Source organism: Lycium barbarum, chromosome 11, assembly GCF_019175385.1.
Source record: "Lycium barbarum isolate Lr01 chromosome 11, ASM1917538v2, whole genome shotgun sequence".
Lineage (NCBI taxonomy): Eukaryota > Viridiplantae > Streptophyta > Magnoliopsida > Solanales > Solanaceae > Lycium > Lycium barbarum.
Window position 1 is genome coordinate 60,760,756 of NC_083347.1, and position 72,089 is coordinate 60,832,844.

The 72,089-nt window shown below is 37.8% G+C and overlaps 1 long non-coding RNA gene across 2 annotated transcripts; it reads left to right on the forward strand.

The window, feature by feature from the left end:
* Nucleotides 1-16,914: 16,914 nt before the first annotated feature.
* Nucleotides 16,915-30,942, forward strand: LOC132619257 (uncharacterized). 2 transcript variants are annotated; one of them, XR_009574637.1, is made up of 3 exons: nucleotides 16,915-17,289; nucleotides 29,963-30,053; nucleotides 30,577-30,942. It is a non-coding gene; the product is annotated as an uncharacterized LOC132619257 (long non-coding RNA). The 2 variants fall into 2 exon arrangements; XR_009574636.1 differs by lacking the exon at nucleotides 16,915-17,289 and having other exon boundaries at nucleotides 29,608-30,053.
* Nucleotides 30,943-72,089: the final 41,147 nt, after the last annotated feature.

Below are 72,089 nucleotides of genomic sequence, written 5' to 3' on the forward strand. Positions count from 1 at the left end.
AAATAGAGTTTATACCATATCATGTCTCTTCTTTTTCATATCGTATCGTATCATATCATGCCGTATCGTATCATGTCGTATCATATCATGTCATATCAATTCATATCATATTATATCAAGTCATATCATATCATGTCATAGCATAGCACCGAACGACGTCGGTTCCCCCACATAGCGCCGAAATACGCCGGCTCGCCCATATATCCCGCGTCCGGGATGATAACGCCAGCTGAACAGGTGGCAATGAAACATGTGTCCCTTCCCCTCCACCATATACATATACATATCTCGTATACATATGTCATATAAGCATGCAGGAGAACCCAAAGAAAATCATGTATCCATCGGAGTGACGTAAGGTCGGTGACTTCCGATTACATTATGGAATAACCGTGATCGCTTTGTCTCACCTCGAAGGAACGAGTATTTTAAGGCGAGACTATCAACGAAGAATAGCATTAAAAGAAACATGGAATGGAATCATGGGCATCATAGACGTCAATCCATATGCTTTGCAATCATTAGAAAAATAGTGTCATAATTAAGGAATAGAATTAAAGATCAAGAACTAGTTTAACACTTTCATACTCATATTGAATCCTTGGCTTAAGACTCTTAGTCATGGAATCATTCTTGTCATACTTATCATAGACATATTCTCTTCCATACATCATCGTTATCATTATCATAATAGAAGTATTCTCATTAGGATAGTTACAGTAGTTGTCATTTGATAAACGGAACAAGGATCAAAAGTTTCCTTTGGATTCTACTCCAAAATAGGTCAAACGGAACAATAAGGAAAATCCGCGAACAATGGGCCCATCTCGACCGAGTGAGGTAGCGTACACAATTTGCATATGTTACATTTCATGGCGTCACTTGTGAGGGTTTTTAAGGTAGTCAGGTCCTATTGGTGCAAGTTCCAGATGCTTAGGAAGTTTTTCCAACATTTCATACAACTTTAATTCAATTCCACTGAATGAAAAAAGGGGTATCTTTAGGTGCGGATTCCGGAGAATAGAGTTGTCCCCGAGGCTCGTATCCAACCTAGTATGCCTAAGTCATGCCAAGGAAGAAAGAGTAAAACCTTACATACCTTTTTCCGCTCCTTATGCTATTCCAAATTCAAGTTGCAAATCCGCCAAAATCAACAATTTGGTCACATTCACCAAACATTGATTAGAGCATTTAGAAGTTGAATCTTAAGATAACACTTGTCTACCGAAATTTCGACAGCACTTCCTTTGTAAATACACCATCCCCAAAACTCAACTTAGCCAATTTTTAATCAACAACAATCCGAGAATTCAAACTGGCCAAACTATCAACATAATGTCAACAACCATACTAAGAATTTCCATATTCAATCCAAGATACATTATAACAACTCAATCAATATACTACTTCCTTCAAAGCCTTCCAACTCCAATAAAAACAATAACGACTTAATAATTTACGCACTAACAACTTCACACTAACAACATTATATTTCCATACATGCATGAACATCATATTTAATTTACATAATCTTCCAAGACAAGCCTCCAACTACTACTACTTCACTAAGCTCATTAGGCTTTCATTTGCAATATAAAATTCACAACACAACAACCAACATACTAAATAAAACTTACTCACCATTCCTTCATGATTCACCAAATATACACGGCTATACATGTGATATACAACTCACGGCCAACATCATACACACATGGCTACAACTTCACTAAAATCATCCAACTTCCATTATTAACATAGCATTCATTACAACCACAACTAACCACGAGATAAAATAATTAAGACATGATTCCTACACACACACATACATGCACGGCCACACCCGCATATTCATATTCCTCATGAATTTCATCCATTTTTGTACACTACAACATGCACCAATATCCATAACATATAAAGAAAGGAGAAGAATGAATTCTTACCTTCTTCCGTAACTTCCCACTTAGTTAAGACTTGTAACTTGAAAGAATATGAATTTCTCTTGTTCCAAGAACCACTCCACCTTGCTAGGAACCCTTCAATTGGTAGAAAATGATTTTTGAAGAAAACTTTTTCCAAGGTTTTGTTGGATCTTACTATGGCCGAATGGCCTTGGAGATCTTTTTCTCCTTCTTCTCTTCTTGAGACTTCTCAAAGTTTCTAGGAGATATTATGAGGATAAAGATGACTTAGTCATCTTTTAAGTCTTGTCCATTAAGCCTTTAATTGGGCCAAGCCCACCCACTTGGATGGCCAACATGGTACAACTACCCAAGCCCATTTTTTTTTTCTATTTTGTACTTCATGAAAAATAAATTTTTCTGAATTCCAAATTTACCCTTCGTCTTCCTCCATATTTCCACGAGTCATGTTGCGAATTTCCCTTTATACCCTTGACCTTTCTCAACATTCCCACTTCCAAATTCTTCATAAACAACTCATATGCCAAACAAAAATAAAAATGAAGCCTTGTTTGTCATCTTCCCGCGATTATCTTGAGTTATCCGATTGCACAAAAATGCGGGATATAACATCCTCCCCCCCTTTAGAACATTCGTCCTCGAATGTTAAACTGGTCTCATAATGTATTATAATGCTTCGGGGAGGTCTCCTTTGTAGATATCTCACACGTCGCTGAACATATCCCTTTTAGGAGCTTGGGTTGCTTGTAGGCCAATTGACTTAACTCCGCTAATACCAATCCAACCGATTAATGACTTACTCTTCCTAAGATACAAATCCCCACCTAGTACTGTCTCAGTTGTCGTTTATATTCGGCGACCTTTCCAGGTATCCCTCGTATGGCCTCCTGGTTTCTACCTCATATTACATCCATTGCCAACTTATTTCTACGCTCTTTCATGACCCTCACGATATGCCAACATACTCCGAACTCTGGCCCTACGTTAATAATCCCTCTTTATTGGAACTTGAATCGTCATAGTCCATTTTAGGCCTAACATGTTCTCCCCCCCCCCCCCCTTTATTAAGAGGGTCTACACACGCCTATGCCCTTTAAATAATTGTCGCCTTCCGCGATCTTTTACAATTGTAATCCCTTTTTCGCGGAGTCTGTCGCGCCTATTCCCTCGCTAGATATGTTCCAGTATATCACCGCATTAGGGCCTTTGTTATGTCCCGTGCTTTCGTATAATTGGAAATCGAGAAATAAATAAGACTTGTGTGTTATAAGGAAATATTTTGATTTTGGTGAATATGACTATGTTGGTTGTGGAATCATTAATGTCAAGACCTCGGGGAAGGCCGAGGGTAAATTTGGAATTTCGGAAATTAGTTTCGGGAATTACAAAACGGGACTTTTGTGAATTGGGCCAAGAATTGGACAACCAAAAACTTGGGCCCAAAGAGGTGAAGTGGCCGGCCATGACATGGTCTAAGCCCACTTTAAATGGTCATGTGATTATCACTTGACCTATATTGTGATATATATCAAGTCTTGGGTTGTAATTATCAAGAACAAGAACAAAAAAAAAATCAAAGAACACCACAAAACAAGGGTTCGGCCGAAGGCAAGAAAAGGAGAGAAAAAAATTTCCCAAGCTTTGTTGTTGATCCAAAAATCTTACTTTCTACATAGTTGTGAAGTGCTCAAGACCCTCTTCAACAGGGTATAATTAGTTTGGCACAAGAACTACGTTTACGACAAGTCGGGTTTTCAAGAAAAGGTAAGAAATTTGCCCCTTTAATGTTAGAGGATTGATATGAATATGTTAAGGATTGAGAATAGACGAGAATCCCGTAACTTTGATGCTTATAGAAAGCCGTGGGTGTGTGTGTGTTGGTGTTGTAGCCGTAAGTTTCATGAAGTGCAAAGGCATAGGAATTTTATCTTGTTTAGTTGGTTTGTGGCGTCGTTATAACATTTAGGACGTAAATGATTGATTAATGAATTAGATTGGCGTTGGAAAATGATTTCGGACATTATCGGAAAGTGTATGCCTTTTGTATATTTACGTATATCATTGCATATCTTTGATGCTAAGGACTTTAAATATGACTTATGGTTGAGGTTAATGAATTCGGAATGAAACGACGCAAGTTAGAACGTTCGTTGTAAGTTTTGATGTTTTGAAAGAAATATGGAGAGTAATGAATTTTGGGAAACTTTGTATATGGTTTGGAATATATTTGGGGTGTGTTTGAATAATTGTGAATGAGTGAATGAATACAATAATGTGGATATAGATTTGGGATTTTGAAGTTTTGAATGAAAAGTTGCCAACTTATGTAATAAGGTAGAACTTTGAAGCTAGAGTGATTTGATTATGATTTGTGTTGTTTGATGATGTGTGGGCTGTTGTTGTTGATGTATTTTGAGCCGAGCTAAGTCTCGGGGGTGTTAGATTTGTAGGGGAAGTGCTGCCGAAATTTCGGTAGACAAAAATGAAGTTAATGGCATTTTTAAGCCTAAGAATCTCAAATTGGTAACTTTGACCATTTGCAGATTTCGGACGAAACGGGACTTGATTTTTGGGAGAGCATAAGACGTCAGTAAGGTATGTAAAGCTTCCCACTCCTTCGTTTGGCATATCTTAGTATGATAGGCGAATATGAGAACTTCCGGAGCATTTCTGCTCCTCGAAACCCGATCCACAGAAAAGTTACTATTCATTCAATTCAATTGAAGCCTAAGGGCTCTATTTTGGCTAGAATGCCACCACTCGTCTGAAACCTATCGAAATGTGGTCGGGTAACTTAGAAATGATTATGTATGACCTTTGGCCTATAAACGTTCGATAAATATGTTCGCCACCTCAATTTGACTCTAGGTGGGCCCGCTACCCCGAAACGCCCTATTTGTCTTATTGGGCTATCTTTGTAAATAAAGTTTGACATGCTACTTTCGATTTTGGAACTTCCTTCTACGGGATATGTTTTGAATATTACGATGCGCTAAGTTACGTTTTGAGCTATACGTACTATTTTGGAAACGTCTTGTGAAATGAAACCTTATATCGACTAAGTATTCGATTATTTTGTATTATGAAATTACTTATGGGATTACTCTGTTTTGAAAGACTATTTTGAAGAATGATTTGCATTTGTTTGCTCACAACTCCGTTCGTGCCTTATTATGACTTCGTTCACCGGTTCCCGGGCCGGTTTTGATTCGTGCGCTTTATGATAATTCGGCCGTATGTTTGTGTTACGGTTCCCGAGGCTTCGCCATAGGGCCGGGTTCCGTTTGGAGTTATGCTGTGATATGGCTCGTGATGCTATACGCTCACCTATGATTATGTTTGTGTTCGGGGATGTACGGAGATTTGAAACCTTCTGGTGTTATGCTGTGTGTGGCGCCAGCGTCGGAGTGGCGACCACGTTCTTAAGCGTTTGCATGATTTCGTTTGCATTATGTATACATATATGATTTTGATACGGATTTTGACATACCGATTTGTACTCCACTTTGTCATTCGGTTTGCTTTCGGTTTTGATCCATATTTCTGTACTCCGTGCTTTACATACTCAGTACATATTTTGTACTGACCCCCTTTCTTCGGGGGCTGCGTTTTATGCCCGCAGGTACAGACATTAGTGCTCCTCCACAGTAGGCTTCACTCTTTGCCGTTCCGGAGTACTCCTCTTTGATCCGGAGTCCACTTTTGGTACAGACTCCTTTTGCTTTGTATATATTCTGTACATTTGACTATTTGGGTACGGCGGGGCCCTGTCTCGCCATATGTCTTTGTTTTGAATTCGTAGAGGCCTGTAGTCATATATGTGGGATGAGGGTCCTGTATGTGTTGGTTTGATTTCGTTTTCTGGTCTTAAAGCGGTCTGTTCATTATGGTGGCCCCAAATGGCCCTTATGCTTACGTTTGCACTTTTGACCGGCGATGTCTATTCTGCCGCTCAGTTTGTATTTGATATGGCATTTTGATTTGGTGCGACCGCTTAAGACATATTTTGATATAAATTACGTTTGATATGATTTCGTAAAATTCGGAAATAAGTTTGGATTTGATAATGAATATGTGATTCGGTCTGGGTACCCAGGTAGGGTGCCAGTCGCGGCCCACGGGGCTGGGTCGTGACAGCCTTCTAGCCTTAACTAGTGTGGGTTCGGCATCGGTCTTACCCTGTGACATCCGTACTTATATCCTTCATCACGTCTTTTGAATTTCATTCAGCTAGCATATTCTATGTATCGCGACACTGTTTGTTAGTGTTCTACAGTCACAGATAAGATGTCATGTACATATATACATTTCCACCACTACTTTACTTACAAACACTTTCAAACACTAATCAAACCTTCTCTAGTCCTGAAGCTCTGTCATGCTTTCTCCCCTTCTGCTAGTCTAGTCCGTCTCAGCCTACACGACTTCTACAGGGTTCTTAACCACTTCACACACTCTAATTTACTTTAGGCTACCTCATTTCACATTCGTCTCTTGTTCCCACATTTATGAAATTTTCAGCATATTTCCTAGGGGGTCACCCATCCTCCCACCTTAGCAAGCTTATCCTCGAAACTTTGGTGCATTTAAATGCGTGAATGCTGGTATAATTATATCGACTACCCCGCACGACCTTTGTAACATAATTTAAGGTAAGTCGAGGTTCTAACAACTTCCCAAAACGTCCTCACAGCGGGTCCCACTCCTATCTTCACTTTCCTGACCATACAATTACCATATTGCCTTTGTTTAAATCTTCACTATTTACTCCCATCCATACATATGATTATCTTTTATCCGGGGTTTCTAAATTCGCACTGGTGGCGGAGACATCTCAATCGCCATTATTTACAACCGCTAAGTCTTTGGCCCCTTTTGAATTTCTGTCTGCTGTCACTAATTAGTATTTTGCAAAGATTACGTATACATAGAAAGTTTCAAAGAAAATCTCATATACCTGTAGCCGATCAATCTCGGGCCTGGTCCAGGGAGCTGTCATGTGAAGTGTGCTCCTCATCCTCATTTGTCTGCTCTCCACTAGTTTGACTCCCGTCATTTCCCGCATCCGAATCGGAGGAGTATAGATAACCAGGCGATTCCTGGTTCACTGATGACCAGGACAAAGGACAGGAGTAATCCGTAGCACTTTCCGGGGAGGCCTGTCTGACATAGTGCTCCATCACAGAAGCAGCTGGTATGTCCCCGGAAATCTCCTCCTCCGGTGTCCCAGAAGAATGCTCCGATTGGTCTGTGTCATGACTATCCTCCTCCCTGGAGGTAAGAAACTCTGGAGGAATCGTCGCCGGATCCTCTGAGGGATCCGTATCATAGCTACCCTCCGCGGGATCCTCTACTCTAGGGGTCAGAAACTCTGGAGGAATTGTTGCTGGGTCCTCTGACGGATCAGTCTCAATCGAATAGCCGAGGCTCCCCTTACTCGGCTCTGGAGATACTCTAGGGGCCTTCTTAGTGCCCCCACTATCTGAAGCTTCTCTCTTCATCGGCATTACTGAAACCATAACATAGGATTAGGAAGAGAATATGGAAACCTGATAGCATAGCTCTATCGCACGATCTAGAATACAAAGAAGGTCAGATTTCCTAAATGCCCTGCATCCTCCTGTCTAAAAGTGTGGCGCGCTACACACCCGTAAACAGGACTCTACTGGATACGACTCGTAGACAAACCCCTAGACCGAACTGCTGTGATACCACTTCTGTCACGACCCAACTAGGGGCCGCGACGGATACCCGATACTTGTACCGAGCACCCCCTAACTCGTATCTCATTCTTATTACTAAGTGGGCCAGATTGGTAATACCGTTGTTTCTTTACTTATTCCTATCATTAATAGCATAACCATAATCAGGTGTTAATAAAATCTGCTAGCATGTTATACAACCCCAAAACGAACAAAAGTACAAAGCATCTAACTGTACATATCTGTCTATGAGCCTCTAAACAAAGTACACATATACATATGAAGGGCCGGATTCTGCCATGCCCGATTATATACACAAAAGTAGTACCAAGAGACTGAGGCTCCGAAACAACTGGAGCGCTGCTACAATACTGCTGATGAAGCTCCTAGGAGTCAAATCTGTCTACCTGCTGACCTGCGCGGCATGAGACGCAGCGTCCACAAGAAGGGACGTCAGTACGAATAGTGTACCGAGTATGTAAGGCATGGAAGATAACACAAACAGAAACATAAAGTATGAATAACGATATCATGGAATCATAGGACATGTAATGAGATAAGAAAGTAACCTGTACATAGGAATGCCCTTTCGGGCCGGATACCATGCATGCTTGTCTTTCCCTTATATAAAAAACAAACATTTCTTTTTCATAGTTATAGAAAATATAGTTTATACCATATCATGTCTCTTCTTTTTCATATCGTATCGTATCATATCATGCCGTATCGTATCATGTCGTATCATATCATGTCATATCAATTCATATCATATTATATCAAGTCATATCATATCATGTCATAGCATAGCACCGAACGACGTCGGCTCGCCCACATAGCGCCGAAATACGTCGGCTCGCCCATATATCCCGCGTCCGGGATGATAACGCCAGCTGACCAGGTGGCAATGAAACATGTGTCCCTTCCCCTCCCCCATATACATATATATATCTCGTATACATATGTCATATAAGCATGCAGGAGAACCCAAAGAAAATCATGTATCCATCGGAGTGACGTAAGGTCGGTGACTTCCTATTACATTATGGAATAACCGTGATCGCTTTGTCTCACCTCGAAGGAACGAGTATTTTAAGGCGAGACTATCAACGGAGAATAGCATTAAAAGAAACATGGAATGGAATCATGGGCATCATAGACGTCAATTCATATGCTTTGCAATCTTTAGAAAAATAGTGTCATAATTAAGGAATAGAATTAAAGATCAAGAACTAGTTTAACACTTTCATACTCATATTGAATCCTTGGCTTAAGACTCTTAGTCATGGAATCATTCTTGTCATACTTATCATAGACATATTCTCTTCCTTACATCATCGTTATCATTATCATCATAGAAGTATTCTCATTAGGATAGTTACAGTACTTGTCATTTGATAAACGGAACGAGGATCAAAAGTTTCTTTTGGATTCTACTCCAAAATAGGTCAAACGGAACAATAAGGAAAATCTGGGAACAATGGGCCCACCTCGGCCGAGTGAGGTAGCGTACACAATTTGCATATGTTACATTTCATGGCGTCACTTGTGAGGGTTTTTAAGGTAGTCAGGTCCTATTGGTGCAAGTTCCAGATGCTTAGGAAGTTTTTCCAACATTTCATACAACTTTAATTCAATTCCACTGAATGAAAAAGGGGTATCTTTAGGTGCGGATTCCGGAGAATAGAGTTGTCCTCGAGGCTCGTATCCAACCTAGTATGCCTAAGACATGCCAAGGAAGAAAGAGTAAAACCTTACATACCTTTTTCCGCTCCTTATGCTATTCCAAATTCAAGTTGCAAATCCGCCAAAATCTACAATTTGGTCACATTCACCAAACATTGATTAGAGCATTTAGAAGTTGAATCTTAAGATAACACTTGTCTACCGAAATTTCGGCAGCACTTCCTTTGTAAATACACCATCCCCAAAACTCAACTTAGCCAATTTTTAATCAACAACAATCCGGGAATTCAACCCGGCCAAACTATCAACATAATGTCAACAACCATACTAACAATTTCCATATTCAATCCAAGATACATTATAACAACTCAATCAATATACTACTTCCTTCAAAGCCTTCCAACTCCAATAAAAACAATAACGACTTAATAATTTACGCACTAACAACATTATATTTCCATACATGCATGAACATCATATTTAATTTACATAATCTTCCAAGACAAGCCTCCAACTACTAATACTTCACTAAGCTCATTAGGCTTTCATTTGCAATATAAAATTCACAACACAACAACCAACATACTAAATAAAACTTACTCACCATTCCTTCATGATTCACCAAATATACACGGCTATGCATGTGATATACAACTCACGGCCAACATCATACACACATGGCTACAACTTCACTAAAATCATCCAACTTCCATTATTAACATAGCATTCATTACAACCACAACTAACCACGAGATAAAATAATTAAGACATGATTCCTACACACACACATACATGCACGGCCACACCCCCATATTCATATTCCTCATGAAATTCATCCATTTTTGTACACTACAACATGCACCAATATCCATAACATATAAAGAAAGGAGAAGAATGAATTCTTACCTTCTTCCTTAACTTCCCACTTAGTTAAGATTTGTAACTTGCAAGAATATGAATTTCTCTTGTTCCAAGAACCACTCCACCTTGCTAGGAACCCTTCAATTGGTAGAAAATGATTTTTGAAGAAAACATTTTCCAAGGTTTTGTTGAATCTTACTATGGCCGAATGGCCTTGGAGATTTTTTTCTCCTTCTTCCCTTCTTGAGACTTCTCAAAGTTTCTAGGAGATATTATGAGGATAAAGATGACTTAGTCATCTTTTAAGTCTTGTCCATTAAGCCTTTAATTGGGCCAAGCCCACCCACTTGGATGGCCAACATGGTCCAATGACCCAAGCCCATTTTTTTTTTTTATTTTGCACTTCAAGAAAAATAAATTTTTCCAAATTCCAAATTTACCCTTCGTCTTCCTCCATATTTCCACGAGTCATGTTGCGAATTTCCCTTTATACCCTTGACCTTTCTCAACATTCCCACTTCCAAATTCTTCATAAACAACTCATATGCCAAACAAAAATAAAAATGAAGCCCTTTTTGTCATCTTCCCGCGATTATCTTGAGTTATCCGATTGCACAAAAATGCGGGATATAACACTTCCCTTCAAGGCGAGGCATGATACTCATAAATGTCCATAATACAATCGAGGGTTCACGACCTTACGTCACCCCGACATAGTATGGTTGTCTTAAAGCCTAATGAATGCTCTTAATGCTATTGTATGTTATGACAATAAGATGATAAGTAATGCTAACCTGTAACACTAGGGGATACATGGAACACTAAGAAATGATAACATGATGCTATGGCTTGAGATGTATGATAGTGATGTGTTATTATTGTTGTTGTGATGATAAGATTTCCACCACTCCTATATGGCCGGGCATGTCACCGCTACTGCGGGCTGCGTATGATTCCACCGCGTCTATATGGCCGGGCATGTCACCGCTAATGTGGGCTGCGATGTTTACACCGAGCCGAGAGGGCCGGGCATTATCACCACTAGTGGGCGGCATATGAGGGTTACCCGGGTGCGGGTAACGATACAGATTATGATGTGATGAGGCATATGATGACGTACGTGATGATGTATGGGATGTGATAACATGGGTACTATGATTTTGTAAAATGTGAAATATGATAATAATACGATTGCCTATGACATGTGTGCAGGTTATATCTTTGTCCCATGACTCATGATCTTCTATTCTGTTTGTTTATTTCATTCCTGCCTTACATACTCAATACAATATTCGTACTGACGTCCTTTTTCTTTGGATGTTGTGTTCATGCCCACAGGTAGACAGGGAGGAGATCTTGCTCCAGATTCATAGAGGCTGCTATCTGACTGAAAACCCTCCATTGTCCCGGAGGTGCCTATGATGATTCTTTTGTGTACAGTTGTAGATGTCATCTCTTAGAGACTCGTAGATACTCGACGTGGGTCGTGTGGTTTCATGGCATGGTCATTATGTATATATATATATATATATATGTGTGTGTGTGTGTGTGTGTGTGTGTGTGTGTATTATTTTGCTAGCCTAAGGGCTCGTATGTCGTATGTATAAAAGCATTTCGTTCCTAAATAAAAATGGATTTTATTATAGAGTAAGCATGAATCGGATAAATGATTGTTAAATAAGCTTAATAAGTGATGGCACGAGCGGTGCTCGGTGGTTAGCCCCGGGTACCCGTCACGGCCCCTGGCAGGGTCGTGACAGAAAGGACACTTGAGGAAGTATTAGGAGTATAGGACTGGTTTAACATTCGGGGACGAATGTTCTAAAGGGGGGAAGGATGTTACGCCTCGTACTTTAGTACGTCAAGTTTCACCGTGAGTTAGTCATTGTACACTTGGAGAGCGGGACTATCTTCGAGGTCATATGAGATTAGACATGTTTATATCGAGTATATAAGAATTTAAGACCATGTCCGTGAAGGTTAGATGTTAAGCGAACGGAGAGTATAAGTTTCATCGATGTAATACCCTGAGCTTTCGGGTTATGGTTTGAACCCCTCGACATAAGTAAGTGCACCCGAGCCCCGAAGAATTATAGCGAAAGACATAAATTAATTAAGATTGTGGGATAAATATTATATGAAAAAAATTCCATGTAAGTTGTTGGCATAATGCAGCAAGTTGATATACATATACATGCACTTAAGACTAAACAAAGAATTGGTACAAGAGCATTTGCTCTTTAGAAATGTCACGTGAAGAATAAAAAAAAATGGATATGTTTTTGTGACAAATGGTGGGCCATCCCACATGGTCTTCATTGACCCTTTCATTACTTGAAATAATTTCTACTATTTAGAAGAGTGAGTTTTACTCACTCTTCATCGTCCGTCGTGGGCCCTCCATAAATAAATAAAAAATTCTCCCCCCCCCCTAAATAAAAAAAAAATTTGCCCCCCCCCCCCAACCCCAATATTAAACAGGCCCACAAAAATAAAAAAATTAAATTGTAAAAAAAAAAAAAATTTTGGGCCTCCCCATAAAAAGTGGAACCCATCACATCCAAACTCACGGGAAAAAAAAATGGATCCCATATTAACAAAATCAAGCAATATTAAAAAAAAAAAGTAAATCCCGTATTAAAAAAATATATAATGTTAAAAAAAATGTGGGCCCCATATTAAACACCATGCGTATCCGTAGCAAACACTAATATAATAAAGTTTTAAATACGGAGCACAAACTACAATGTTATATTAATCGTGTTTTGAACATAGTATCCCATATTGACAAAATCAAGCAATATATATATATAAAAAAAAAGTTAATCCCATATTAAAAAAATAAACAATGTCAAAAAAAAAAAAGTTCAGACTTTGTATTCTTAGCAAACACTAATATAATAAAGTTTTAGATACGGAGCACAAATTACAATGTTATATCAATCGTGTTTTGAACATATATATATATATATATATATATATATATATATATATATATATATATATATATATATATATATTATGCATAAAAATAGTGCAAACTAATAATGTTCAAAAGGATGGGCCACATACTAAACAACACCAAGCAATATAAAAAATAAAAATAAAAAAAGAATAAACTATATAAAGCATGGGTTTAGACCCATGCTTCATCGTCCGTTGTCCCTTAAAAAAAAAGGGTGGGCCCCATACTAAATAACATCGAGCAATAAAAAAAAAAAAAAAAAGTGGAACTCACCACATCCAAACTCACGGGAAAAAAAAGTGGACCCCATATTAATAGAATCAAGCAATATTAAAAAAAAAAAAAAGGTGAATCCAATAAAAAAAAAAACTATATAAAGCATGGGTTTAGACCCATGCTTCATCGTCCGTTGTCCCTTAAAAAAAAACGGTGGGCCCCATACTAAATAACATCGAGCAATAAAAAAAAAGAAAAAAAAGTGGAACTCACCACATCCAAACTCATAGGAAAAAAAGTGGACCCCATATTAATAGAATCAAGCAATATTAAAAAAAAAAAAAAAAAAGGTGAATCCCATATTAATAAAACAAACAATGTTAAAAAACAAATGCTTAGAAAATCAAACAATTAAATCAATAATGATGGACTCATTGCCACATGCGTATCAACCCATTAGTGGGAGCAAATGAAATTATTGTACAACAATATACTTAAAATACTTATATATTAAAATAAGATAGAATTTAATTACTTTTTCATTTTTTCCTTACTTAATAAATGTGAAAAGAGATTAATGTCATAAAAGAAAAAATAATATTAAATGGAGATCAAATAATTAATAAGCTAAATCAGTGAAATTATAAAACTAATTGACGTTTCCTTAAAAACCGTGTAAAAAACAACATGACAAGTAAAATGAGTTAAACAAAAAATATTTACTAAAAATTAAAAAATAGAGGTTCTTCATGGCCCCATATTAAACACCAACCAATATTAAAAAAAAAAAAAAAAAAAAGTGAAACCCACCACATCCAAACTCTTGGGAAAAACATGTGGGCCCCATATATATTAAACAACAACTAATATTAAAAAAAAATGAATCCCATATTAAAAAAATAAACAATGTTAAAAAAAAAGTGCTCAAAAAATCAAACAATTAAATCAATAATGATGGATTCATTGCCACGTGCGGATCAACCCATTAGTGGGAGCACATGAAATTATTGTAGAGCAACATACTTAAAATACTTATATATTAAAATAAGATATAATTTAATTTTCATTTTTTCCTTACTCTAATAAATGTGAAAAGAGATTAATGTCATAAAAGAAAAAATAATATTAAATAGAGATCAAATAATTAATCAGGTAAATTAGTGAAATTATAATTCTAATTGACGTTTCCTTAAAAAACATTAAAAAACAACATGACAAAATGAGTTAAACAAAAAATATTTACTAAAAATTAAAAAAATAGAAGTTCTTCATTTAAATAGAAAATCAAATTTCTACTTCGTTTCATCTTAAACATATAAAATTAATATAATAATTTGAATTCAATTATCCAAATCAAATTTTGATAAAAAAATTACATGTATTACTTTACTATTACTACTATATAGAAGAGCCAGTTTATAGAGGCAACATCGTAGTCCATGTTCGGTCCTATTTTTTTATTTAAGAGTAAAAACATCCTTTGTGGTCCCACCCACTTTTTTATTTAAGGCAAAAAAAATGACGTTTTATACTTTATATTACCAACTCTTCTAAAAAGTAGATAGAAATACTTTATTATATTTCTATTTTTCTACTATATAGAAGTATCGGTTTACCCATGCTTTGTCGACATTCACTCTTAAAAAAAAAGAAAAACTGGACCCCACCCTCCCCAAACTCATGTAAAAAAAGTGGACCCCATCCTCTTCAAACTCATGAAAAAAAAATGGACCCCATATTTAAAAAACAAAGGCAACGTCAAAAAAAAAAAAAAAAAAACAAGTGCATCCCATATACTAAAAAATCAAACAATATTTATATAATTCCCAAAGTATCCCCATCAAGTCAATAATAGTGGATTCATTGCCACATGCATATTAACTCATTAGTGAGAGCAAATGAAATTATTGCACAGCAAAAAACATGGACCTCATATTATTACTTTTCTTCAAAATATTTAATTGCTGTATTTTCTATTCCGCCATGTCATTTATTTATTATGTTTACTAAAATAAGTATACTTAAAATATATATATTTAAAAAATAACATACAATTTAATTACTTTTTTATTTTTATTCTTACTCTAATAAATGTGAAAAGAGATTAATATCAAATGAAGATCAAATAATGAATAAGATAAATTAGTCAAATTATAATTCTAATTCGCGTTTCCTTAAAAAAACCATGCAAAAGACAACATGACAAGTAAAATGAGTTAAACCGAGAATATTTACCAAAAATAAAAAAAATAGCATTTCTTCGTTTAAATAGAAAATTAATTTCTACTTTGTTTCGTTTCAAACATGTAAAATTAATTTAATAATTTGAATTAGAATTATCCAAATCAAAATTTGATAAAAAATAATAAGTATTTTACACTTTTAAATTAATCGAATTAAAATTGAAAGTATCAACTGATGCTTAAATATTGCTATTATTTTATCTGAAAGAGAAGAAAATAGTTTTCTTTTAAACAAATCTTCTCTTTTAAAATGTATTAAGAAATTTTCGTAGCAAACACGAATAAAATAAAGTTGGCATAGGCCATCTAGTTAAAGGAAAACCATTACCTTGGAAAGCTAAGAATATTGCATGTGCCAGCAAGGATGAGTATGGATTACTATACATGCTATGCTTCCACGTTTTTGGTCTTGTCACCATGGAAATCATTACACTTAAGTGGATCAAAGATGAGTAAGTAATTGTTGGTAATTATAAAACTTTTATCATTTACAATAAAATTGAGGTTCTAAATTTATTTGAATGAAATACGGTCCAAGTTATAATATTTCATATTTTTGGACTAGGAAATTGAACCATTCAACATGAGAAAATTATCCGAGCACGGGGGAGTTGATCATATTCAAGCATGTAAATTAATAGCTCGGTGTATAAAAGGATGAGGTCCCGAAATAATTTAGGACTTAACAAGTATGATGGCAGTGATTGGAAATAATATTTGGTGTATTTATAAGGAGGTTATGGACTAGAGTTCTACCACATGATTATCATAATGAGCATATGAAGTATGTTAAAAATGGTCTATATTTAAGTGAATTGAGATAAAGAAATTAATTATTTGTGTAATCAGGGGCGGATCTACTTGGGGGCCAGGGTGTTCAGCCGAACACCCTCGGCAAAAAATTACAGTGTATATATAGGATAAATTTTCTGTGTTTATGTGCATATATTAACTTTTGAACACCCTCGGCAAAAAATTACAATGTATATTTAGCTTATTCTTTTTTCCGAACACCCTAAATGAAAATCCTGAATTCACCACTGTGTGTAATTAATTAAATGTTGGATTGGAGTGCAGATAAAGTAATAAATTATTAGAGTAGTGGATAAGGGTTGACAATGCAACACCTCTTCCACGTGTTTTAAGGGGGAGTAAGTACCTAGTGACAATTAATTCTACATAGGTGGATGATAAGATCAAATGGGGACAATTTGATATGGGTGGACCCCATCGTCACTAAGAGGCAACAAAGAGTGGAAACATTCTGTTGGTATATTCTCTTGATAATATATAACGTGCAGCAATATTATCCTACATATGAACCAAGTGACATTTTCGTTTCTTAACAAAGGATAACAGCAACACGATTTTTTTTTACATATGAAGTGCTCTATTTTTTTATCAATACGTGGGAGTCAATTTCAAGGAAGCAGATCATTTTTTTTCCAAGCTTAACCAAGAACATGTATGAAAACAAATATGGTTATTATCCTGGTATAGCTGCAAAGATGAATTTAGACATTTATAGGCAGCAACGTGATCATGAAATTTAGGAGATCAAAGTGTAATTTTCGTCAGGAACAACATACGGTTTGGCGCACCGCTTCAATCTCATTATTTTATTTTATCGTGTTGTTGATTCCGGGCTTTCTTTGAAGGGAAGTAAGGTGGAAGAAGATTAAATCTTGGCATATAAGGTAAGAAACCCTCTCTCCTAGATGTATTTGAGTTACCCCAGTCGTATCTACATTGCTAGATGAAATAAATACGATCTTGCGAGTAGAATTGTCATGTGATAGAGTTGGAGTTATGGGCTATTTTTCTTGTTGTAATTATATGATATAAAGCTGAGATTTGTGGTAAATGATGCCCTTATCATATTGAGAATATTTTAAGGTTAAGAAGGAAACATATGAAAAGGTGCTATGGATTATACGGATTCTAATTCGAGCTTGTCGCTCGTTATAAAGTATTATGAAATTGTTCTGAATATACATGTTGTGTTGTTGAGTTTTATTTGTTGTTGGGCTGCTGTGGTGATATACCGAATTGGGAGATACTAATGATATAGGGGAGACGCTGCCCGTTTCGTTTAGAATTAAGTTATAAATTAATATATATGATATACGAAAGCCTTCTTAAGTGATGTGCATATTCTTACGATTATAGGTTTGGCATATTAATTGTGGAAGTTCGTGATTGGACTGAGTTCTTGAATGACGTAAAGTATGTGAAGCTAACCCTTCTTTCTTTTGGCATGATCTTTATGAAACAAACAGACGACGAGCATATAGCTCCAAAGAAGCTCCTATTCTTAGAGACACAAGGATGACTAATGTTCTTGATTCCCAGAACTTATTTTATTATGTCTTGATACGTGTCTATGGTTTCAGACATCCTATTTTGATATAATCCATAGTGACATTCGAAGGGTACTTGATATGACTATTGTCTTGATTTTCAAATGATAGTTCATTTTGATTATTCTATTGAGTCTCAGATATGACTTAGTTTGCATATGGTTGCTCACTACTCTGCTCGTGCATTCCGTAATATATCTTTCACCGAGTCCCGGGTCGGGTATGTTTTCGTGCATAGTTTCACTGCATTGTTCACCAAGTCCCTCACTAGAGGGCCGGGTATGGTATATATATATATATATATATATATATATATATATATATATATATATATATATATATATATATATATATATATATATATATATATATATATATATGATGATATGATGATGTAATGATGGCACCGAGACCCCTGATGGGCCTGGCATGGTATACATGTATACGACTTTATTCACCGAGACCATAATGGGCCGGATATGGTATATGATATAGCTATGCATGATTTTCATTTCATAAGGCACAAGTACAGCGGTATCTTGATTGTCATACTTGTCTCCTATAATCTTTATTTCGATCATGATGTTCTTTATTGTATTTCATGCGTTATATACTCACTACATATCTCGTACTTGTTATATCCCGTGTTTTCACACGTTTGGAGAAACTTGAATTATATGGGATTCTTGAGATATAAGATTAATTTTATATCTTGTTGAACATAGGAGTTATGCATGAAAGAATAGAGTCATGAAAGTGTGGGACAAGGCTAAGGGTAATTTTGGAATTTTGGAAATTTGTTTCGGGAATTACAAAATACGATTCACAAGTTGTTGGGCTTGTAAAATAAGAAACAATTGAGGCCCAAAATATTAGGGGGTGGCCGGCCATGATGGCCTTGGCCCAAGCCCAAAATTTGTATTTAATTTCCATAAGATTAATTAACATAATGGCCTTGATCCAAGCCCATTTTTACTTGGTCATGTGCTTGGTCATGTGACCAAGTCTTGATATTATATGTATAAGAAGATTCAAGACATTAGAAGGCAAGACCAAACAAAGCAAAAATAAGAAAGAAAAGGGAGAGGGTTTCGGGTTTGAGGGGCAAAATTGACCCTCCAAAATCTTGCTTCAAAAATTCATTTCTTGTTAAATTCCTACTAATTCAAGGTTCCTTTGCATCTTGGTATAGTTGGATTGGAGTGGGGAGCACTAGAATCTCCAAGGTGATCATATATTCAAGTGAAGGAGACTTGAGGAAAAGGTAAGAATTTCTACCTTTTTATTGTGTTGTTGAGTTTTGTTTGTGTTGTAGTATGTAGAAATGTGTTGATTGGATGGAAAAATGGAAGTTTGCAATGTGGGTTTGGAATTGGAGGTGTAGCCGTGTGTATATATATGTTGTATAGCCAAAAATGTGTTGAAACTATGTTGTATTCTAGTTGTGAATGTGATGGAATTCATGTTGAGAATGAAAGTGGAATAAATTTGATTGAATTGCTAAAATAGCACTTGGCCGTGTGGTGTATTTGGCTTGAGAATAAAATGGATTAAGTTTGTTTAGTGTATTGGAGTGTTATTGTAATGCTTGATATGTGAATGAAGTTAGAATGATATAAGTTTGTATTGAATTGGAATATAGAAACTTATGTCGTTTTAGTATAATTTTCCGACATTAAGGAAATGAAGTTGTTTGATTGCTAATAGTGATGATCATTGATGAATTTGGAAGTTGGAAACTTGTTATGAAGTTATATGCCAAAGATTTGATGTTTTGCATAAATTAAGACTTTGGCGGAAAATTGTATATTATGTATATCAAGTGTATATCTTAAGGAAAATGATATGAAATGCCTCTAAATCTATGTTGTGATGATCTTGAGTAATTATGGATGTGAAAGTAATGATGTTAGTTTGAAAGTTTGGATTAGAAGGGAAGTTATGGCAAGTTGTGGAAACAATGACTAGTTGAAGGATAATTGTGTTGTTAATGCTTTTTGTTGATGTTAATGTTGTTGTTTGGGTTGTTGTTGATGAATTATAGCCGAGTTGAATTCTCGGGGTGCTATATGTATAGGAGAGGTGCTGCCGAAATTTCGGTAGCCAATTATGCATCAAATTGGAACTTTGGTATTATTAGCTTACAGTTGGTAAACTTGACCAATTGCAGTTTTTCGACGAAACGGGAAGTGAGATTGGAAAGGCTTAAGGAGCGTGAAAGGTATGTAAAGCAAACCCAATTCTTCCCTTGGCATGCCCCTAGTATGTTAGGGTCGGATCCGGGCCTCGAAGGACCTCTTGGCCCTCGGAATCCGCAAGACAAAATTTCAGTTTTTCTTTCAATAGAATTGAACTACTTTGATACGCTTTTTCTGAAATTATGCGATTTTGCTCCAAATTACTCAGAAAGTCATAGAATGTCTGTAGAACCTTTTTAGGTGATTCGATATGCTTAGAGGGCACAATTTGAGCCCGCCGCCTTATTTGTCCCGAGGCGGGCCCGCTATTTACGGTTTTGCCCCTAATATGCTAAAGATTCCTTTTTAAGCGATTTTTGAAAGAAATGTTTTAATTACCCTACTAATCGCTTAACGAATATTATTCTAAATATTCTATTAAATCTTATAAATTATTTTGACACTCGGAATGACTTCAGTAAAGTTATATTTTTGTAAATTATTATGATATCCGAATTGTATTAATTCTGATTCCGTCCGACTCCATTTGATTTGTTTGTCTTCGCTACGCCTCATCGAGTCTTTGAAAATACTTATGATATTTTTAAATTGCATTAGTCTCTCACTACTCCATTCGTGGATGTCCCAATGTTTCCCACACTGAGCCCGGGCCAGGATATGTTGTCAAGCGTAATTCTCTGCATTGTTCGCCGCGTCCCGTTGTGAGGAGGCAGGTATACGCGTACATGGGTCTGTGGAGTATGATGTGCCATGTCCGCCTATTCTGATCTGATCTGTATGGCCATTTTGATATGACATTATATGATACGGGGCCACGCCCCTTTTTCTGATTCCTCTGTATAGTGGCACCAGCGTCGGGAGGGTGGCCACATTCTGTCTGCCGAGTCCCGTGTCAGGGACCGGATATGATATGATATGACATATGTTTTTGTACGCATTCTGTCTGTTTTGGAAATATGCATTTGACACTCTGGATTCTGTACTCATTTTCTGTAACCAATATGATTTGACTTATGTGATTCCGCTTTACATATTCAGTACATATTTCGTACTGACCCCCTTTCTTCGGGGGCTGCGTTTTCATGCCGCGCAGGTACTGACGACAGGTTCGCTGATCCACACGTTTAGGATCCTATTTCTGCTATTTGGGGCGCTCTCTTCTACAGAGCCCATCTTTTGGTACAGTCTGTCACTGCTATCTGGATATGTACTTTGTTCAGGGTATGACGGGGCCCTGTCCCGTCTTATGATTATGATATGTTCTGTAGAGGTCTGTGGATACATCTGTGTGGGTTCTGTACATATGTTTGGGATATTCTGTTCTGTGATGGCCTTATCGGCCTATGTGTGCCAAGTCTGCTTTTCTGCTAAGTTCTGTAGCGACCACTAATATTATTATTATATTATTATTCTGTTAATATGCTAATTTGGGGTATCGGGTACGTATAGGTGCCCAGCTCGGGCACTGGTCGCGGCCCACGGGGTTGGGTCGTGACAAAAGTGGTATCAGAGCAGTTCGTCCTCGGAATGTCCACAGACCGTGTCTAGTAGAGTCTTGTTTATCGGTGTGTTGTGCACCACGCCTATAAACAGGAGGCTACAGGGCATTTAGGATACTACCCTTCTTTCTGTCTTAGATCGTGCGATAGAGCTGTGTTATCAGGATGACCCCTCCCTAACGAGTGGCTATATTTGCAGATATGCCTCCAAAAAAGGCAACCGCGGCCCAAAAGGCCAAGTCAGCAGCCTTGGGAGAGACTAGCCTGGTCCAGAGGATTACCAGGGCCCAGGCACATATTGCTCCGGGGACTTTGCCCCAGACAGAGGGTTCGTCTACACCGCCACTCGTGGAGGAGATTGGGGCGGCCGCAGCCGCAGATCGGGGGGCGGCTCCACCGCCAGCTCCCGCAGTTCCAGTACCTGAGCCTCCAGCTCCACGGCCAGGCACTGAGGATCAGTCTATGAGGGAGGCAGTCCAGTTGCTGACGAGACTTGTGGCAGGGCAGGTTCAGGGGCATGGACTGGGAGGTGACCGGGCAGTCAGGCGTGATAGTTCGAGAGCCCGTGAGTTTTTGACTTGTAACCCTCCAGAGTTCTTCGGGACAAAGCCCGAGGAGGATCCTGAGGAGTTTATCAGGAAGATGCGACGCACTCTAGATTTGATTAATGCTTCCGAGACAGAGTCAGTCGCGTTAGCTTCGTACCGGTTATATGATGTGGCGGCAAACTGGTACGAGTCATGGGGGATATCCAGGGGGGACGGCGCTCCTCCAGCAGTTTGGGGCGATTTTTCTCAGGCATTTCTTGGACATTTTCTGCCCCCAGAGTTGCGACGAGCCAGATCTGATAGATTCTTATTATTGAGGCAGAAGGGCCGCAGTATCCGGGACTATAGTTTGGAGTTTGATTCCTTGGCCCGATATGCACCTACTGTGGTGGCTACTATGGCGGACCGGATGCACAGATATATTATGGGGCTGGATCGGTATTTTGTTGATAGCTGCTTAGTATTGGCTGCTCAGCCCGGTATGGACATTGCCGGTATGCAGGCCCATGCCCAGGGCATGGAGGATCGGGGCAGAGGAGGACACCAGCCTGACAGGGGCCAGGATCGGAGACAGCCCAAGAGGGCCAGGTCATCTGGAGATTTTCGGGGCAGACAGCCCCAACAGCCGCAGCAGCCTAGCAGATTTTCATCTCAGCCGGCGCAGAGCGCGCCTCCCCAGCCTACAGGTCGCAGATTCGATAGCCCAGGGTATTCAGGAGCAGGCCAGAGCTCCAGGGCTTCAGGTTCGCGGACAGATAGGGGTTCTGGTCAGATGAGGCCACCCAGGGTTCAGTGTTCTTTTTGCGGCAGATACCATACGGGAGAGTGCTACAGAGCCACCGGTGCATGCTTTTCTTGTGGCCGTCAGGGCCATTCTGTGAGAGATTGCCCGTATAAGGGTAGTTCGGGTGGTGCAGCGCAGCCTACCGGATCAGCCGCTGGGTCTTCATCTTCGTCAGTGGCTATGCGCCCTACGGGGCAGGGTATTTCGGCACCAGCGGGTCGTGGCAGAGGCCGTGGTGGAGCTTCTGGTATTAGCGGTCCTTCGAACCGCATTTATGCTTTGGCCAGTCGCCAGGATCAGGAGGCATCTCCTAATGTCGTTACAGGTACTTTATTGGTCTTCTCTCGGTCTGTGTATGCATTAATTGATCCAGGTTCGACTTTATCATATATTTCACCCCTTGTTGCCGGTAAAATTGGTATTATGTCTGAACCTATAGAGCCATTTGAGGTAGCCACGCCGATAGGGGATTTTGTTGTAGCGAAACAGGTTTATAAAGACTGTTCTGTGATCGTTTGTGACCGTGACACTAAGGCAGATCTGGTAGAGTTAGATATGACTGAATTTGATGTTATTATGGGTATGGATTGGCTAGCTTCCTGTTACGCTAATGTTGACTGCCAGAATAAGGTAGTTCGCTTCCAGTTTCCCGGGGAGCCAGTTATCAATTGGGCTGGTAATACAGCATCGCCGAAAGGTAAGTTTATTTCATACCTTAAGGCAAAGAAAATGATCAGAAAGGGTTATATCTATCATCTGGTTCGGGTGCAAGACTTGGACGCCGAGACGCCGACACTTCAGTCAGTCCCCGTGGTTAGTGAGTTTCCAGATGTTTTCCCCGACGAGCTTCCAGGTCTTCCTCCAGAGCGGGAGATAGACTTCTCTATTGACTTACTCCCAGACACTCAGCCTATCTCTATTCCTCCGTATAGAATGGCGCCTGCAGAGTTAAAGGAGTTGAAGGAGCAGCTGAAAGATTTGTTGGGTAAGGGCTTCATCAAACCCAGTACTTCGCCTTGGGGAGCCCCGGTATTATTTGTGCGTAAGAAAGACGGGTCGCTGCGTATGTGTATTGATTATCGGCAGCTGAATAAGGTAACGATAAATAATAAATACCCCCTCCCCAGGATTGATGATTTGTTTGATCAGCTATAGGGCGCTAAGTGTTTTTCGAAGATAGATCTTCGATCCGGTTACCACCAGGTGCGAGTACGAGAGGCCGATATCCCTAAGACAGCTTTCCGGACCCGATATGGGCATTACGAGTTCAGGGTTATGTCTTTTGGGCTAACAAATGCTCCCGCAGTATTCATGGATTTGATGAACCGGGTATTCAGGCCATTCTTGGATATGTTTGTAATTGTATTCATTGATGATATCCTGGTTTATTCTCGGTCTGAGGCGGAGCACGCAGATCATCTGAGATCGGTATTAGGGGTACTCCGGCATCAGAAGTTATATGCGAAATTTTCTAAGTGCGAATTCTGGCTGTCTTCAGTGGCCTTCTTGGGGCATATTATTGCAGCTGATGGTGTCCGGGTGGACACACAGAAGATTGAGGCCGTGAAGAATTGGCCCAGACCTACGACGCCCACAGAGGTACGCAGTTTCCTGGGGTTAGCAGGTTATTACAGGAGGTTTGTGGAGAAGTTTGCTTCGATTTCAGCGCCTTTGACAAGGCTGACTCAGAAGGGAGCTAAGTTCCAGTGGTCTGACGCTTGTGAACGGAGCTTCCAGTTGCTGAAGGAGAAGCTGACTACAGCCCCAGTTCTGACTCTTCCAGAGGGACCGGATGGGTATGTTATTTATTGTGACGCTTCTGGCATGGGGTTAGGCTGTGTATTGATGCAGCACGGCAGAGTTATAGCGTATGCTTCCCGGCAGCTCAAAAAGCATGAGAAGAATTATCCTACCCACGATCTGGAGCTCGCAGCGGTGATTCATGCTCTGAAGATATGGAGACACTATTTATATGGCGTTCATGTGGATATCTATACTGATCATAAGAGTCTCCAGTATATTTTCAGACAGAGAGAGCTTAATTTGCGGCAGCGGAGGTGGCTGGAGCTTCTGAAAGATTATGATGTAGATATTCTGTATCATCCGGGCAAGGCTAATGTTGTTGCAGACGCGCTCAGTCGGAAGTCTATGGGCAGTTTAGCCGATTTACAGCCAGACAGGAGAGAGATAGCCCGTGATGTTCAGCAGTTGGCTAGTCTCGGGGTTCGTCTGGCCGATTCTGGAGATACCCAGATTTCTGTTCGAGGGGTTTCTGAGTCATCTATCAGGGACGATATTAAGCGGCATCAGTTTGAGGATCCTGTCTTAGCTCGGTACAGGGACACAGCCTATGATAAGGAGAGGACTCCGTTCGAGTTTTCACCGGACGGCACTATGTTATACAAAGGCAGGTTGTGTGTACCGGATATTGCAGGCCTTCGGCAGCAGGTTATGAGCGAGGCACATTATGCTCGCTACTCGGTCCATCCTGGGTCTACGAAGATGTACCATGATCTCCGATGCTTATACTGGTGGGACGGTATGAAACGGGATGTTGCAGAGTTCGTCGCCCAGTGCCCTAATTGTTAGCAGGTCAAGATTGAGCATCAGAAGCCGGGTGGACTGTTGCAGGAGATGAAAATCCCGACTTGGAAGTGGGAGGTTATTAATATGGACTTCATTACAGGATTGCCTCGCACTCCACGGAAGTATGATTCCATCTGGGTCGTCGTTGATAGGCTGACGAAATCAGCCCATTTTCTTCCCGTCAGGACTACCTATTCCGCCGAGGATTATGCCAGGCTCTATATTAAGGAGATTGTGAAGCTTCACGGAGTTCCTATATCTATTATTTCTGACAGAGGCGCCCAGTTTACGGCGCATTTCTGGAGATCTTTTCAGGAGGGACTAGGGACTCAGGTGAGTCTGAGCACCGCATTTCATCCTCAGAGCGACGGGCAGGCCGAGCGCACTATACAGACGCTGGGGGATATGTTGCGGGCCTGCATTATCGATTTCAGAGGCAGCTGGGATGATCACTTGCCGTTGATTGAGTTTGCATATAATAACAGTTACCATTCCAGCATCCAGATGGCTCCGTACGAGGCTTTATATGGCAGGAAATGCAGATCGCCGATCGGCTGGTTCGATATTGGCGAGACAGAGTTGATTGGCCCAGATATGGTCCAGCAGGCAGTGGACAAGGTGAAGCTTATTCGAGAGCGACTGTTAACAGCCCAGAGTCGACAGAAGTCATACGCGGATAAACGGCGTCGACCGTTGGAGTTTCAAGTAGGCGATTGGGTATTCCTGAAGGTATCGCCTATGAAAGGCGTAATGCGGTTCGGCAGAAAGGGTAAGCTTAGTCCGCGTTATATTGGGCCTTATCAGATTGTTCGGAAAGTTGGAAATGTCGCCTATGAGTTAGATCTGTCATCTGATTTGGAAGCGGTACATCCGGTGTTTCACGTCTCTATGCTTCGTAAGTGCATCGGTGACCCTTCCAGAATATTCCCTGCAGATGATATTCAGGTGACGGAGCAGTTATCATACGAGGAGCAGCCCGTGTCTATTTTGGATCGTCAGGTAAGGAGGCTCCGGAATAAAGATGTAGCCTCCGTTAAGGTACTGTGGCGGAACGATAATAGGGAGGAAATGACGTGGGAGGCCGAAGAGGAGATGAAGAAGAAATATCCTCATCTGTTCCCTATGCCCACAGGTAACCTTAAATTCCTGCTTAAATTTATTTCAATGTCAATCGTATATCCTATGTGTTGTCTATAATCAGAACCTCCCCCAAGGTATTTTCCAACCTTATGAGGTTAATTTACATTCGAGGACGAATGTTCTAAAGGAGGGGAGGATGTTATATCCCGTGTTTTCACACGTTTGGAGAAACTTGAATTATATGGGATTCTTGAGATATAAGATTAATTTTATATCTTGTTGAACATAGGAGTTATGCATGAAAGAATAGAGTCATGAAAGTGTGGGACAAGGCTAAGGGTAATTTTGGAATTTTGGAAATTTGTTTCGGGAATTACAAAATACGATTCACAAGTTGTTGGGCTTGTAAAATAAGAAACAATTGAGGCCCAAAATATTAGGGGGTGGCCGGCCATGATGGCCTTGGCCCAAGCCCAAAATTTGTATTTAATTTCCATAAGATTAATTAACATAATGGCCTTGATCCAAGCCCATTTTTACTTGGTCATGTGCTTGGTCATGTGACCAAGTCTTGATATTATATGTATAAGAAGATTCAAGACATTAGAAGGCAAGACCAAACAAAGCAAAAATAAGAAAGAAAAGGGAGAGGGTTTCGGGTTTGAGGGGCAAAATTGACCCTCCAAAATCTTGCTTCAAAAATTCATTTCTTGTTAAATTCCTACTAATTCAAGGTTCCTTTGCATCTTGGTATAGTTGGATTGGAGTGGGGAGCACTAGAATCTCCAAGGTGATCATATATTCAAGTGAAGGAGACTTGAGGAAAAGGTAAGAATTTCTACCTTTTTATTGTGTTGTTGAGTTTTGTTTGTGTTGTAGTATGTAGAAATGTGTTGATTGGATGGAAAAATGGAAGTTTGCAATGTGGGTTTGGAATTGGAGGTGTAGCCGTGTGTATATATATGTTGTATAGCCAAAAATGTGTTGAAACTATGTTGTATTCTAGTTGTGAATGTGATGGAATTCATGTTGAGAATGAAAGTGGAATAAATTTGATTGAATTGCTAAAATAGCACTTGGCCGTGTGGTGTATTTGGCTTGAGAATAAAATGGATTAAGTTTGTTTAGTGTATTGGAGTGTTATTGTAATGCTTGATATGTGAATGAAGTTAGAATGACATAAGTTTGTATTGAATTGGAATATAGAAACTTATGTCGTTTTAGTATAATTTTCCGACATTAAGGAAATGAAGTTGTTTGATTGCTAATAGTGATGATCATTGATGAATTTGGAAGTTGGAAACTTGTTATGAAGTTATATGCCAAAGATTTGATGTTTTGCATAAATTAAGACTTTGGCGGAAAATTGTATATTATGTATATCAAGTGTATATCTTAAGGAAAATGATATGAAATGCCTCTAAATCTATGTTGTGATGATCTTGAGTAATTATGGATGTGAAAGTAATGATGTTAGTTTGAAAGTTTGGATTAGAAGGGAAGTTATGGCAAGTTGTGGAAACAATGACTAGTTGAAGGATAATTGTGTTGTTAATGCTTTTTGTTGATGTTAATGTTGTTGTTTGGGTTGTTGTTGATGAATTATAGCCGAGTTGAATTCTCGGGGTGCTATATGTATAGGAGAGGTGCTGCCGAAATTTCGGTAGCCAATTATGCATCAAATTGGAACTTTGGTATTATTAGCTTACAATTGGTAAACTTGACCAATTGCAGTTTTTCGACGAAACGGGAAGTGAGATTGGAAAGGCTTAAGGAGCGTGAAAGGTATGTAAAGCAAACCCAATTCTTCCCTTGGCATGCCCCTAGTATGTTAGGGTCGGATCCGGGCCTCGAAGGACCTCTTGGCCCTCGGAATCCGCAAGACAAAATTTCAGTTTTTCCTTCAATAGAATTGAACTACTTTGATACGCTTTTTCTGAAATTATGCGATTTTGCTCCAAATTACTCAGAAAGTCATAGAATGTCTGTAGAACCTTTTTAGGTGACTCGATATGCTTAGAGGGCACAATTTGAGCCCGCCGCCTTATTTGTCCCGAGGCGGGCCCGCTATTTACGGTTTTGCCCCTAATATGCTAAAGATTCCTTTTTAAGCGATTTTTGAAAGAAATGTTTTAATTACCCTACTAATCGCTTAATGAATATTATTCTAAATATTCTATTAAATCTTATAAATTATTTTGACACTCGGAATGACTTCAGTAAAGTTATATTTTTGTAAATTATTATGATATCCGAATTGTATTAATTCTGATTCCGTCCGACTCCATTTGATTTGTTTGTCTTCGCTACGCCTCATCGAGTCTTTGAAAATACTTATGATATTTTTAAATTGCATTAGTCTCTCACTACTCCATTCGTGGATGTCCCAATGTTTCCCACACTGAGCCCGGGCCAGGATATGTTGTCAAGCGTAATTCTCTGCATTGTTCGCCGCGTCCCGTTGTGAGGGGGCAGGTATACGCGTACATGGGTCTGTGGAGTATGATGTGCCATGTCCGCCTATTCTGATCTGATCTGTATGGCCATTTTGATATGACAGTATATGATACGGGGCCACGCCCCTTTTTCTGATTCCTCTGTATAGTGGCACCAGCGTCGGGAGGGTGGCCACATTCTGTCTGCCGAGTCCCGTGTCAGGGACCGGATATGATATGATATGACATATGTTTTTGTACGCATTCTGTCTGTTTTGGAAATATGCATTTGACACTCTGGATTCTGTACTCATTTTCTGTAACCAATATGATTTGACTTATGTGATTCCGCTTTACATATTCAGTACATATTTCGTACTGACCCCCTTTCTTCGGGGGCTGCGTTTTCATGCCGCGCAGGTACTGACGACAGGTTCGCTGATCCACACGTTTAGGATCCTATTTCTGCTATTTGGGGCGCTCTCTTCTACAGAGCCCATCTTTTGGTACAGTCTGTCACTGCTATCTGGATATGTACTTTGTTCAGGGTATGACGGGGCCCTGTCCCGTCTTATGATTATGATATGTTCTGTAGAGGTCTGTGGATACATCTGTGTGGGTTCTGTACATATGTTTGGGATATTCTGTTCTGTGATGGCCTTATCGGCCTATGTGTGCCAAGTCTGCTTTTCTGCTAAGTTCTGTAGCGACCACTAATATTATTATTATATTATTATTCTGTTAATATGCTAATTTGGGGTATCGGGTACGTATAGGTGCCCAGCTCGGGCACTGGTCGCGGCCCACGGGGTTGGGTCGTGACAGTACTGACCCCCCCTTTCTTCGGAGGGGGGGGGGGGGCTGCGTTTCATGCCCGCAGGTACAGATACTCAATTTGGTGACCCTCCAGCTTAGGACTTCTGCTCAGAGGTTTCGGAGAGCTCCATTGTTCCGGAGCCTGGATTACCTTGGTATAAATCTTTTTGTTATGGACTTATATATATCCAGGGGTACGGCGAGGCCCTGTCCCGTCATATTTCACTTTTATACTCTTAGAGGTCTGTAGACATATGTGGGTTGTATATGGATTACGGTCAGCTGTGTCGATATGGTTTGTTTTGGATATTCCCGTATGTAGTGGCAGCCTTGTCGGCTTGCGTATTTGTTATGCTTTGGTTAGCTGTGACTCCTCAGGAGACAGGTTTATGATATGTGACGTTATGAATCCTTAGTTGGTTTTACAAGTCCCCATACTGTCTTTGGTTTTAGTCTGACTATATCTAACAGGTTTGTATACGAGTGTCCAGTTCGGGCACTAGTCATGGCTATGGGGTTGGGTCGTGACAGGTGCATTGGTATCTTTGATTATCATACTTGCCTTCTGTAATCTTCTATTTAGTTATGATTCTCTTTATGGTATTTCATGCTTTATATACTCAGTACATATCTCGTACTGACCCCCTTTCTTCGGGGGGCTGCGTTTCATGCCCGCAGGTACAGATACTCGATTTGGTGATCCTCCAGCTTAGGACCTCTGCTCAGCTGTTTGGAGAGCTCCATTGTTTCGGAGCCTAGACTATTTTGGTACAGATCTTTTGATATAGACTTATGTATATGTCCAGGGGTACGGCGGGGCCCTGTCCCGTCATATTTCACTTTTATACTCTTAGAGGTCTGTAGACATGTGTGGGTTGTATATAGGTTTTGGTCAGCTGTGTCTATATGGTTTGCTTTGGATATCCCCGTGTATAGTGGCAGCCTTGTCGGCTTGCGTATTGTGTTATTGTTATGTTGTGGTTATCCGTGACTCAAGGGGAGACAGGTTTATGATATGTGGCGTTGTAAATCCTTCGTTTGTTCTTATAAGTTTTCATATTGTCCTTAGTTTCAGCTTGACTATATTTAACAGGTCTGTATACGAGTGTCCAGTTTGGACACTAGTCATGACCCATGGGGTTGGGTCGTGACATTGAGTCTTGTAGAATGAAAATGAAATGAAAATTATGAACTTGGGATCTCTTATTTAAAAACATAAAATCTGTCCGACGAAATTATACGGACACTTATACGGTCCATATAAATTTATATGGTCCGTAAAAGTGACCGTAAAAATCATCCCAACATCAACTCATTCTGTGACCATTATACGACACATTATACGGTCCATATAAATTTATACGGTCCGCATAAGTGACCGTGAAATCACCAGTCAACTTCTCACTTCTATTTTCATTTTACGGCACATTATACGATCCGTATAAGTGACCGTATAATCCCATCAGTGAGGGACCTTCACTGTGATGATTCTGCGGACCATTATGCGGACCGTATAATCGGTCGTATAATCTACCCTTTTCTCTGATTTTGGTTCTCGTCACTTCATTTGATCTCCGATCCTTATGGAACCTTCTTGGTACTTATTTAACACTTCGTTAACAATCTAAGGGACATTATAACTCTTCTCCAAAACATTATTAAGCCATTATCAATTCGATACTCGTAAATTCTGCCAAATACACAACATATACCTTGCTTTCTGTCACGACCCGACTAGGGCCGCGACGGGTACCCGGGGCTAACCACCAAGCACCGCTCATTCTATTACTCGCCATACTCATTTACACTCTTTCATCAATTATATTCAAATCATAATCATTAGACAATCATTTTTCATTTGAAAACATAATTGATTTTATATGCATACGCCCTTCGGCTATCAAAATAATAACATATACACCATAGTAGTATCGTGAGACCATATTACCCACACGTACGTATCTACGAGCCTCTACTAGAGTACTAGACATATGGACGGGACAAGACCCTGTCGTGCCCAAAATACATATATATATATATATATATATATATATATATATATATATATACAAAAGTATAAACCCGATTAGCACCTCCGGAATAATGGAGTGCTCTTGAAAGTCTGCTGATAGCTCCTATAGGTCTGCACCGTCTTCCTTTCTACCTGTGGGCATGAACACAGCGTCCAAAGAAAACGGACGTCAGTACGAATATTGTACTGAGTATGTAAGGCATGAATGAAATAAACATGATAGAGAATCATAAGTCATGAGGTGAAGGCAAAACCTGCACGACCTTTAAGGATGAATACATTTCATACATATACCACATATACATAATCATCGTACATGAATCATCATAGTGTATACATCATCATGTCATATAATTCATCATCGTAATACCGTATCTGCTCATACACATATAACATTATCCGTATTCGACCACGTAGGGCTCGACAATATCCGTATTCGGCCACGTAGTGGCTCGACAGTATCCGTATTCGGCCACGTAGTGGCTCGACAAGTTCACATACACATCTTCCATATTCGGCCACGTAGTGGCTCGACCATATTACATACATCATAACATGGATCGGTATATCTCATCATTATCATTGTCATCACATACATCTCATAAGCGTATCGTAACCTTTCATTAATGCACACATTTAAATTTAAAGACAATCTATGAGAATCACATCATATTCGTAGCATGAATTTCATATAAGTATCGTATGATAGTCTTTATAATCTTTTCAGCTTAAGCTCATCATTACCATTATCGTTTCTATAGCTTATCTCTCACATTTATCTCATATGAAATCTTTTATGAACATAGACTCGTAATTTTGCGGAACATTGGTCATAAGACGTGCATTAAGGCTTATGGACAATCTATAACAATGTCGGGGTGACATGAGGTCGAGAACCCCCGAGTCCATTATGGAGCATTCATAAGAATTATACCTCACCTTGAAGGAATTAGCATATAAGGTGAGTGTAGTCAATGAACAATATCAATGGATCGTAATATGGATCGTTAACCATGTAGAACCATGATATTATAGGCCTTAGTATCTTTAGACTTAGACTCATCATCATCATTACTACATTCGTAACATACCTCTTATCTTATCCCATATGACTATTCGTGAACATAGGCTCTTAGTTTTTCGGAAAATAGGAAAGTCATGGAGAGGTAAGGAAAATACTAGCATAGGAATCATATAAGGATCATTAACTTCGTAGGAATATCACATCATGAGCTTTATGACTTCTAGACTTAGATTCATTATCAACAACGTCATGCTCGTAACGTGTCTCTTTTCTTTATCTTGTGATGCTCTTTATAATCGTAGACTCATAGTTTTTGATACGTAGGAAAATCATAAAGAAAGAAGGAATATCATATCATGAGATTCATGCCTTAGAAAGAAGGGACTAGCCTTACATACCGTTGTCGTTTACTAATATGCCGCTTGCTTGTTCTCCATTAATGCCCACGTTTCTACCTTCAAGAGAAGTCGCATTAACATTAGTTAATCGGCTATAAGAACGTGTTACTATTTCTAGGGAAAATTGGGCAGCATTTCCTTTGTTTATGCAACTTTTCCCATGTTCTATATCAACTTCCAAACGTTCATAACAACATTCACAATATCGTAGCCACAATCGTCATTTATCTACATTTACCGCATTCCACCATTTTTCTTCAATTTCTCCACATTTATGGGTCTTAGCTCACCATCACATTTTCTCATACATCACGCCTATTTCATGGTCTACACGTCATTTATAACATATTTATACTCCCAACTCATCAACATTCATAATTCACTCCAACTATCATTCAACTATGGCACTATTCACATTTTATGACCCATTTACTACACTCTTCTATAATCCAAGTGTTTCAACGTATAAATACTTCAATCATCATGAGAAAGTCATAAAACTTACCTTAGATAGTGTAGGAACAAGTCTTGAGTGGTATTACTCTTTTTGCACCAAAACCCTAATTCACTTCCATTGATATTCCTTGGCTTGGATGAACTCTAATGTGCTTCTTACACTTCATTTTGTGGGTTTGATGAAGTGGATCTTTAGTTTCACTTGGATTCTTGCAAATGAAGTGTTTGGAAGGCTCTAGAGAACTCTTGAGTCGTGGAGGAAAAATGGGAATGAAAAAAAATGAACTTGGGTCTCTTATTTAAAAGCTTGAAATCTGGTCCGTCGGGCAATTCTACGCCAATTTTGACAGGCCGTCAAAATTCCTACGGACCGTCAAAATGGTCCGTAAAACTGCCCAGTCAAATATGGGTTTCTGTGACCGTTTTACGCTGGTCTGTGTCAATTTGACGGACCGTATAATTATTTTACGGTTCGTCAAAATTTCTACGGGCCGTCAAATGGTCCGTAGAACATTTCTGCTCAGACAGTCTGTCGTAGAATGGGCATAACCTTTGATCCCGATATGCTGTGAGGGTCCACGACCTATGGTTGGAAAGATATTCCAATTATCTACAACTTTCATGCTTGGTGTTGTTTCCAAATTCCAAACTTATAATAGCGTTTTGGCCCCTCCAAATCAGATCATCCGAAAATGTTCCCTTAAATCACCCTTTTGGATGGCTTATGCCCATATTTGGCTTATGGGTCCTTCTTAGGACTTGCTCAACGTTCCATGTACTACTCATATATATCTTCATATTTACTTTATCAAACTCTGATGTGTGGGGCCCACTTAGCGTACAGCAACGAGGGCTTTTCGGTAAGTGACATATGAACCAATTCAACTCATATGGTCTCCAAATGTCATATGTATGTCATTATTACACTCTTATAATATAACCTTTCTCCTTAATCCTCGCATAACTTTGCTCTTCCTCAGGCCCATACTAAGCTGGCTACGACCTAGGTAGCACGAAATTTTCTAAGGTGTAACACTTTCCTTAACAACTTTCGTCTCCCACCTCAAATTTCTTTGAGAACTTATTTAAAATCATCAAACGTTATTTCTTTCTTATTAAAACATCGTATACGTCATTCCCTTCGTTAGTCTACTCACTGTACGTTAACGAAAAAATTTCCGGGGTGTAACAAATGTAACATCCCGTAAATCCGTATATAGTGTGAAAGCATTGTATGAGTCCTTTGGAACCTTATATGTTGGGTTACGTGCATGACTTTAGGCTAAAGAACCAAGAGGAGATGGTCAAAATGAAAATTCACTGCAGTTTCACGAAAAGGAGGTTTGACGGTCGTCCTTTGTACCGTCGATCTGTTCGACGCTCCGTCCTTTCCACCGTAGAAATTAAGGAAGAGAAAATTTCTCACTGGAAATTTCATGACTTTGACGGAGCAGATCGACAATCCGTCAATCTGTTCGACACTCCGTCATTTGTACCGTCGAATTGACCTAGCACAAAGACCATTCAACGGAGCAGATAGACGCTCTGTCGATCTGTTCGATGCTCCGTCGTTTGAACCGTCAATTGTGCCCGACTGGCTGAAATTATATAAGTTGCAAAATTTTAGTTTTTCTTCCATTCTTTTCACTCTCAAAAACCCTAAGGACGAAAATATCTCTCTAGGGCTCCAACACTAAGGTAAGAACATCTTAATCATTGATTAACAATCCTAACATCAAACTCATGATTCTTAACATGATTCCTGTGACAAAAACCTAGGGTTTGCAACATAATTCTTTCTAAAGTGATTCAAGCTAGGGTTTGGGTATTCTTCACTAGAAAAGTGAATTGTTAAACTTTGTTTAACATACTAAGGTATGTCTCTCTTTTAAAAACCTTATCATTGATATATGTTTTCTTCGCAAAGGTTCTTTATTGAATAACAAGGTGAACTTCTCATGCAAAACCCTAATTCATGTCTTTGCTTGTGGTTGGTGTGCGTGAGGGAACAAGCCCACATTAAACCTTGATTGTATTATCCTCTATATACATATATGGAATCATAATCGTTTTCTGCTATAAGAGATGATCAGTGATGATGGTTAATTGTTGGTATTGATGACTTTACAAAGAAACTAAGACAAAGGAATCTTGTTTAAAGAAGTGGAAACGTTTTCAAGATTATCTATGAAATTATGGGTTTTCGTAATGGCATAATGAACTTTAATGCAAATGGATGGTGCGACTACATTGAGATAATTGTGATTTAGCTTCTATGCTATAATTCAGCTTCCATGCTAAGAATTTGCTTGTTGTGTTTGGCCTAGCTACTCGTGAGGAAGGGTAGCCACTATGGATCCTAGTGTGATAATGCCTAGCCATTCGAGGGGAAGAGTGGCCACTTCCAGGTTCGCTACCTGGGGTGTGATTATGCCTAACTATTCGGGAGGAGGGAGAGCCACAATTCTTATATACTTCATAACAGAGAAAGTAGAATGAAAATCTTTCCCACCAAGTGTAGAACCATCTGGGGATGATAGATTTAGACATCTGTTCGCTGTATTTTACGAACCATGTATGGGTAATGGGTCGAACATATAGGAAGTTATACCATGCCCATTCATAGTCATAATAGTTATAGGTCTGGGGCCTATGCTGTTTTGATAATACCAAAGGGGTATGTAAATGATCAACCTTCCATTCAAAGGGGCTGATAATTTTGTTAATGGTGAACTTTGAATACGCAATACCTTCTTGGCCATGCTTGGTACCTAAAATATGTTCAAATGTTACCGATCCTGTGTCAGTAAGGATGAATTCACAATACCTCCTAGTCTTGATAGGATCATTGGTTTCAATGTAATACTCCAGTGTATTCCTCTTTCCCATTGTCCGTTGGTTTGAGCTAGGGTAGTGGGAAGGAAAAAACAGAAGAGTGAAAAAGTGGCTATAGCGGGTAACAAAATAAAGATGGGCTAAACCGGGGAATTATTTTGTCATAATTGTCATACAGTGTTATTTTCCCAAAATTAAATTGTGTTTAAAGTAAAAAGTAATAAAAAAAATTTGACAAAAATCTCTAACGATTATGAACACCCAGAAAAGAAAAATTCTAACCCTTCTTTGCCTTCAACTCTGTGATGTAGTGATAGCTAAGGCCCTGATGTAGCAAGGTAGAAGAAAATCAGCAGGACGTTTAAGAAAATTTATGCCATGAATCAACCAAATCCCTCGGAAAATGAGAAACAACCAAATCATCATTGCAATGATATCCTTACTTAACCTTTATAAATTATTAAATAAATGTATATTTCAATAAGAAAAAAATCTAAAAAGAGAAATATTGAGTTGTGTACCATGTGTATACTCTATGCTATCAAGCCCTTTATTAATTCTTAGGTGATGCCCATTAAAATTATGACTATCACACCAAGGGGTTGGTGGAGTACTGGGACTTAAACGCTTATTTATGTAACAGGATTTCTACCACCGGGTTTTTTTAAAGTTTGTTCAATTCTTTTAATCTTAATTTCATCTTTTAAGTATGAAATCTGATTAGTAAGCAAACCTATTTTGAAAATAGAAAATGATTTACAAAATTGGAATATTCCTAGAGAACCACTCTGTCAGATTTATAAAATAGGAAAGTTTGATTTTATAACAAATTATAATATCAAAACTTGTGAATCTACAATTGCCATAAATAGTTCAGTAGAAACTATTAAGCTTTTATCAATCCATGATATAAACAGATATAAGAAAAATTATAATTTTCTTCATATAGGACTTGTCCAAGTTGCTGTCAAACCTCTTTACAGATTAGGTTTAGACACCCCTTTATGTCTCTTACTAAGAGATGATAGGTTATTAAACATTGATGATTCTTTATTAGGAGTTTTACAAAGTAACCTAGCTAATGGTCCGGTTTACTTTAATTGCTATCCAAATTATTCGGTTGACATCAATGACCAGAATATATTGGATACCTTAACTCTTAATATTAAAACAAGAAACATGAATAGCAAAGTTAATACCAAAGAAATAGCTGTAATATACAGAGTATATTACAGACTAATGAAAACAACCTTAGCTCCAAAAGCTAAAAATATGAGTCCAAAAGGAGTAACTATGCTTATGGAATCAAATCCAGAACATAGTAGTACTTTTGTACCAAAAATGATAAAATGGAATGAAATTTTATCCAAAGATGAATGGCATTTTAATGCCATAACTCAGCCAAAAATAGAACCAGAAAGTTCTAATATTGAGCAAGTTATTCAATATCCGGATGGATCTATTGACCTAAAATTCCTTAGATCTGACTCGGCTAATGAATCATCTTCTGGCAGTCGAATGTCGTATTCTCGACCTTCGTCAAGTCAAAGAATGTCTTTTTCAAGGCCTTCTTCTTTTAAACCCCCGGAGGAAGTAGCTGCAATGACTTTAAACCAGACCTTAGGACTTTAAATGAAGATATGAGAAGCCCAAAAAATAAAAAGAAAATAGATTGGTATAAAGAAACTTTTGACATTATGACCAGAATTGATCATCAAGATCAATGGATCAAAGATGTAAAAAGATGTGAAAATAACATAAAGTTCTTCAAATGGTTGGTAATAACAGGACAAATTCCAAACCAAAAGGAATCTTTTTCTATGTTAGTCAACAAATGGCACACAAAGAACAAAGGAATAGTTGAAACAACTGTTCCGCCATTAGAAGAAATTTATATTCCAGTAGGAAAAGAAGTTATTACTGCATCTCCTTTCAAAAGAGAAGGAACTAAGTTGGATAGTGATCCTAAAGCAAAGGACATTAACAAACTTATTCAGCAGAATAATTATACAAATCAATTATTACATGTTGTATCAAACCAATTAGTAAAAGATACAAGTAGACAAATAACCCCTACAAAAGCTTCAATTAGTAGCTCTAGTATGGAGAAACATCCGATTTTTAAACTCCCAGAATTCTCTAAAAAAGAATTCCCACAATTATCTGAAAAGTTTAATCTTGAAGAAGATGATCTTCTAAAAACAAATAATAAACAGTTAAATATTACTGATGCTAAACTATCAGCGAAAAAATCCGAAGTAACAACTTCAAAACCCATAGGTACTAAAGAAGTAAAAACTTTAAGTACTAAGGATAAAAAAGTTCAGAAACTAGCTGTTAACCCAAGACATTCTACCAAAAAGAACTATTATAAAAGACCCTCTTTTCCAGATGTGCAGTTTGAGGAAGATCAAGATCGTACTCAATCATCACATAGTGGAACTGGGATAATAGAATGGAACATAGATGGTTTAGCTGAAAGCCAAATTTATAAAGTTCTACATGAAATGGGAATGGCTATTACTGCCTATAAAATTAAAAATGCAGGAGATAGATATGCTGCCCATTTAATTGTTTCTGGTTTCACAGGAATGTTATAAAATTGGTGGGATAATTATCTTACTGAAGATAATAAAGCCCAAATATTAAATGCTGTAACCATAGGAACTATGGTACAAATGCAAGGAGAAATGCAAGTAACTATTGAAGAAGCAGTAGAAGATGCTTCAGCAACACTAATTTATAGTATTGCTAAACACTTTATTGGAGAACCAAAACTTTTCCAAGATCGTAGTTTAGAACTATTAAACAATCATAAATGCCCCAAATTAGAAGATTTTAGGTGGTATAAGGATATGTTTCTAGAGAAAGTTATGATAAGAGAAGATTGTAGTAATTATTTCTGGAAAGAAAGATTTATTAGCGGTCTACCTTCTTTGTTCGCCGAAAAGGTTAGAACCAAAATCAAGGATAGGTTTAACGGAAGAATCCCTTATGAAAACCTAACCTATGGTGACATAATTAGTTATATTAATGTTACAAGTTTAGAGCTATGTAAAGACCTAAAACTAAAACATTACTTGAAAAAAGACTAGCAACAATCCCGAAAAGAATTGGGAAGTTTTTGTCAAGACTTTGGTTTTGAGAAAATCTCTGCTCCATCCAAAAGAACGAGTAAGATTGCTAAGAAATCTACTAGGAAAGGAAATTAAATTTCCTTATTTAACTGCTATTTCTCAAGAAGAAAGTGATTTTGTTAAATCAAAAACTATTTTCAAAATAGGTTTTCTTACTAATCAGATTTCATACTTAAATGATGAAATTAAGATTAAAAAGATTGAACAAACTTTAAAAAACCCGGTGATAGAACGGAAAATAGCAAGTTTTCAAGACAAACTTGAAAAAGAAGTTTGTGCAGAATTACCAACTGCTTTTTGGGAAAGAAAGCGTCACATTGTTGAGTTACCATACATCAATGGATTCAATGAACAGACCATTCCTACAAAGGCAAGGCCTATCCAGATGAATCATGAGTTAATGGAAACTTGTAAAAACGAAATCAATGATCTTCTACCAAAGAAGATAATAAGACCTTCTAGATCCCCTTGGAGCTGTTTAGCGTTTTATGTAAATAAAAATGCAGAAAAAGAAAGAGGATCTCCCAGGTTAGTCATTAATTATAAACCTCTAAACAAAGTTTTACAATGGGTTAGGTACCCGATACCTAATAAAAGAGATTTATTAAAAAGAACTTATAAGGCTAATGTCTATAGTAAGTTTGATATGAAATCAGGATTTTGGCAAATCAAAATTACTGAGAAAGATAAATATAAAACTGCTTTCATTGTTCCTTTTGGACAATATGAATGGAATGTTATGCCTTTTGGGTTGAAAAACGCCCCGTCTGAATTTCAGAACATTATGAATAATATTTTCAATCCTTATAGCAATATGTCTATTGTCTATATAGATGATGTATTAATATTTTCTGAGGACATTGATTCTCACTTTAAACATTTAAACATTTTCTTTAAAATTGTTAAACATAATGGTTTAGTAGTTAGTGCTAAAAAGATCAAATTGTTTCAAACAAAAATTAGGTTTTTAGGACATGACCTATACCAAGGCACCTATAAACCCATTTGCAGAGCCATAGAGTTCTCTTCCAAATTTCCAGATGAAATTCCTGACAAAACCCAGTTACAAAGGTTTTTAGGAAGTCTTAATTATGTTGCAGATTTCATTCCAAATATTAGAAAAATCTGTTAACCTCTTTACAAGCGTCTGAGGAAGAATCCAGTTCCATGGAGTCTAGAACAAACAGAGACGGTTAAGAAAATCAAATCTGTTGTCAAAAAACATCCATGTCTAGGTATTCCAAACCCAGATGCTTTTATGATAGTCGAAACGGATGCTTCTAATGAAGGATATGGTGGAATTCTCAAACAAAGACTCTCCTCAGATTCTTTAGAACAATTAGTTCGTTTTACATCAGGAATCTGGAATCCTGCCAAAAGAACTATAGTACTGTTAAAAAAGAAATTTTATCCATAGTACTATGTATTACGAAATTTCAAGATGATTTGATAAATAAAGAATTATTATTAAGAGTTGATTGTAAATCAGCAAAAGACATTTTACAAAAAGATGTTAAAAATCTTGTTTCCAAACAGATTTTTGCCAGATGGCAAGCTTTATTATCAAGTTTTGATTTTGAAATAGAATTTATAAAAGGTGATTTAAACACTTTACCAGATTTTCTTACAAGAGAATTCTTACAGGGACACCATGAGGCCAGGAGCCCCGAACTCACCCTTCCAGAAAAAACCCGATAAGAAACCAAATGATAACAGGTATTCAGCCTTAGCTGAATTCCCAAACCTACCAAGGCCCATGAGGCCTACATTTCCAATTCAAAATAAAAAATCAACCATTCTTGGTTCTATTCCCCAAATAGAACCGCCATCTCCATTTCAAAGGACACAAGCCTCTACCAGTTCTTCAACAGGTAAAGGAAAGGTTCAAACCGGTGACAGTTACGAAATGAAGACCCCAGAGTCTTTTGCACAAACAGTTGATCCCAAAACTCCCTCGAAGAAGGAAGATAAACAGGTAACTCCAGAAGAGTTCAAGATTGTTAACAAAGCAATGCTTCCAGTACTAGCATTGGATAAAAATTATGAAGGATGGAAGGTTGAGGAATTACTCCCACCTAGCTATACCAACTTTGACTACATTGAAACCAATGATCCTATCAAGACTAGGAGGTATTGTGAATTCATCCTTACTGATACAGGATTGGTAACATTTGAACAAACTTTGGGTACCAAGCATGGCACAGAAGGTATTGCGTATTCAAAGTTCACCATTAACAAAATTATCAGCCCCTTTGAATAGAAGGTTGATCATTTACATACCCCTTTGGTATTATCAAAACAGCATAGGCCCCAGACCTATAACTATTATGACTATGAATGGACATGGTATAACTTCCTATATGTTCGACCCATTACCTATACATGGTTCGTAAAATACAGCGAACAGATGTCTAAATCTATTATCCCCAGATGGTTCTACACTTGGTGGGAAAGATTTGGAGGAAATGAGGCAGTAATGCCTCACAGTTTTAAAATTCATTATGAAAAATTCCAGAAGGACCAGGAAATATCTACCTTACCGGAACATATCAAGTTATGTCAATATTTCATAAGAAAAAGAATTTCTTACATTATCAGTTGGTCATTTGACAAAGCTGAAATATCAAGGATTAAATATTTAGTCAAAACTATTAAAATGAAAGGATGGACACCGAAATCTAAGAATTTAAAAATCAAGAGTCCAAAACCGTCCAGCAGCAGGACAGGATCAACCGAGTCCAAAGCAGAATTAAAAATGAAGCTCCTCGAAGCTCTCAGCAATATTGATGACACTGATCCAGCAGAAGTCCAAGAACTACTGGATACAACTTCATCCTCAGCAGAAGACAATGGAGATATGATGGACCCTCATGGAATGGCCCAAGCATATCTTCACTTTCAAGAATAAAGGAATTTACCCCTTCAGAAAAATAGGAGGTAAAAGACAGGTGGCCGACAGCTTTACAAAAGCAACCGTCCAACTTTTTCAAAAGATATTTACCCCTTCAAAAAAAGTAGGAGGTAAAAGCAGATGACCGACAACTTTACAAAAGTAGCCGTCCAACTTTATAAAAGCAAAAGCAGAAGGCATCTTTAAATATAGCCGTCCACTTGTAATCATCAGAAGAGATGACATTTAATTTCCGAGGTCTATATAAGACTCTCAAGATGTATCAGTTAAGGCATCAGAAATCACCCCCCGATTCTGAAATAGCCTTCTCCTCTCCCTCTTTGTAATATTTCCCTTGTATCTTTCAATGTTTGAATAAAGATCGTCAAGTTCTTGTAAGTATTTTCTTTAAATTCCGCAATTATTTTACTTATTATTTTAGCCAATCAAAGATCCTTAAAATGGTATCAGAGCCAAGTATGAGTGGCTAAGTTCTCATACTATCCTAGGGTTCTGTCGAAATCCTGTTATAATCCAGTCATGTTCTTATATTGTTAAAAGGTCTGTTTTAATTTTCATTTTCCTTTGAGCTTAGTAACTTTATCTCTCTTGGTCTAGATACTGTTAAAACCTTTTTCGAGTCTTAGTGTGAGGTAGCCGATTAATATCCAGCTCAGACGTTGGCAAGCCTGAAACCGCCATAGTTTCCCAAAGGCTAGGAGTGACGCTAGGGGCCTTAGGCATTGGTTTTCCCGTCCCCAAGACCACCTAGATAGAAAAGGTTTATACTGTTGTGACATTGGAGAAGCCAAGTTATTAAGAACTAAGAAAGATAAATAGTAAGCATGTACTAATTACAATAGTAGAACAAGTAAGGATAGACATAACAGAGAAAGTAGACTACCCACATAGGATAGTATGAGAACTTAGCCACTCATACTTGGCTTTGATACCATTTTAAGGATCTTTGATCGGCTAAAATAATAAGTAAAATAATTACGGAATTTAAAGAAAATACTTACAAGCAATTGAAGATCTTTATTCAAACATTGAAAGATACAAGGGAAATATTACAAAGAGGGAGAGGAGAAGGCTATTTCATAATCGGGGGGTGATTTCTGATGCCTTAACTGATAAATCTTGAGAGTCTTATATAGACCTCGGAAAGTAAATTTCATCTCTTCTGATGATTATAAGTGGACGGCTATCTTTAAAGATACCTTCTGTTTTTGCTTTTATAAAGCTGGACGGCTACTTTTGTAAAGTTGCCGGCCATCTGCTTTTACCTCCTACTTTTTCTGAAGGGGTAAATATCTTTTGAAAAAGTTGGACGGTTGCTTTTGTAAAGCTGTCGGCCACCTGTCTTTTACCTCCTATTTTTCTGAAGGGGTAAATTCCTTTATTCTTGAAAGTGAAGATATGCTTGGGCCATTCTATGAGGGTCCATCATATCTCCGTTGTCTTCTGCTGAGGATGAAGCTGTATCCAGTAGTTCTTGGACTTCTGCTGGATCAGTGTCATCAACATTGCTGAGAGCTTCGAGGAGCTTCTTTTTTAATTCTGCTTTGGACTCGGTTGATCCTGTCCTGCTGCTGGATAGTTTTGGACTCTTGATTTTTAAATTCTTAGATTCCGGTGTCCATCTTTTCATTTTAATAGTTTTGACTAAATATTTAATCCTTGATATTTCAGCTTTGTCAAATGATCAACTGATAATGTAAGAAATTCTTTTTCTTATGAAATATTGACATAACTTGATATGTTCCGGTAAGGTGGATATTTCCTGGTCCTTCTGGAATTTTTCATAATGAATTTTAAAACTGTGAGGAATTACTGCCTCATTTCCTCCAAATCTTTCCCACCAAGTGTAGAACCATCTGGGGATGATAGATTTAGACATCTGTTCGCTGTATTTTACGAATCATGTATGGGTAATGGGTCGAACATATAGGAAGTTATACCATGCCCATTCATAGTTATAATAGTTATAGGTCTGGGGCCTATGCTGTTTTGATAATACCAAAGGGGTATGTAAATAATCAACCTTCCATTCAAAGGGGCTGATAATTTTGTTAATGGTGAACTTTGAATACACAATACCTTCTGTGCCATGATTGGTACCCAAAGTATGTTCAAATGTTACCGATCTTGTGTCAGTAAGGATGAATTCACAATACCTCCTAGTCTTGATAGGATCATTGGTTTCAATGTAGTCAAAGTTGGTATAGCAAGGTAGGAGTAATTCCTCAACCTTCCATCCTTCATAATTTTTATCCAATGCTAGTACTGGAAGCATTGTTTTGTTAACAATCTTGAACTCTTCTGGAGTTACCTGTTTATCTTCCTTCTTTGAGGGAGTTTTGGGATCAACTGCTTGTGCAAAAGACTCTGGGGTCTTCATTTCTTAACTGTCACTGGTTTGAACCTTTCCTTTACCTGTTGAAGAACTGGTAGAGACTTGTGTCCTTTGAAATGGAGATGGCGGTTCTATTTGGGGAATAGAACCAAGAATGGTTAATGTTTTATTTTGAGTTGGAAATGTAGGCTTCATGGGCCTTGGTAGGTTTGGGAATTCAGCTAAGGCTGAATACCTGTTATCATTTGGTTTCTTATCGGGTTTTTTCTGGAAGGGTGAGTTCGGGCTCCTGGCTTCATGGTGTCCCTGTAAGAATTCCCTTGTAAGAAAATCTGGTAAAGAGTTTAAATCACCTTTTATAAATTATATTTCAAAATCAAAACTTGGTAATAAAGCTTGCCATCTGGCAAAAATCTGTTTGGAAACAAGATTTTTAACATCTTTTTGTAAAATGTCTTTTGCTAATATACAATCAACTCTTAATTGAATTCTTTATTTATCAAATCATCTTAAAATTTTGTAATACATAGTACTATGGATAAAATTTCTTTTTTAACAGTACAATAGTTCTTTTGAGCAGGATTCCAGATCCCTGATGTAAAACGAACTAATTGTTCAAAAGAATCTGAGGAGAGTCTTTGTTTGAGAATTCCACCATATCCTTCATTAGAAACATCAGTTTCGACTATCATAAAAGCATCTGGGTTTGGAATACCTAGACATGGAAGTTTTTTGACAACAGATTTGATTTTCTTAACCGTCTCTGTTTGTTCTAGACTCCATGGAACTGGATTCTTCCGAAGACGCTTGTAAAGAGGTTCACACATTTTTCTAGTATTTGGAATGAAATCTGCAACATAATTAAGACTTCCTAAAAACCTTTGTAACTGGGTTTTGTCAGGAATTTCATCTGGAAATTTGGAAGAGAACTCTATGGCTCTGCAAATGGGTTTATAGGTGCCTTGGTATAGGTCATGTCCTAAAAACCTAATTTTTGTTTGAAACAATTTGATCTTTTTAGCACTAACTACTAAACCATTATGTTTAACAATTTTAAAGAAAATGTTTAAATGTTTAAAGTGAGAATCAATGTCCTCAGAAAATATTAATACATCATCTATATAGACAATAGACATATTGCTATAAGGATTGAAAATATTATTCATAATGTTCTGAAATTCAGACGGGGCGTTTTTCAACCCAAAAGGCATAACATTCCATTCATATTGTCCAAAAGGAACATTGAAAGAAGTTTTATATTTATCTTTCTCAGTAATTTGGATTTGCCAAAATCCTGATTTCATATCAAACTTACTATAGACATTAACCTTATAAGTTCTTTTTAATAAATCTCTTTTATTAGGTATCGTGTACCTAACCCATTGTAAAACTTTGTTTAGAGGTTTATAATTAATGACTAACCTGGGAGATCCTCTTTCTTTTTCTGCATTTTTATTTACATAAAACGCTGAACAGCTCCAAGGGGATCTAGAAGGTCTTGTTATCTTCTTTTGTAGAAGATCATTGATTTAATTTTTACAAGTTTCCATTAACTCATGGTTCATCTGGATAGGCCTTGCCTTTGTAGGAATGACCTGTTCATTGAATCCATTAATGTATGGTAACTCAACAATGTGACGCTTTCTTTCCCAAAAAGCAGTTGGTAAGTCTGCACAAAATTCTTTTTCAAGTTTTTCTTGAAAACTTGCTATTTTCCGTTCTATCACCGGGTTTTTTAAAGTTTGTTTAATCTTTTTAATCTTAATTTCATCTTTTAAGTATGAAATCTGATTAGTAAGCAAACCTATTTTGAAAATAGTTTTTGATTTAACAAAATCACTTTCTTCTTGAGAAATAGCAGTTAAATAAGGAAATTTAATTTCCTTTCCTAATATTCTGGTATAGATAGCATCTAAACCGGCAACATATGGCTTTATATGAGTTACAAATGGGGTTCCCAAAATAACTTGTTCATTTATATCTCTGGTAACCACAAAATTATTAATAAAACAGACTCCATCATTACAAATGTGGGCTTTGGATAATTTATAATTAATTTTGAGTTTTTCTCCAGTGGCGGAGTATAACTTAGAAGTACTTTTTTCCAAATACTTAATAGGTATTAATCCTTCAATGATGCAGTTTTTATCTGCTCCTGAATCAACTAAAGCAATTTTAGTAAGGGTCATGTTTCCTACTTTTAAAGTAATAGGAATATGCCAACTTTGTGATTTAACAATTGCAACAGTTTTTCCTGTTGTATTATTATTCTCAGAAGCTTCTATAATATCATCAATTTCTTGTTAATCTATAGAATCATTCTTGTCAGAATGGTTATCTTCACTATCTTCTGCAAGAGTCTCTTTTACTCTTGTATGAGATAAAACTTGATCAGTTAGATAATCCATTTCAACTTTATTGAGTCTTGATTTAATATTCTTGACATCCTTTTTTACAGAGATTAATTCTTCTTGTAATTCTTGGATGGTAGGTTTTTCATCTTTCGAAGAAAACCTGTTCATAACATTTTTCATGTTAAAGGGTTCAATAGAAGTTTTCTCCTTTGATTGGCTGAAGAGAATTTCTTTTAATTGAATTAAATACTTCTTTCTAGTTCCTTCACTAGGTATATCATTAATAAGATCTAAAAGAAATTCTTTTGATTTTTTTGTAATAAACTTATTGAATATTGACTGCTACAGGTGCATAAAGCTTCTGTGCATTCACAATCTTCAGATTCAGAAGAATTGGAACTGGTGTCTAATTCAATTTCGATATCATTAATTTCACTGGAAGAAGATGATGTATTGTCATTTTTCTTCTAGAGTAGTGTAGAGTTCATGTTTTATCTTATCATCTACCATAAGAAGGTTTATCTTTTTCTTCTTTTTAATATTAACACGACATTCATTGGATCTATGGCCCTTTTTGCCGCATGTCCAACATGTATCACCAGAACTCCTTTTTGGTGTTCTTTTTTTCTGTTTATAAGAATGGTCTACAGTTTTCTTTTTCCTATGAATAGGTTTTGAACTAGTAGATTTCTTAGCAATCTTACTCGTTCTTTTGGATGGAGCAGAGATTTTCTCAAAACCAAAGTCTTGACAAAAACTTCCCAATTCTTTTCGGGATTGTTGCTGGTCTTTTTTCAAGTAATGTTTTAGTTTTAGGTCTGTACATATCTCTAAACTTGTAACATTAATATTACTAATTATGTCACCATAGGTTAGGTTTTCATAAGGGATTCTTCCGTTAAACCTATCCTTGATTTTGATTCTAACCTTTTCGGCGAACAAAGAAGGTAGACCGCTAATAAATCTTTCTTTTCAGAAATCATTACCACAATCTTCTCTTATCATAACTTTCTCTAGAAACATATCCATATACCACCTAAAATCTTCTAATATGGGGCATTTAAGATTGTTTAATAGTTCTAAACTACGATCTTGGAAAAGTTTTGGTTCTCCAATAAAGTGTTTAGCAATACTATAAATTAGTGTTGCTGAAGCATCTTCTACTGCTTCTTCAACAGTTACTTGCATTTCTCCTTGCATTTGTACCACAGTTCCTATGGTTACAACATTTAATATTTGGGCTTTATTATCTTCAGTAAGATAACTATCCCACCAATGTTTTAACATTCCTGTGAAACCAGAAACAATTAAATGGGCAGCATATCTATCTCCTGCATTTTTAATTTTATAGGCAGTAATAGCCATTCCCATTTCATGTAGAACTTTATAAATTTGGCTTTCAGCCAAACCATCTATGTTCCATTCTATTATCCCAGTTCCACTATGTGATGATTGAGTACGATCTTGATCTTCCTCAAACTGCACATCTGGAAAAGAGGGTCTTTTATAATAATTCTTTTTGGTAGAATGTCTTAGGTTAACAGTTAGTTTCTAAACTTCTTTATCCTTAGTACTTAAAGTTTTTACTTCTTTAGTACCTATGGGTTTTGAAGTTGTTACTTCGGATTTTTTCGCTGATAGTTTAGCATCAGTAATTTTTAACTGTTTATTAATTTTTTTTAGAAGATCATCTTCTTCAAGATTAAACTTTTCAGATACTTGTGGGAATTCGTTTTTAGAGAATTCTGGGAGTTTAAAAATCGGATGTTTCTCCATACTAGAGCTACTAATTGAAGCTTTTGTAGGGGTTATTTGTCTACTTGTATCTTTTACTAATTGGTTTGATACAACATGTAATAATTGATTTGTATAATTATTCTGCTGAATAAGTTTGTTAATGTCCTTTGCTTTAGGATCACTATCCAACTTAGTTCCTTCTCTTTTGAAAAGAGATGCAGTAATAACTTCTTTTCCTACTGGAATATAAATTTCTTCTAATGGCGGAACAGTTGTTTCAACTATTCCTTTGTTCTTTGTGTGTCATTTGTTGACTAACATAGACAAAGATTCCTTTTGGTTTGGAATTTGTCCTGTTATTACCAACCATTTGAAGAACTTTATGTTATTTTTTACATCTTTTTACATCTTTGATCCATTGATCTTGATGATCAATTCTGGTCATAATGTCAAAAGTTTCTTTATACCAATCTATTTTCTTTTTATTTTTTGGGCTTCTCATATCTTCATTTAAAGTCCTAAGTTCTGGTTTAAAGTCATTGCACCTACTTCCTCCGGGGGTTTAAAATAAGAAGGCCTTCAAAAAGACATTCTTTGACTTGACGAAGGTCGAGAATACGACATTCGACTGCCAGAAGATGATTCATTAGCCGAGTTAGATCTAAGGAATTTTAGGTCAATAGATCCATCCGGATATTGAATAACTTGCTCAATATTAGAACTTTCTGGTTCTATTTTTGGCTGAGTTATGGCATTAAAATGCCATTCATCTTTGGATAAAATTTCATTCCATTTTATCATTTTTGGTACAAAAGTACTACTATGTTCTGGATTTGATTCCATAAGCATAGTTACTCCTTTTGGACTCATATTTTTAGCTTTTGGAGCTAAGGTTGTTTTCATTAGTCTGTAATATACTCTGTATATTACGGCTATTTCTTTGGTATTAACTTTGCTATTCATGTTTCTTGTTTTAATATTAAGAGTTAAGGTATCCAATATATTCTGGTCATTGATGTCAACCGAATAATTTGGATAGCAATTAAAGTAAATCGGGTCATTAGCTAGGTTACTTTGTAAAACTCCTAATAAAGAATCATCAAAGTTTAATAACCTATCATCTCTTAGTAAGAGACATAAAGGGGTGTCTAAACCTAATCTATAAAGAGGTTTGACAGCAACTTGGACAAGTCCTATATGAAGAAAATTATAATTTTTTTTATATCTGTTTATATCATGGATTGATAAAAGCTTAATAGTTTCTGCTGAACTATTGATGGCAATTGTAGATTCACAAGTTTTGATATTATAATTTGTTATAAAATCAAACTTTCCTGTTTTATAAATCTGACGGAGTGGTTCTCTAGGAATATTCCAATTTTGTAAATCATTTTAAACTTTAGCTATCTTAGTAGCTTCTGTTGACATGTTAACATTATTTAACACATTCATGATACTCATGATTACTACTGGGTAGGGAGTGTATCAAGTTTACTTTGACACCACTCAATACAATTTTCGATATCTTGAAGATTATCGTAACTGGTTTTCAACAAGCATTCAGTCACTTGGATAACATATAAAACAATCTCTAGAGTAAGATTCCTTCTAGGGTCTCCTCTATTATATGCTTCAAAAACTCTAGGGTTCTTTAAGGAATTTTGAAAATTCAATTCTTTTTCATAAATTCTTATGTGATATAAAATTTCTAATTTTTGAAATTGATATTGTAATTGAAATTCATTATATCTTCTTATTCTTTAAAAACTGTGTTGAAAGGTTTTCATGAATCCTATTTCTTTCAGAAAAGAGTATTTGTTCGTGGATACTATCCTATGTGGGTAGTCTACTTTCTCTGTTATGAAGTATATAAGAATGGGTAGTCTGCCTATAAAATTAATTATGCAGCAGATAGATATGCTGCCCATTTAATTGTTTCTGGATTCATATTTTTAGCTTTTGGAGCTAAGGTTGTTTTCATTAGTCTGTAATATACTCTGTATATGATAGCTATTTCTTTGGTATTAACTTTACTATTCATGTTTCTTGTTTTAATATTAAGAGTTAAGGTATCCAATATATTCTGGTCATTGATGTCAACCGAATAATTTGGATAGCAATTAAAGTAAACCGGTCCATTAGCTAGGTTACTTTGTAAAACTCCTAATAAATGACTGGATTATAACAGGATTTCAACAGAACCCAAGGATAGTATGAGAACTTAGCCACTCATACTTGGCTCTGATACCATTTTAAGGATCTTTGATCGGCTAAAATAATAAGTAAAATAATTGCGGAATTTAAAGAAAATACTTACAAGAACTTGAAGATCTTTATTCAAACATTGAAAGATACAAGGGAAATATTACAAAGAGGGAGAGGAGAAGGCTATTTCAGAATCGGGGGGCTGATTTCTGATGCCTTAACTGATACATCTTGAGAGTCTTATATAGACCTCGGAAAGTAAATGTCATCTCTTCTGATGATTACAAGTGGACGGCTATCTTTAAAGATGCCTTCTGCTTTTGCTTTTATAAAGTTTGACGGCTACTTTTGTAAAGTTGTCGGTCATCTGCTTTTACCTCCTACTTTTTCTGAAGGAGTAAATATCTTTTGAAAAAGTTGGACGGTTGCTTTTGTAAAGCTGTCGGCCACCTGTCTTTTACCTCCTATTTTTCTGAAGGGGTAAATTCCTTTATTCTTGAAAGTGAAGATATGCTTGGGCCATTCCATGAAGGTCCATCATATCTCCGTTGTCTTCTGCTGAGGATGAAGTTGTATCCAGTAGTTCTTGGACTTCTGCTGGATCAAGTCATCAATATTGCTGAGAGCTTCGAGGAGCTTCTTTTTTAATTTTGCTTTGGACTCGGTTGATCCTGTTTTGCTGCTGGATGGTTTTGGACTCTTGATTTTTAATTTCTTAGATTCCGGTGTCTATCCTTTCATTTTAATAGTTTTAACTAAATATTTAATCCTTGATATTTCAGCTTTGTCAAATGACCAACTGATAATGTAAGAAATTCTTTTTCTTATGAAATATTGACATAACTTGATATGTTCCGGTAAGGTGGATATTTCCTGGTCCTTCTGGAATTTTTCATAATGAATTTTAAAACTGTGAGGCATTACTGCCTCATTTCCTCCAAATCTTTCCCACCAAGTGTAGAACCATCTGGGGATGATAGATTTAGACATCTGTTCGCTGTATTTTACGAACCATGTATGGGTAATGGGTCGAACATATAGGAAGTTATACCATGCCCATTCATAGTCATAATAGTTATTAGGTCTGGGGCCTAGGCTCTTTTGATAATACCAAAGGGGTAAGTAAATGATCAACCTTCCATTCAAAGGGGCTGATAATTTTGTTAATGGTGAACTTTGAATACGCAATACCTTCTTGGCCATGCTTGGTACCCAAAGTATGTTCAAATGTTACCGATCCTGTGTCAGTAAGGATGAATTCACAATACCTCATAGTCTTGATAGGATCATTGGTTTCAATGTAATACTCCAGTGTTGGTATGGCAAGGTGGGAGTAACTCCTCAACCTTCCATCCTTCATAATTTTTATCCAATGCTAGTACTGGAAGCATTGCTTTGTTAACAATCTTGAACTCTTCTGGAGTTACCTGTTTATCTTCCTTCTTTGAGGGAGCTTTGGGATCAACTGCTTGTGCAAAATACTCTGGGGTCTTCATTTCATAACTGTCACTGGTTTGAACCTTTCCTTTACCCGTTGAAGAACTGGTAGAGGCTTGTGTCCTTTGAAATGGAGATGGCGGTTCTATTTGGGGAATAGAACCAAGAATGGTTAATTTTTTATTTTTAGTTGGAAATGTAGGCCTCATGGGCCTTGGTAGGTTTGGGAATTCAGCTAAGGCTGAATACCTGTTATCATTTGGTTTCTTATCGGATTTTTTCTGGAAGGGTGAGTTCGGGCTCCTGGCCTCATGGTGTCCCTGTAAGAATTTCCTTGTAAGAAAATCTGGTAAAGAGTTTAAATCTCCTTTTATAAATTCTATTTCAAAATCAAAACTTGGTAATAAAGCTTGCCATCTGGCAAAAATCTGTTTGGAAACAAGATTTTTAACATCTTTTTGTAAAATGTCTTTTGCTAATTTACAATCAACTCTTAATTGAATTCTTTATTTATCAAATCATCTTAAATTGTTTTAATACATAGTACTATGGATAAAAAAAAAAATTAACAGTACAATAGTTCTTTTGAGCAGGATTCCAGATCCCTGATGTAAAACGAACTAATTGTTCTAAAGAATCTGAGGAGAGTCTTTGTTTGAGAATTCCACCATATCCTTCATTAGAAGCATCAGTTTCGACTATCATAAAAGCATCTGGGTTTGGAATACCTAGACATGGAAGTTTTTTGACAACAGATTCGATTTTCTTAACCGTCTCTGTTTGTTCTAGACTCCATGCAACTGGATTCTTCCGAAGACGCTTGTAAAGAGGTTCACACATTTTTCTAGTATTTGGAATGAAATCTGCAACATAATTAAGACTTCCTAAAAACCTTTGTAACTGGGTTTTGTCAGGAATTTCATCTGTAAATTTGGAAGAGAACTCTATGGCTCTGCAAATGGGTTTATAGGTGCCTTGGTATAGGTCATGTCCTAAAAACCTAATTGTTGTTTGAAACAATTTGATCTTTTTAGCGCTAACTACTAAACCATTATGTTTAACAATTTTAAAGAAAATGTTTAAATGTTTAAAGTGAGAATCAATGTCCTCAGAAAATATTAATACATCATCTATATAGACAATAGACATATTGCTATAAGGATTGAAAATATTATTCATAATGTTCTGAAATTCAGACGGGACATTTTTCAACCCAAAAGGCATAACATTCCATTCATATTGTCCAAAAGGAACATTGAAAGAAGTTTTATATTTATCTTTCTTAGTAATTTGGATTTGCCAAAATCCTGATTTCATATCAAACTTACTATAGACATTAGCCTTATATGTTCTTTTTAATAAATCTCTTTTATTAGGTATCGTGTACCTAACCCATTGTGAAACTTTGTTTAGAGGTTTATAATTAATAACTAACCTGGGAGATCCTCTTTCTCTTTCTGCATTTTTATTTACATAAAACGCTGAACAGCTCCAAGGGGATCTAGAAGGTCTTATTATCTTCTTTTGTAGAAGATCATTAATTTTAGTTTTACAAGTTTCCATTAACTCATGGTTCATCTGGATAGGCCTTGCCTTTGTAGGAATGGCCTGTTCATTGAATCCATTGATGTATGGTAACTCAACAATGTGACGCTTTCTTTCCCAAAAAGCAGTTGGTAATTCTGAACAAACTTCTTTTTCAAGTTTTTCTTGAAAACTTGCTATTTTCCGTTCTATCACCGGGTTTTTAAAAGTTCGTGTAATCTTTTAAATCTTCATTTAATATTTTAAGTATGAAAACTGATTAGTAAGCAAACCTATTTTGAAAATAGTTTTTGATTTAACAAAATCACTTTCTTCTTGAGAAATAGCAGTTAAATAAGGAAATTTAGTTTCCTTTCCTAATATTCTGGTATAGATAGCATCTAAACCGGCAACATATGGCTTTATCTGAGTTATAAATGGGGTTCCCAAAATAACTTGTTCATTTATATCTCTGCTAACCACAAAATTATTAATACAACAGACTCCATCATTACAAATGTGGGCTTTGGATAATTTATAATTAATTTTGAGTTTTTCTCGAGTGGCGGAGTATAACTTAGAAGTACTTTTTTTCCAAATACTTAATAGGAATATGCCAACTTTGTGATTTAACAATTGCAACAGTTTTTCCTGTTGTATTATTATTCTCAGAAGCTTCTATAATATCATCAATTTCTTGTTGATCTATAGAATCATTCTTGTCAGAATGGTTATCTTCACTATCTTCTGCAAGAGTCTCTTTTACTCTTGTATGAGATAAAACTTGATCAGTTAGATAATCTATTTCAACTTTATTGAGTCTTGATTTAATATTCTTGACATCCTTTTTTACAGAGATTAATTCTTCTTGTAATTATTTGATGGTAGGTTTTTCATCTGTTCTGGTGATACATGTTGAACCTGCGGTAAAAAGGTCCATAGATCCAATGAATGTCATGTTAATATTAAAAAGAAGAAAAATATAAACCTTCTTGAGGTAGATGAAAAGATAAAACATGAACTCTACACTATTCTAGAAGAAAATGACAACACATCATCTTCTTCCAGTGAAATTAGTGATATCGAAATTGAATCAGACACCAGTTCCAATTCTTCTGAATCTGAAGATTGTGAATGCACAGAAGCTTTATGCACCTGTAGCAGTCAAAATTCAATAAGTGTTATTACTAAAAAAAATCAAAAGAAGATGGTATAAAACAGCATAGGACCCAGACCTATAACTATTATGACTATGAATGGGCATGGTATAACTTCCTATATGTTTAATTTGAGGCATTTAAGATTGTTTAATAGTTCTAAACTACGATCTTGGAAAAGTTTTGGTTCTCCAATAAAGTGTTTAGCAATACTAAAAATTAGTGTTGCTGAAGCATCTTCTACTGCTTCTTCAACAACTACTTGCATTTCTCCTTGCATTTGTACCACAGTTCCTATGGTTACAACATTTAATATTTGGGCTTTATTATCTTCAGTAAGATAATTATCCCACCAATTTTTTAACATTCCTGTGAAACCAGAAACAATTAAATGGGCAGCATATCTATCTCCTGCATTTTTAATTTTATAGGCAGACTACCTGTTACACCTTGGAAATTTCTCTGTACTTGTATGATGAGTGGAATGAGGAAGAGTTTGAGTGTATGATGTTTTGTTAAGTCGGGAATGGCTAATTAAGAATTTTTGGAAATAAGAAAGTCGCGGAAATTTTTTCTGTCCAGTGGTCGTATATGGCACTATACGGCCCGTTAAGTGATTTACGGACCGTATAGTGCAATCGTCCTGCAGCTTGCAAAAAAATCTGAGTTTCTGTCAAAGTGTTGAGATGGTTAAATACGACCCAGTTTACGGCCCGTAAACTGGTTTACGGTCCGTAAACCAGGTCGTAAACTACCATGTTCTTCAGCCAAAACTTTCTGTTTTTCATATGCTTAAAAACGACCACAGTGGACGGACCGTAAATCAAAATACGGTCCGTATATGGTGGTTTACGACCACTGTTCATCCCGACAAGAATTCATTAAAGACCAGATTTTGTGATTTTAAAAAGGGACTTAGACTTCATATTATTTCATTATTCATCCAACAACTCAAGAGACCTCTAGAACATTCCAAATAATTCCTCCACAAGAATTCAAGAGAATTAAAGGGAATATCAAGACCAACAACACTAATTTCATGGAATCAAGTGTAAGAACACAATAAAGGACCATCTAAGTGAAGAAATTTCAAAGAAGGTGGAACTAGGGTTTTGGCTAAGTGAAGTATTTCAACTTAAGGATTGTTCAACCATCATCCAAGGTAAGTTTCATGATTTTTCCATGTTGTTTGAAGTATTGGAAAGCCTAGACACTTGAAATGTAGAAGAACATCGAAATGGGTCATTATTGAGTGAATAGTGACATAAATGAATGATAGTTCAATTGAACTATGAATATTGAAGTGTTGTGAGTACTAATACGTTATAGATGATGTTTATATCATGAAACAAGCATTAAATGCATGAAAACGCAAGGATGAGCTAGAAGTAAACATAAGGGAAAATTGGAGGAAAATGGTGGATTTTGCCAAATGTACGTAAATGACGATTGTCGATTACGATATTGCGAGTAATATTATGAATGTTGGGAGTTGATATAAAACATGAGAAAAATGGTATGAGCGAAGGAAGCGTTGTCCGACTTTTCCTAGAATTAGCGATGCGTTCTTGTAGTTAGTTTACTAATGTTGATACGGATTCTCTTATGAAGGTAACGACGTGAGATCGACGGAGAACAAGTGAGCGATATCTTAGCTAAACGACCAAGGTATGTGAGGCTCGTCCTTCTTTCTAATGGCATGAATCTTTTAGCTTGAATCCCTATTCCTTTCATGAATTCTTACTTTCTAAGAAATTAAAAGCTTATGCTCATGAATGTCTATATGAGATAAGCTATACGATATGATGACACTAGAATGACGATGATGTTATTCCTTGCCTACACTCACCTTATGTACTAGTCCTTTCAAGGTGAGGCAGAATGTCCATGATGGTTCCATAACGTAATCGGGGGATCACGACCTTACGTCACCCCGATAGAGTAAAGTTGATCATGAGTCTTATATACGCATTATGATAAGATAAGTACTTTATGATAAGCATATTACTATGAGCATTTCCATAAGCATGTCATGATTGCATTCACACCGGGCCTAGTTGGCCGGGCAGACACCGCTTCGGCGGGCGGCGATACGGATACACCACGACCTACGGGTGTGGGCAGACACCACTAGTGGGCGGCATGAGATGGTACTCCGGACGCGGGAGGCCTGGACGCGGGCTAATATTATTGATCATCACACCGTTCCGACATGGACGGGCAGCTTGCATATGATGCATACATGTTATGATGATAAGTATGAGTAAGATAGCATGCATTACTTCATTTATGATTATCAGTCAGATCCAGATGTCTCATGTTGATGTTATCCTCATATTATTGATGTTCCTTTCATTATGTATGCCTCTCATACTCGGTACAATATTCGTACTGACGTCCTTTCTTCGGACGCTGTGTTCATGCCCACAGGTAGACAGGGAGGAGAGCTTGGTCCAGGTCCTCAGTAGCTATCAGCTGATAGATAGCACTCCATTGTTCGGAGGTGCTTATGGCTATTCTTTTGATGTACATTCACATATGCATATTTTGGGCATGACGGAGTCTTGTTCCATCTATGTATTTATTATGTTAGTAGAGGCTCGTAGATACGCAGTGTGGGTTAGATGGTCTCACAAGATGTTTTCAGATGTATATATATTATTTTGATGGCCAAGAGGCAAATGTATATAAAGTATTCATATTTTGATTAAATATGATTTTCCTACAATTGGTATGTAAAATTGATAAAAAAGGATTACATGAGCGAGACAAGTAGTAGAGTGAGCGGTGCTCGGTAACTAGCTCCGGGTACCCGTCGCGGCCCCTAGCTGGGTCGTGACACTACCCACATAGGATAAGCATGAATCGAATAAATGATTGCTAAATAAGCTTAATAAGTGATGGCACGAGCGGTGCTCGGTGGTTAGCCCCGGGTACCTGTCACGGCCCTTACAGGGTCGTGACAGAAAGGACACTTGAGGAAGTATTTGGAGTATAGGACTGGTTTAACATTCGGGGACGAATGTTCTAAAGGGGGGAAGGATGTTACGCCTCGTACTTTAGTACGTCGAGTTTCACCGTGAGTTAGTCATTGTACACTTGGAGAGCGGGACTATCTTCGAGGTCATTCGAGTATATAAGAATTTAAGACCATGTTCGTGAAGGTTAGATGTTAAGTGAACGGAGAGTATAAGTTTCATCGATGTAATACCCTGAGCTTTCGGGTTATGGTTTGAACCCCTCGACATAAGTAACTGAACCCGAGCCCTGAAGAATTATAGCGAAAGACATAAATTAATTAAGATTGTGGGATAAATATTATATGAAAAAAATTCCATGGAAGTTGTTGGCATAAGGCAGCAAGTTGATATACATATACATGCACTTAATACTAAAGAAAGAATTGGTACAAGAGCATTTGCTCTTTAGAAATGTCACGTGAAGAATAAAAAAAAATGGATATGTTTTTGTGATAAATGGTGGGCCATCCCACATGGTCTTCATTAACCTTTTTATTACTTGAAATAATTAAAGGAAAACCATTGCCTTGGAAAGCTAAGAATATTGCATGTGCCAGCAAGGATGAGTATGGATTACTATACATGCTATGCTTCCACGTTTTTGGTCTTGTCACCATGGAGATCATTACACTTATGGATCAAAGATGAGTAAGTAATTGTTGGTAATTATAAAACTTTTATCATTTACAATGAAATTGAGGTTCGAAATTTATTTAAATGAAATACGGTCCAAGTTATAATATTCCGTATTTTTAGACTAGGAAATTGAACCATTCAACATGAGGAAATTATCCGAGCACGGGGGAGTTGATCATATTCAAGCATGTAAATTAAGAGCTCGGTGTATAAAAGGATGAGGTCCCGAAATAATTTAGGACTTAACAAGTATGATGGCGGTGATTGGGAATAATATTTGGTGTATTTATAAGAAGGTTATGGATTAGAGTTCTACCACATGATTATGATAATGAGTATATAAAGTATGTTAAAAGTCTTCCATATTTAAGTGAATTGAGATAAAGAAATTAATTATATATGTAATTAATTAAATGTTGGATTGAAGAGCAGATAAAGTAATAAATTATTAGAGTAGTGGATAAGGGTTGACAATGCAACACCTCTTCCACGTGTTTTAAGGGGGAGTAAGTACCTAGTGACAATTAATTCTACATAGGTGAATGATAAGATCAAATGGGGACAATTTGATATGGGTGGACCCCATGATCACTAAGAGGCAACAAAGTAAGGAAACATTCTGTTGGTATATTCTCTTGAAAATACATAACGTGCAGCAATATTATCCTACATATGAACCAAGTAACATTTTCGTTTCTTAACAAAGGATAACAGCAACACGATTTTTTTTTACATATGAAGTGCTCTATTTTTTTATCAATACGTGGCAGTCCATTTCAAGGAAGCAGATCATTTTTTTTCCAAGCTTAACCAAGAGCGTGTATGAAAACAAATATGGTTATTATCCTGGTATAGCTGCAAAGATGAATTTAAATATTTATAGGCAGCAACGTGATCATGAAATTTAGGAGATCAAAGTGTAATTTTCGTCAGGAACAACATACGGTTTGGCGCACCGCTTCAATCTCATTATTCCATTTTATCGTGTTGTTGATTCCGGGCTTTCTTCGAAGGGAAGTAAAGTGGAAGAAGATTAAATCTTGGCATATAAGGTAAGAAACCCTCTCTCCTAGATGTATTTGAGTTACCCCAGTCGTATCTACGTTGCTAGATGAAATAAATACGATCTTGCGAGTAGAATTGTTATGTGATAGAGTTGGAGTTATGGGCTATTTTTCTTGTTGTAATTATATGATATTGTTACACCTTGGAAGATTCCCCGTACCTGTACTATGAATAGGACAACGAAGGTGATAGCGTATACGACCTTTCGATGAGTTAGGAATAGTGTTTGATAACCCCAAACGAGATTTCAAAACCATTCGAGATAAGGAAAGAAAGTTGTCAAGGAAAGCGAGCCATAAGTCGTATATCGAGTAGGAATAACGAGCAACGATTTTGTGATGGCATGATGGTGTCTTAGAGAAGTGTAATAACGCCCTTAGGGTTGATGTTGAGATGTTAAACAAGTGCCAAGAAGGTTCCATAAGGATCGGAGATCAAACGAGACAACGAGAACGAAAACGGAACCACTGGGCATTATACGGTCCAACCTACGGACCATATAATTTATACCAGCCGTATAATTGGCCAAGACGGCCGCCAGCTACTGGACCAAATGTACGCCAGTACATACGGTCCGTATAAATAGTACGGACCGTATTTGGTCCGTATAATGGGTCTCGGCCAGCTTTTAAATTAAGTGTAAGGGGTCATTTTTCATTTCACCCATTTCATTTCCTACCTCTTCCAACTCAAGAAACCTCTAGAACTTTCCCTACTCTTCAACCACAAGAGAAATCCAAGGGAGACTAAGATCAACAATACATAATCCATGAAATAAAGTGTATGAAAACTAAGTAGGGTTCATCTTCCACAAAGAAAATCAAAGGAGGTGAAGAAGGGTTTTGATGCTAAGGTAGAAACTCAACTCAAGGCTTGTTCAACCAACATCCAAGGTAAGTTTTATGATCATTTCATGTTGTTTAAGGTATTGGAAGACTTAGATACTTGAAATGTAGAAGAACATAGAAAGTGGGTCATTATTGAGTGAATAGTGACATAATTGAATGATAGTGGAATTGAATCATGAAAAGTTGAAGAGTTGTGATTATGAATACGTTATAATTATGTGTGTATCATGAAACAAGCATTAAATGCGTGAAAACACAAAGACGAGCTATAAGTAGAAATATGGGGAAAATTGGAGGAAAATGGTGGATTTTGCTAAATATGCATAAATGATGATTGTTGATTGTGATATGGTGAGTAGTATTATGAATGTTGGGAGTTGGTATAGAACATGGGAAAAGTAGTATAAACAAAGGAAGTGCTGCCCAATTTTTCCTAGAATTAATGATGTGTTCCTGTAGTCAATTGACTAATGTTAATTCGAATTCTCTCATGAAGGTAGCGACGTGTTATCGAAGGAGAACAAGTGAGCGATAGCTTAGTTAAATGACCAAGGTATGTGAGGCTAGTCCTTTCAGTCTAATGGCATGAATCCCTTTCCCCTCTTCATGAGTTCCCATATTCCGGAAAGCTAGAAGCCTATATCCGTGAATGTCTATACAAGATAAGAGATGTGATATGATGATGCCATATTGGTAATGATTTTATTTATCGCTTACACTCACCTTATGTACTAGTTCCTTCAAGGTGAGGCAGAATAATAATAATAATGGCTCCATAATGAAATCGGGGGATCACGACCTTACGTCACCCCGATAGAGTATAGCTGATCTTGAGTCTTGTGCATGTACTATGATAAATATATTATGATGAAGCATATTACTATAAGTATTCTATTGTTATAGCTCGTATTTTGTACGTTCGGATAATTCAAGATAATTGCGAGAAGTTAAAGGTACGTCTATTTTCCAAATTATTTTAGTGAACAAGTTGTTTATTGGTATGGAAATATTGAGAAAGGCTAAGGGTAAAATGGGAATTTCACAAAATATTCAAGGAGGTTCACATGGTATTAGTAGGAGCCATATATATATATATATATATATATATATGGAAAAGTGATGACAAAATAAGATAATTAGTCATCCTTTTTTTTAATTTAAGAAACTTCAAGAAAGGGGGCATGTGTCCACTTGGTATTGGGAGGAGCAATATATATATATATATATATATATATATATATATATATATGTAGAGAGATGACCAAGCAAGACAAATTATTCATGAAATTTCAAGAAGAAAACTTGGAGAGAAAAAAATAGGGCCATTCGGCCAAGGTTCCAAAATTTGGTGCCAAGAAAATTTATCAAGAAAAAATATTTTCTTCTAGTATTCCAACTAATTTGAAGGCCCTAATTAATATGGAGTGGTTGTTGGAACAAGCAAAATATTCACGGTGCAAGATGGAAGCTCTAGCCGAATAGAGGAGTCAAAGAATAAAGGTAAAGTTTAACCCCTTCTTTCATGTGTTATGGATGATTTGTGAGTGTTGAAGTATGTGGAAATGGATGAAATTCATGATTTATATATGTGGAGGTGGTGGCCGAATAGGGCCATGTTGTGTAGGTATGATGAATTGATTTTATTTAGTAGTTTGATTGTTGATATTGTGGATTCCATAATAAAAATGAAGGTTTGATGAATTGAAATGAAGTTGGAATCATTGTGGGATTGTTGAAGAAGTTAATGTGACATTAGTATGGTTTCTTATATTTGTAGGAATGATATTGCTAATGTGTAGGTTGTAAATATAATTCATGAATTTGGAAGTGAGACATGTATTTGGAAGATTGTAAGTTGGGGTGTTGTAATTGAAATTGAAAGAAGGAAATAGGTTGTTATTGTTCTTGTTGAATTTGGAAGGTCTCGGGTGAAGTAGTAGGTTGATTGGGTTGTTTTGAATGTTATGTGAATTGTTTGAAGTATTTTTGAATCATGTTAGAAAGATTTCGGATTAATACTTGAATGTGGGATCATTGGTGTTAGCTTGATAATATGTGATTGAATTGAATATAAATGAAATACCGTTGAATTGTGTGACGAAGGTTGCTAATGTTAGAATATATTTTGGATTGATTGTTAAAGTTGTTAGTATGATTGTTGGTATTGTTGCGGATAATTTGGTCGAGTTGAATTCTCGGATTGTCGTTGATAAATTGGCCGAGTTAAATTCTCGGGGATAGTGTATTTACAGGGGAAATGCTGCCGAAATTTCGGTAGAATATAAATGAATTCATTTGAAAGACTAAGACAAGTATATGTCGATGAATCTAATGATTATGCCAATTCTCTTGAATGTAGACTAGCAAGTTTGGTCGAATAAGCGTAGCTAATAGGACGTGGAACATGTATGTAAGGCTTACCCTTTCTTTCTTTTGGCATGATCTTTGTGAAACCAACATGACAAAGTATATGTATGATTTCAAAGAAATTCCTATTCTTAGAGCCACTAGGATGGCTAATGTTCTTGATTTCCGAAGAACTATTTTGCTATGTCTTGATACAAGTGTGTGGTTCCAAAAGTTCTATGTTGATTTGATTCATAGCGATATTCGAAAGGTACTTGATATGATTATTGCTTTGATTTTCCAAAAATAGCTTCTGAAACGTTCATGGAAGGTTCTGTACTTCAAACGCTCGTAACTTTCTAATACTAAGTCGGATTGACCCGAAACTTGTTTCTGAGCCTTCAGGTGTCGGTAAGTATACTTGTCCATCGAGTCTTCCATAATATATTCAGAGGTTACCGACCTTATGTCCCTCTGATAGAGGCATAACATTCTTTGGGCTCTCCTGCATGCTGCTTATATGATATATGTATATGATATATGTATACGCTACATGAACATGATATATGTATATGTATATGGGGTAAGGGGAAAGGTGAGGCGCTATAGACGCATTGCCACCTGATCAGTTGGTATCGGAGTCGGTGGTGGGGCAAACCCAGTGGTGGGGCAAACCTCAGCAAGAACGCTGAGTCCCAAAGGGGGGTGAGTGTAAGGCTTGCCTTAGGCGAATCCCACATTGGTTTAGGCGAATCCCGCATTTTTTTAGGCAAATCCCACATTGGTTCAGGCAAATCCCACATCGGTTAATATCGTCCCGGACGCGGGATATATGTGGCTAAATGGATCGGAGCCGACGCCTCGGCAATATGATATGTTCTATTTTACATATATATGAAAAAGAAATGTTTTCAAAGAAAGTAAAATATGATATGTATATATATGGATCGGGCTGCACGTTTCGCAGCACTAAGCATGCATGGTACCCGCCTAAAAGGCATTCAGATGTACAGGTTACTCTTTTACCCCATGATGTGCTCTATATCTCCATTCTGTTATTATTCATAATTACATCTCTTACTATGTTACTATTCATGCCTTACATACTCAGTACATTGCTCGTACTGACCCCCTTTCTTCGGGGGCTGCGTTTCATGCCGCGCAGGTACACCCAGATGAGTAGAAGCCATTATAGAAGATGTTCCAGCGAAGTTGGCAAGCTCCATTTGCCCCTGGAGAGTTGCCGGGTCAGAGTATTATGCTATGATGTCTTGTTCGAAGTTAGAGACTTTGCAGACAGAGTCGTGGGTATAGAATGTCGGTATTGTAAGCTGCTCCACCAGCCGATGTGTTATTGTATTTCATGTTACAAGTTTCATGTGACGATAGAATTTATTTGAATTGAGTACGATGAAAAGAAAGATTTTGAAATCGTTACTATGTATTTCATTATATTTGATTTAAGAGCTCAAGGAGACTATGTGTGTAATAAGAGTCAACGGGTTCGCTCGGCTCCGAGTATGGGGTCGGGTGCCCATCACACCCTCGTAAGATCGGGGTGTGACATCTATGATGAGCATGTCATGAGCATATTACACCGCGCCTAGTTGGCCGGGAAGTCACCGCCAAGGCGGGCAGCTATACGGATACACCATGACCTTTTGGCATGGACAGACACCACTAGTGGGCAGCATAAGATGGTACCCCGGACGCGGGCTAATGTTATTGATTATCACACCGTTCCGACATGGACGGGCAGCTTGCATACTATGCATATATGACATGATGATGAGTATGAGTAAGACAACATGCATTACTTTCCATATGATTGTTATTCAGATCCAAATGTTTCACATTGATGTTCTCATTATATTATTGATGTCTTTCTTCATTGTTTATTCCTCTCATACTCAGTACAATATTCGTACTGACGTCCGTTTTCTTTGGACGCTTTGTTCATGCCAACAGGTAGACAGGGAGGTGAGCTTGGCCCAGATCCTCAGTAGCTGTCAGCTGATAGAGAGCACTCCATTGTTCGGAGGTGCTTATGGTTGTTTTGTTGGTACATATGTGTATTTTTTGGGCATGACGGAGTCTTGTTCCGTCTATGTATATAATATGTCAGTAGAGGTTCATAGATACGCAGTGTGGGTTAGATGGTCTCACATGATGTTATTATGTATATATATTATTTTGATAGCCGAAAGGCAAATAAGTATAAAAAATTTATGTTTCTATGAAATATATTCTTTCTTACACTTCCATGAATAAAATTTGCAAAAGAGCATTAAATGAGTAAGATGAGTAGTAGAGCGAGCGGTGCTCGGTATCTGGCTCCGGGTACCCGCCACGACCCCTAGTTGGGTCGTGACAGAAGTGGTATCAGAGCAGTTCGTCCTAGGAAGTGTCTACGAGCCGTGTCTTGTAGATTCTTGTTTATGGTGTGTAGCGCGCCACACTAATAAACAAGAAGCTACAGGGCATTTAGGAAAATGACCGTCTTTCTTCTTTTGAGATCGTGCGATAGAGCCATGTCTAAGATTATATCCCTCCTAAAAGTGTATTATGATTTCAGAATATGCCGCCAAAGGGAAAAGCTACCGCCGCCCAGAAGGGCAAAGCTACGACAAAAAGGCGAGCAGAGAGAGAGCCTCCGATGAATGTAGAGGAGGGCGAATCACAAAATGAGGCCCCGCCCAATGTAGAAGAGCAAGGAGGAGCCTCGACTCCGAATCCTCCACCGGGTTCTTCGGGTCAACAAGTGACCGAGGCCATACATTTATTGACACAATTGGTTGCCGCTCAGGCACAATGACAGGGTGCGGGCCCGAGTGATCGTTCAGCTAGTACGAGAGCCCGTGATTTTATGACTCTAAATCCTCCGGAGTTCTTTGGGTCGAAGCCGGACGAAGATCCGCAAAACTTCATTGATGAAATGTTGAGGACCTTAAAGATCATTCATGCTTCTGAGACCGAATCCGTGGAGTTGGCCTCTTATAGACTCCGCGATGTGGTGGTATTATGGTACAACAATTGGGTGGCATCAAGAGGAGAGAATGCGCCTCCTCCGGTTTGGCAGGAATTCGTGGATGCCTTTATTCGTCATTATTTACCGCCCGAGGTCTGCCGAGCTAGAGCGGACAGGTTTTTGAATCTGAAGCAAGGAAGTATGAGTGCTCGGGAGTATAGTATGCAGTTTAATGCTCTGGCCAGGTATGCCCCGACTATGGTGACCGACATGGGCGATCGTGTACACAGGTTCGTGAGTGGTTTGGGGTCACATTTGTTTAGAGATTGTCTGACGGCCTCTTTGCAAGACGGGATGGATATTTCCCGAATACAGGCACATGCTCAAAATCTTGAGGAGCGACAGCAGCAGCAAAGAAGTGATCGTGATAATGACAGAAGGCAAGGTAAGAGGGCTAGATCTATGGGAGCGAGCAGTGAATATAGAGGGGGACCGAGACAGATGCACTCTAGACACTCAGGTCAGTCAGCGACTAGTGCGCCTCCCAGATTCTCAGACAGGAGGGCTGATCGTTCCTTTCAGTCAGGACAGGGCCAGAGTTCGAGGGCCTCAGATTTTCAGTCTAGAGGAGATTATAGTCAGCGGAGACCTCCAGTGCCGCGGTGCAGTCATTGCGGTAGATTGCATTTCAGGCAGTGCCGTCAGGGTTCGGATGCATGTTATGCCTGTGGGCAAGTTGGCCATATGATGAGAGATTATCCTTCGGCGAGAGGTAGAGTTGGGACTCAGCCTACAGGGTCAACAGTTGGGTCTTCCTCAGTACGCCTGACAGCACAGCCTTCTCAGACCACCGCAGGTAGAGGCAGAGGCAGAGGGGGAGCATCTACTTCAGGTACCATTCAGCCCTGTGTATATACTTTGGCTGGGCGACAGGATCTTGAGTCTTCCCCAGATGTTGTCACAGGTACATTGACTATATTTTCCCGTGATGTATATGCTTTGATCGATCCAGGTTATACTTTCTCTTATGTCACTCCGTATGTTGATGATTGTATTGGGGTGCAATCCGAGCCGATTAAACCTTTTGAAGTGTTCACTCCGGTTGGTGATCCGGTAGTAGCGAGGAAAGTGTACAAGGACTGTGTTATCGTGATATGTGATCGTCAAACTAAAGCCAATCTGATCGAGCTGGAAATGGTAGATTTCGATGTAATCATGGGTATGGATTGGTTGGCTTCGTGCTATGCTAATGTTGATTGTCAGACGAAAATGGTTCAGTTTCAGTTTCCGGGAGAGCCCATACTTGAATGGAAGGGTAATATGGCAACCCCAAAGGGTAGGTTTATTTCCTACCTTAAGGCAAGCAAAATGATAGCTAAAGGCTATATTTATCATCTAGTTCGGGTCCATGACACTGAGGCAAGGTCGCCAGCTTTCCAATCTGTTTCGGTAGTGAATGAATTCTCTGATGTATTTCCGGACGAACTTCCAGGTCTCCCTCCTAAGAGGGAAATTGATTTCACTATTGATGTGTTACCGGACACTGAGCCTATTTCCATTCCTCCTTATCGAATGGCTCCGGCAGAATTGAAAGAGCTGAAGGCACAGTTAAAGGACTTGCTTGAAAAGGGGTTTATAAGGCCCAGCTCATCACCGTGGGGAGCACCGGTCTTGTTCGTGAGGAAGAAGGATGGATCCCTGCGGATGTGCATTGATTACCGACAGCTGAATAGGGTAACGGTAAAGAACAAGTATCCCCTCCCCAGAATTGACAATTTGTTTGATCAATTTCAGGGCGCTAAATGGTTTTCCAAGATAGATTTGAGATCTGGTTATCATCAAGTGAGAATTAGAGAAGCGGATATTCCCAAGACTGCCTTCAGGACAAGATATGGTCACTACGAGTTCCGAGTAATGTCGTTTGGGTTGACGAATTCCCCGATGGTGTTTATGAATTTAATGAATAATGTGTTCAGACCATTCTTAGATCTCTTTGTGATAGTATTTATCGACGACATTTTGGTATACTCTCGCACAGAGTCAAAACATGCAGATCATCTAAGAACTATCCTTGGTGTTCTCCGAGCTCGGGAATTATATGCAAAGTTCGCAAAGTGGGAGTTTTGGCTGAATTCTGTGGCATTCCTAGGCCATGTTATTTCTGATGATGGTATCCGAGTTGAACTCAGAAAATTGAAGCTGTGAAGACTTGGCCAAGGCCTACGACACCCACAGAAGTTCGTAGTTTCCTGGGTTTGGCAGGTTATTACAGAAGATTCGTAGAGGGCTTTTCTTCTATTTCAGCCCCACTGACGAAGTTAACTCAGAAATCTGCTAAATTCCAATGGAACGATGCGTGCGAATGTAGTTTTCAGGAGTTGAAAGACAGATTGACTTCAGCCCCAGTGCTAACACTTCCAGAAGGGTCAGAAGGCTATGTTATATATTGCGATGCTTCTGGTGTGGGACTAGGATGTGTATTAATGCAGCATGGCAAAGTTATTTCATATGCCTCGAGAAAATTGCGGAAGCATGAGCAGAATTATCCAACCCATGATCTTGAATTGGCCGCGGTTATTCATGCTTTAAAAATATGGAGGCATTATTTGTATGGTGTACTTATTGATATCTATACAGATCACAAGAGTCTTCAATATAGTTTCAAGCAAAAGGAGTTGAATCTGCATCAGAGGCGGTGGTTAGAACTGTTGAAAGACTATGATGTAAATATTCTGTACCACCCGGGAAAAGCTAACGTAGTGGCTGATGTGCTTAGCCGTCGATCAATGGGTAGCTTATGTGAAGTCCCTTCAGAAAAGAAAGAAATGGGTTGTGAGCTTCAGCGACTAGCTAATCTTGGTGTACGCGCAATTGATTCGGGTAGCACAGGTATCAGCATTAGTAACCCCACAGTTTCATCCTTGAGTACAGAAGTAAAGGAACGACAGTACGAAGATTCCCAGTTAAGCCACTACCGAGACCTATTTCGTGAGAAGGAAAAGTCCCCATTTGAAATCTCCACAGAAGGGGTTCTCAGATATCAGGGCAGGCTATGCGTACCGGATGTGGCAAGATTGCGCCAAAGGATTCTAGAGGAAGCTCACTATTCTCAGTATTCTATTCATCCCGGTGCAACCAAAATGTATCATGACCTCAAATCGATATACTGGTGGAACGGTATGAAGAGAGACATAGCAGAATTTGTAGCCCAATGTTCGAATTTCCAACAAGTAAAAGCTGAACATCAAAAGCCAGGAGGCTTATTGCAAGAAATAGAGATTCCTACATGGAAATGGGAAGAAATTAATATGGACTTTATTGTAGGATTACCTCGTTCCCGAGGCAAATATGATTCTATATGGGTTATCGTGGACAGACTCACAAAAGCAGCTCATTTCCTCCCAGTTTGAACCACGTATTCAGCATAAGACTATGCCAGGTTGTATCTAAAGGAAATCGTGCGACTCCATGGAATTCCTTTGGCCATTATTACAGACAGAGGGGCACAGTGTACAGCCAAGTTTTGGAAGTCCTTTCAAGAAGGTCTAGGCACTCAAGTTAAGCTCAGCACGGCGTTTCATCCATAGACCGACGGGCAAGCCAAGCGCACTATTCAGACCTTGGAAGATATGCTACGAGCATGTGTGCTGGACTTCGGTGGTAGTTGGGATGAGCATTTACCCCTTATTGAATTTGCCTATAACAACAGCTATCATTCCGGTATTCAAATGGCTCCATATGAAGCCTTGTATGGAAGGAAATGTAGATCTCCAATTGGATGGTTTGAATTCGGAGAAACACAATTCATAGGCCTCGACTTAATCCAACAAGCAGTTGAAAAGGTTAAAGTGATTCAAGACCGACTGTTAACAACCCAAAGTCGTCAAAAGTCTTATGTGGACCACCGTCGACGAGACTTGGAATTTCAAGTTAATGAGTGGGTATTTTTGAATGTTTCGCCTATGAAAGGAGTAATGAGATTTGGTAAAAAGGGGAAGTTGAGTCCAAGATACATTGGACCTTATCGAATCATCCGTAAGGTGGATCGAGTAGCCTACGAACTGGACTTGCCTTCAGAGCTTGAGTCCGTGCATCCAGTCTTCCATGTTTCGATGCTCCGCAAGTGCATCGGAGATCCAACGAGAATCGTTCCGGTTGATGATGTCCATGTGAAAGAAGGACTAACATATGAAGAAGTACCGGTTGCTATCCTAGACAGACAGGTGCGAAGGCTTCGAAATAAAGAGGTCGCTTCAGTCAAGGTCTTGTGGCGAAACAATAATCGGGAAGAAATGACATGGGAAGCAGAGGAGAAGATGCAAGCTAAATACCTGCATTTATTCCAACCCCCGGAGGAGACTCAAGATGAAACGTCGACGAGATGAGGTATGTATGCTTTATTTTTATACTTTTGGTCGTGTGTTGATATTTGGCACAAATATCATGTTTTGTGTCGTATTACAACTTCTTCTTATGACTTTTATCGCTTAATTCATGAGGTAACCGTCGTATTTGAACTTATGTCGTTGCATTTCATGTCTATAGGTACGATGACAACAAACGATGGAAACTGTGCTTAAAGTGATTGAAAGTCGTAGAAGATGTCGATCGGCTGAGGTGACAAGTCGATTACCGCAAAGGATGAACAAACGAAAGAGTAATCATTTACAGAACCTCGCTTTCCTTACGCATCGCGGAAGGATCGCGAGAAGCTTCAGAACTTCAGGCCATCGACCCGCATCGCGTGAAGAAAGCGGAACAACCAAACTCAGTCATCAGACTCCGCGATCGACTCGCATCGCGGGGAAAAAGCGAATAGCTGCAGAACCTTGCGCGATGCGGAAGGAAAGCGGAACTCTGCGGATGTTTTCCCGATTAGACTAGGATTTGGATTCCTTAATTATTAATTTTACCCTAGCCTATATATAGACGTTTTTATAGCTGAGAACGGTATTCTGGGATTATTCAAGGATTTGTAAGCCACCGTTCTCCTTTTTCTTTTTCTAGGTTACTTTATTTTTCATCTTTTTCAACCCTAGTTTATTCATGGCTTCTTTTGTCTATGATCGAACCATGAGTAGCTAATCTCCTAATTCTAGGGTTGTGGCGAAAAACTTGAAAGTTGATGTGATGACAATTATTATCTATTGATTTTCCATATTGTGGGTTGCTTATTTATTCTTGGTTTTAATTGTTTGATTATCTGGCCAATAGTTAGACACTATCTGTGGTGGGGGGATTGAACTTGAGAAAGGGAATTCACGTACGTAATAAGAATAAATAGAGTTTGCTCGATTTAATCGTTTTGCTACTGAGGATAGAGATATACCCTTTAGCCCTACTTAGTTGAATACGGTGGAATAAAGGCGTTCTTGTTACCTCTGATGACCATAGAGATATAGGCATTAAGGTAACATCTACAGGTTTGTGAGTAGTTCGAGAGAATATCATAAAGCACACTTAACCCGTTAACTAGTAACCCAGGAAAGAAAATAGGTGGAATTGTCTGAAGATCAACTGGATTGTCGAAAGCCATAACCCTAGATCTTTCTCTCATCTGAAAATTCTTACAATCTTTGTCAAGATAATCCCAGTCCTAAAAACACCCATCACAAATTGTTTACTTTTCAGTTTTAGTTTAGTACAACAAACATCTTGATTTTCACTTTCTTGAATAGTTTCATTCGAATTTGAATTAGTTTAACAGTAGAATCTAAGTCTCTGTGGGATCGATATCTGGACTTAACAGTCTATATTACTTGTACG